The sequence below is a fragment of the Mytilus californianus genome, unplaced genomic scaffold (assembly GCF_021869535.1).
Source record: "Mytilus californianus isolate M0D057914Y unplaced genomic scaffold, xbMytCali1.0.p SCAF_5, whole genome shotgun sequence".
NCBI lineage: Eukaryota > Metazoa > Mollusca > Bivalvia > Mytilida > Mytilidae > Mytilus > Mytilus californianus.
The window spans coordinates 73,547,422-73,619,510 of NW_026262701.1; the positions used below are offsets into that span (position 1 = coordinate 73,547,422).

General features: G+C 32.9%; 1 protein-coding gene across 1 annotated transcript; it reads left to right on the forward strand.

Annotated features, from left to right (window-relative positions):
* Nucleotides 1-6,904: 6,904 nt before the first annotated feature.
* Nucleotides 6,905-57,443, forward strand: LOC127701432 (putative ankyrin repeat protein RF_0381). The gene is made up of 3 exons (XM_052205311.1): nucleotides 6,905-7,019; nucleotides 26,372-26,476; nucleotides 56,864-57,443. The coding sequence occupies exons 1-3, from the start codon at nucleotides 6,993-6,995 to the stop codon at nucleotides 56,999-57,001; spliced, it is 270 nt and encodes an 89-aa protein (XP_052061271.1). The 5' UTR covers nucleotides 6,905-6,992; the 3' UTR covers nucleotides 57,002-57,443.
* Nucleotides 57,444-72,089: the final 14,646 nt, after the last annotated feature.

A 72,089-nucleotide genomic window follows, 5' to 3' on the forward strand; every position in this document is an offset into this window, starting at 1 on the left:
TAAAGCATATTGTATTGTATTGTTTAAAATTTTTAAAGTTATAATTCCGTTAAATAAAACAAGTCCTTCAACGTAGAAATTCCAAAAATATGACTAAAGCAGATTTTGTGTATATAAAAAAAAGAAGATGTGGTACATGTGGTATGATTGCCAATGTGATAAAAATCCACCCGAGACTAAATGAACTTAGCATATATAGGTCAACGTGCGGCCTTCAACAATGAACAAAACGTATATCGCATAGCTAGCTCTAGAAGGACCGGACATGCCAAATAGTAACAAAATCAAATGACAAAACCTTTATGTATAATTTATATATAAAACAATTAACGAAAAACAAATACGATATACAACACCAATCGACAGCCACTGAATTACATGCTCCTGATATGGGACAGGCACATACATAATGTGGCGGGGTTAAACATGTTTGCCAACCTTACCCCTTACTTGGGGCAGTGGTGTAATCACACAACAAATGAACAAACTGTAAAATCAATCATTAAAAGGTGTGACAGTTTATTTTAATTTTTTTTGGGGGGGGGGGGGGGGGGGGGGGGGGAGGGGTGGTATATGTTTGCTTAGTAACGGTGCTTAAATAATAGTTTTATTTTAAATAATGCAGTTGCTTATGTCTTTGGATATTTTTTTATTTTTTGTCATATCGTGACGCTTGCAATACAGTTTTGGGTTTTGCTCATTGGTGTGGGCCGTATGGTGACCCAAAACTGTTTTCATCCACTTCCTTTGGTCTTTGGTGGATAGTGTCTAATTGGCAAAAAAACACATCTCCTAATTTTTATATTGTCTCTTTAGCTCACTTGGCCTAAGCACCCATATGATATATTTCTACCAGCCGGTGTTTGTCGTCTCTGTCTGTCCGTCATCAAAAACTTTTAAAAAATCTTCTCTGAAACTACACGGCCAAATTTTACTAAATTTAACATGACTGTTCCTTAAGGAATTTAGCTCAAATTTTTTATCCGGGTATTTGATCCATCAACAAACAAGATGCTAAAAATAGAACATAGGGGTACAATCCCGTTCTTTTTATCTTATATGTCCGAAACTGAAGCAGTTAGAGCAAAACTGAGTAGGATACAATTAAACCTAGATGTTAGTAGGTCAAGTTCTATGTCAGATGGAATATTCAGAATAAGTATATAATTGCCCCTGACATGTCCATATATAAAAAAAAAATGCAATTGTTGGTTATTAACTTGTAAAATGTTACATTGTATAGACAGAAAGAAACATTAAGTTTTAGTAAAGGTTAAAATGACCAGATCAATTAGATTTGCAAATAATTGAAAATGGCAGAAATTGTCAATTGACCCCTTATAGAATTTAAATGGGCTCTGCTGATTGTCTTGAAAAAACTACAGTAGACAGTAAGAAACTCTGAAAAGCAAAAATGACGGAAATCATTGGATTACACCTAATAGATCTAGAGGTTATTGACCAAATTAAACATGAAGATATCTTACTATTGTTTGATAGATAGGTAGACATTATAAATAGCAAAATTGAAGGCGAATCAAGCCCCTAGGAATATTTTCTAATATTTCAGTGGCTTGTTATATTGACATTTATAGAAAAAAATCCTTTTCTGAAGGCTGCTATGTTTACTAGAATCAATTTTTTTTTTCGCTCAAATTTTGGAAAACAGTCATTAAATAGATCTTATACATTTAAAGTTAAATGCGTTGTAATGGTATCCCAATTAAATCCTATACTGTTTAAACAATTAATATAATATTCTGTTCACCATGTCAAAGTTGATACCGAGAATGTCAGTTTACATACATGACCATGCATGTACGTGTAATGCGTTTTGTGGTTGAACGTCAAATGTCACATATTATACTAATAGCATGGACCTAAGCATGTTCAGTCATAGAATAATCACGACATCACACTTTTTATGTGAGAGAAAAAAACAGAACGGAGATTGGCAATGATACGAAGACAGTAAACATTCATTTAACACAGCAGACAAAACTAGATATCATTGAGATGGGAGCCATCTCTGTGGGCCTCGCTGTGAATAATGTGTGGTAAAAAAATTGTATCTTTATCATTGGACATGGGGTTGTCAACTGAAACCAAAGTTTTTGACCTTGACCTTTGACCTAAGAAGTTGTACATAAATTATGACACACCCTCTGGTGTTGGTTTATATACATACAAAGTATAAACTTTGAAATCATAACGGTTCTCAAGATATAGAGCGGACACGATCTTTACAATAGGACATGGGGTTGTCAACTAAAACTAAAGTTTTTGACCTTGACCTTTGACCTACGAAGTTGAACATACATGTGTATGTGTGTGTGTGTGTGTGTGTATGTATGTATGTATGTATGTATGTATGTATGTATGTATGTATGTATGTATGTATGTATGTATGTATGTATGTATGTATGTATGTATGTATGTATGTATGTATGTATGTATGTATGTATGTATGTATGTATGAGGTAGGTAGGTAGGTAGGTAGGTAGGTAGGTAGGTAGGTAGGTAGGTAGGTAGGTAGGTAGGTAGGTAGGTAGGTAGGTAGGTAGGTAGGTGGGTAGGTAGGTAGGTAGGTAGGTGGGTAAGTAGGTATGTAGGTCCGTATACACTCGCTATCGGAATTGACAGAAATGTGTCACTAACATATTTACAACAGTATTATTCACAAGGACAATCCCATCCAACACAAAAGGAGTGCTTGGACACCGGGAAGTCTGTTATTATAGAAATTAAGTTTTAAAAGATTACCACATTCGGGCACTATTCTGGCAAAGTGTAAAATTTACGCTTCTGTGAGGGATTGCTGTTTTTTTTCATGGTATCACAATTTCCTCCACCAATAAAACTAGACTCCGATATTACTTAAATATTGTTGAAAGTGGCGTTAAGTTTCATAAGTAGAAGTTTATTTTGTTATCTTTGGGTCAGGAGGATATTTTGAAAACGGCATATTTATTTGCACCTTTTGCAAGGTCTGCTTAGTAATTTGCCATAAAATTATACTATGCTACGCCTTGATACCTTTAAATGCAACTGAATTCTGACAAAAAAATCCACACTTAAATCTTGTATCGATATTGTTATTTAACATCAGCGTAGTATTTAAACACGTCTAATACAAACGAAAATTCGGGAATGATAAATTTTCATTCGACTTTCGTTGATGGTAGCATATCTATGAAAACTAATAGTATTACATATTTAACCTCTCATTAATATCAATCAATTAGTCAATCTGTATATCAATCAATTAGTCAATCTGTAAATCAATCAATTAATCAATCAGTAAATCAATCAATTAGTCAATCTGTAAATCAATCAATTAATCAATCTGTAAATCAATCAATTAGTCAATCTGTAAATCAATCAATTAGTCAATCTGTAAATCAATCAATTAATCAATCTGTAAATCAATCAATTAGTCAATCTGTAAATCAATCAATGACAGTTCCATTAGGATTCTATTATTTCGAGGTTGTATTTTTGCATGACTTTTGTCTGAATTTTCATATTTGTTTGGAGTGTGACCTTCTCTTTAGTCCTTTTTTTATACCATTTACACAGAAGAAAGAAATATCATTCTTACAAACCTTTTATATGATTACATGAGGAAAAACAACTTTGTTCTTTTGAAAAAGAAGAGAGAAATTCAAACTCATAAGTCGAAAACAAACTGACAATATCATGGCAAAATAAAACGAAAAACAGACAAACAATAGTTTACATAACACAACATGGAAAACTAAAGATTGTTGAGCAACACGAACCAGGGCTGTTATACAGCTACGTTTTTTCGAGGCATTGAGGGTGGAAGAGCGCTACAGTGCCAGAGGATTTTTCAAGTCAGGAGCTTGTAATTCGTTATTTGCTGTCTGCCACATATTCATGTTTTCGTTTATGGTGTAGCATAAATCCGTCTCTTGGTTTTCTCGTTGACATTTTGTAATGTCGGGGCCTTTTAAAGCTTATAGGGTGGTATGGCGTTTGCTCATTGTTTAAGATCATACGGTGCATTTGAGTTGCTTTAATTCATTTACAAGAAGTAAATGAACACGGTTATGCATTCTTGTAAATGGATTAAAGCAACTCATCTGTGACTTAAAAAAAATAGAAAAAAAGTGCAACGTTGAGTTTACAAAAAAGAAATCTTCCTGTGAGTTATTGAAAAAGGGGACTTTGGATTACAGTAAACAAAATTACAGTACTATATATCATTATCTATTCTCTATTGCAGTTTAAGAACAATTCTACCCAAGCCGGCATATTGAGTCTTTAATCCATTTTAAAGCTTGTTTTTAAAGATGTCAAATGTTTCACTTCATGTATAATCAAAACGTGAAAAGCAGTATTTTTTATACCATCGTTAAATATTCTTACTAGAAAAAGTTGGAGGACAATTTAAATTCTTGAAGAAGGTATTATTTCTAATTCATTTGTTCGTACTTGTGTTTTTTTATAATCTGCTATTTTGTTATTTCACTTTTTTTCCAATGGCAGTCCAAATTTACCAGACCTTCATCCAGGATGGTCTATAGTTGTAAACTTTAATGTCATTTGGTCTCTGGAGGAGAGTTGTCTCATTGGCAATTATACCACATCATGTTATTTTATATCTTATTACAGAACCTATCTATTGTATGTATTGTTAATTTGTTCTCGTCCAGAACATGCATGAAATGTTTGCCACTGGACGTTAAGCAACCAACAATCAATCATTCTCTTAATCAATCTACTGATTAGATATAAAAAGGGGTGTGCTATATAAAAAGATATGTTCATTTGCTTGTCCCAATTCTGGAACTTTGTCATTGAATTTGATGTGCTTGCCATAAGTGACATGTGTTGACGGTGGCAGATCTTTGATAATACATTATAAATATATTCACAAGTTGTATAGTCTCGGATAGAGTTAGACTTTGACATGTTGTAAAGGCCTCTGTCTATTGTTGCCCTCTAGATTTGTTTTTTGTTTTAATATTTGTTTGTTGCTAAACTGACCCATACCCTTAACATGCTTAACCTTATCTTTTACATGAAACGGCTATCATTTTATAAAAAGCCTATTCTAAAATGGATATTTTTTAATTTCTGTATTATTTGGAATGTACTGTCAATCCCGTGAGTAAGTAGACAATGATGTATTGCAGTTCAATATAAATCCTTGAGTTAAAGAATTGTTGAAAAAGCATCATTTGCCGAAACCTGAAAAGAATAGTGAAAAAAACCCAAATTACTCATGATAGAAAAGTTGATATTACAAATTCCCTTTAGAATCATAATTTCATATAATTGTACGTGTACATAAAGCAACAAGGAAAAAGGTAAAGTGGAAACAAATAGGTCAAGTTTTAAAAGGATTACGATTCGTGTCCGGCGAGGGGGGGGGTTGTTGTTGTGTGGGGAGTTCCTTACTCGGATTTGTGAATTAAACCATGTTTGCCTCTTTTATGTGTTGTTTATTCTTTATCGTGTAATAGCGTGCTCGCGTCGAGTATGGGATGGAGGTCTTGGTTTCTATCCATGGCCATTCGAACCAAAGATTTGAAAATTTGTGTTTGCTGCTTCTCCGCCAATCACGTGACACTTATGAGTAAAAGCAAAGACTGGTTAAATCCAAATAAGAATAATGTGTGTCCAAATAGGATGAAATCGTAAAACTGCACGTTAATAATCTGGTCGAGACTGTCGGTCTAATATGAAGCAGGGCTTGTATTCATATCATATTAACATTTTCTCGTTATGATGATTTATCAAATCTGCTAATGGACGTTAAACCTCAATCCATCAATCAATACATCTATTTTGTTTAGTATACAAGTTTCCAAATTATGTCTATGTGATCACGGATATTTATGTTGGAATTGTGAACTTACAAAAATGCCAATTTAACATTACTATATTTTTCTAATTTTTTTTTTTTCAAACTATTTTTCAAAAGTTTTTGCTACTTCAATAATGTTATATTGACCTAAATCAATGATAATGATGATGTTTACAATCCAACTCCTGATTTATTCTAGCCTGCTTAGATTGTGAATATATAAAAATGTAATGCTGTTTCCCCTATCTATAATGATAATGCAAGTAATAGTAATCAGCCAGGTTTACCGTCTGTACATATATATTTATTGACATTCTCAGTAATGTAACGCTAACAACCTCATATTGACATCCTCAGTGATGTAACGCTAACCACCTCATATTGACATCCTCAGTAATGTAACGTTAACCACCTCATATTGAGCAATAATCAGCCATATGCAGTCATTTGTTTTATACCAACTTCTTTAAAGATTGATACATTGGTTATGACATTTTCATGAGGATTAGTTGCGATTACATTTATAGTCAGAAAATAATAATTAGACAGATCTAACCTGAAATATCTTTTCAAAATAGCAAATGCATTGTACTTGTCAGAATTATATAAATTTGGTCTCATTTTTTGTAAACATTGATCAACATACATAATCAGCAACATATGTTCTTAAAAGATAGGCAAAATGGACAAGAAATATTTGTAACTGTTATATGACGAATGGTTTCGTTTGTTATCAGACACATCTAACTGACAACTAAATGAATGATTTTTAGAACTATATAGAATGAGTTATCATGTTAGTTCTCGTATGACACTGAATCATTTGATATACACGTGATGAATATATATTATGTTTCATTCAAACATTTAGGATGTTAAAGAATGTTGTTTATATGTTGTTTATGTAGAATATATATATATACAATCGTCTATACATGGTTTTATTAAAACTTGTTAGATGTTTTGCAGAAGTTATGAATACTACGAAAAGGACAGACACTTACCATACACTGCACACAAACACTGATTCATTAATCTACCATCAAACACTAACATAATATTATAATCATCATTATAGAAAGGAGAAACATCATTACATGTAGCAGCTTACTGGGGACGGTTAAATGTAACCAAATGGTTGATAGAAGAAAAAGGAATGGATCCCATGGATAAGACATCTGAGGTAACATTTGTCATTTTGTACTTTGTGCTATAAATAGAAAAAAAACTTAAATAGTCTTTTACATTACATTGATCTCATGGATTTATTAGAATGTTTTTTACATGTTGTGCAGATTTCTAGACTACTCAATTGTCTATTAAAATAAAAAGCGATAGCACGTTTTTGCACGACTTCATGCTAAAGAAGAAATTTTGTTCCCATCAAAAAGGGAGGTCAAACTAGAATGACGGAGTTTCTGTGAACAGTAAAACCTTGTCCAATCCACCAAATAATAACTTTAACAAAACAATACTTTATTATAGGTTAATAACACAGTTATTAAACATTGTAAAACAACCAATGTTCCCTCAGGCTGCATTATGAAAAAGCATAAACATTGTTGAAAAACAAAAAATTGCAAACATCTTAATGTCATACATAAATACTGTGTATACAATTCATAAGACTTAGATGAATGTTCAATAACATAGCAGAAAATAAATGAAAAAATAGGAAATTTATATTAAACATCATGATCAACTGATTGATATGTTATTTCTACCATGTGGGAAACAAGGAAATACCATCTGTCCGTGCGTCTGTCCGGTCTTGTAAACGCCCACAACATACAACGCTAGCCATATTTGTATGACATTTATATCAAAGATTTATATCAAAAATATATTGGACGAGTTTTAAATCAATGTCGATCAATTATATCAAAAAGGTTCATATAAAAACAGGAAGATGTAGTATGACATGTATGACTATCATTGAGACAACTCGCCATCAGATACCAAATAAATTGGAAGTACGTATAGCCTTCCAAAATGAGAGTAACTAATTCTGCAGAGCAAGCGTTCAAAAACTATGACATGATACATTTAAAAAAACATTAAAAAGAAAAAAATCACGGCCTAATGTCTGTACAAAACAATATGATAGATGATTGTTGGTTGCTTAACGTCCAGTGTTAATATTTTATGCTTGTTCAGGACGATAACAAATTACCAACAAATACAATAGGTGGGTCATGTAATGGGGGCCGTTCGGGATGTAGGTCGGCTAAATTTGTACTGCCATTGGAAAAGAATAGGAACAGAACTTTTGCCTTACAACAGGCCACCTAAAAGAGTTGTTGCAGAGGTTCTTACACGAGGCATCAGATTTAACGTCCCCATTCTGACCAGACGCGGCTGCGTTTTTGTACATCCGGCACAGCCAAACGGACGCCATACTATGACAAGGGCTTTACTGACCGTAGGAAGAAGACCAAAATCTAGAGTGACTATATTTCCATTCCCCAGTCACTCTAGCTATAGGGTGTTACAAAACAATAAACGAAAATTGAACATGATATACAGCAAGAAACGACAACCACTAAATTAGCGGCTTCAGACTTGGGACACGTGCATACATGATGTGTTGCGGTTAAACATGCAAGCGGGCTCCCAACCCCCCCCCCCCCCCCCCCTAACATGGGACAGTGGTGCAAAATCACGAGAACTGTACAAAACAATACACGAAAAAACAAATGTGATAAACAGTATCAAACACTCAATAGCAGGCTCCTGGCAGGCTTGGAATGGTTATATATAGAATGCAGCGGGGTTAAACATGTTTGTGTGCACCATACCCTCTCCCTATCCTTGAGCAGTTGTGTAAGAGCTTAATATATATGTAAACATAAGCGATACACCGCCCATAAAAGGTTAAATTTACAATAGGGAACGCAAAACCGTCCTTTTTTGTCGTTACCTTTTTGTAGAGTTTCCCGTGTGAAACTGAAATATCTAAATTGAGGAAAGAACAGCTATAATTGCTTTTTGCATTTGATATAGTAAGTTCCATTTAGCAGTATATTCAGAAAATTTCTTAATAAATTAACAAAAAATATCAATATAAATAAATGGTAAGCGTAGTTTAATTATCAAATCACTGGAATTTAGACGAGTCTTAACTGAGTTTGGCCATCAAAAGTGATTCATAAGGAAACCGTCTGCTATTAAAGGACCGAAATTGGTGCACATAGGAAAACATATAACAGCTCGATAAGCTGTATTGCCGAAATGTACATCGACGTTGTCAAGGAGAAAAGGAGTAATACTATGCTCATGAAAAGCTGTAATTGGCATTTCTAGTTATAAAATACGAAGTCGTGACCCTACATTGTGCAGGGGCGGATCCAGGAGAGGCGTGGCGGGCGTGCGCCTCCCTAAAATTTGCAAAGCATGGGTTGACCTCAGCTTAATAAAGAATATTTCGATAATTTTACCGAAAAAACCTCATATAACTACTATTCATGCTTACTTCAACTGCTTATGAATTCGTCGAATGCCATGATAGACTGATTCGTGCCATAAATGTTTCCCATATACTGAAATGCCAAAATAATCGACTGCAGAAAAACATGTATAGCCCGAATAAAGTTTAAACCCCATAATTGCCAAAACACACTGTAATGAGTGGGAAAGAGCCCAAATCAGAAGATACAAATCAGAACTCTAAACATGCCCAACATAATAAGTTGACCTTTCTGTCAATCGTTTAGGCGTTGGTTACATACCGTCATTGTTTTCGATGGCGAAACATCAATAGATAAGGGAAAACTCAGGATTTCAGTCTTACCACATGATTTAAACATTAAACATGACGTAACCAATTCAACATTCGAACTGCAATTTTTTGTAGACAATAAAATAATGTATGAAATTTGTGTTTATACATTTATTTTACAAAAATTGCATATTTGAAAAAGATAACTAAACAGAGTAATCTAGTGTTGCGTTTTTAAAGTCCGTCAGTGTATTCAATATGTAAAACTTCAAGAAGAGTGATTATAAAATATTTGCCAAAAAATTATCTAAATCAGAAGTGAGTAAACATGGTAAATGATTGGTATTGCTATAAATTTTCACTTCTTCGTACTATGAACATCAAAATTATTTATTTTGTAAAAATATTTCCTTTCTCTATTTGAACTGTACACGTATACCTAACAACAAAAATTATTTTTATTTACCTGTGTTTAAAGTAATTGCAAATGGCTGATATTTTTGTTCAAGTATATTGTTTTTCTTAAATTGTTTAACATTTCACAGCGGTATAACATGTGACTTTAATTATTCTTCCCTTAGTTTATTTATTTTGTATTTGCATTGTATCATAGATCAAATTTATTTGTTCAGTGTATGTTCACTGGTGTTAATATGTCTTTTGATTGAGTTAAGCCATTTCAATTGATATTTTATAGTGTGTTTTTCTATGTTGTGATGTTACACTATTGTTTCAGATAAGGGTGAAGGTTTGGTACCATTAAAACGTTTAAACCAGCTGCAATTGTTTGCACTTGTCCTAAGTCAGGAATCTGATGTTCAGTAGTTGTCGTTTGTTGATGTGGTTCATAAGTGTTTCTCGTTTCTCGTTTTTTATATAAATTAGACCGTTGATTTTCCCGTTTGAATGGTTTTACACTGGTTGTTTTTTGGGCCATTTATAGCTTGCTGTTTGGTGTGAGCCAAGGCTCCGTGTTGAAGACCGTACTTTGACCTATAATTGTTTACTTTTATAAATTTTGACTTGGATGGACAGTTGTCTCATTAGCACTCATACCACATCTTCTTATATCTAAATTCTCAATAATTAAAAGTTATTGTTGAATTATTTTTTACCTTGTATTTGTATTTAATTTTATTTTAAGATTTTCTTTCAAAAATCGTTAAAATAAAAAAAAAAAACGATTAATTATATTTTAATTAATTGTTTTCTTATATGGAACTTTTTGGAAAACAGATCAAACAAATGCTGAAAAAACTACCTTTTCCGATGCGTAAAAATACATAAAATTTTTATTTTTTATACAAAAGACCCATTAAACAAAAAACCTAGAACATGCAGAAATAATATATACACGTTTAACCTGTATGCACGTGCGTAAAAACTGGTCCTGCTTGAATAAACACGAATTTCAATCGATTACTCACAGGTGACAATCAATTGAGTGTGTCATAGTAAGCTATAAAAGGCGTCAAAATGACAATGTACTCGCAGTTAATGAAAGCTTATTCAAAGCCAATAACTAATAAAAAATCATGTGTCTAAGATTAAAATATCAATCAAAATTGAGAATGGAAATGGGGAATGTGTCAAAGAGACAACAACCCGACCAAACAGCAGAAAACAGCCGACGGTACACATCTAACATCCAATGGATTTAGCGTAAAGACGTCATTAACATTCAGAGAAAAACATTAACTTGTGCAATGCCAAAATAGTAAATTGAAGCCATATAATTAGTTTCTGTTGTATTGTTGAAAAACTTGACATCGACATGGATAAGTGATGTTTTCTGCGACTTCTGAACTACATATACATGTACCAAATGTGCTTGTCTGCTCTATGGTCGGGTTGTTGTCTCTTTGACACATTCCCCATTTCCATTCTCAAATATAGTTTGTTACTTTTTTCATGTGACTTATTTTTGTTTTGGAGTTATCATGTGTTATAGCAATACCGTATGATGGTTTTAACTTATTTTAGACTGAATTATGTAATAATATATAACTTTCTAAACCTTCACTTCCGGTACACTCATACTAATTAGCTATGAATTGGGAGTTTACGGAACAATTTCAATTTGTCAAATAAAAGCAAGTCACATTTACGGTCACTTTTCAATAAAAAAAGAATGAACCAGCGAATTTTAACTTGGAAAAATCTTAATTGCATCACTATTTCACCGCCGCCTGGCGCATGGACCTTGCTGTTCTTTTCTCATTTTTATGTGTAAAATTAAAAAAAAAACTTTAATATTTCGATGTTTTCCCTTACATCTTACAATTACCGTAGTTGTATACGTGCTTCGACCAAACAGATCTATAACTACCCTCTATATATTTTTGTTTTTATTTTTGTGGTAGGGTTGCTATGTCATTGGCCTTTTTGAACCTCAACTCCTTTTATTCATATCGGAGCCATATAATACCATTATATGTCAATGTTTATATATATAGTGTGACTTCTGTAGAAGTACAGACGTTCTCATGTAGAAAAGATGAAAATCCATGTTTAAGAAATAAGCATCAAAGAGCCACAATAAAAGAAAAACAAAATTGTTACAGTTACAGTCATATAATTCCTCAAGATTGTAAACATCCATGGCTTTTGATATCATTAATTTAAGCGTTCCCGATAAAGGAAAATACCAAAAAACGCTTCGAATGCACCAAGTTTATAGTGTTATTTTTTTCATTTTACAGAAAGTGGAATGAATAAATTATCTGTTCCGGTAGATGGATAATGTTTAAGTAGTACATTGCAAGCACTATGCTATATTCGAAATGCTAACACACGCAAAATTAAGTTACAATTAATTCAGTAGAACAATAATGTTGTTGCACTAATCAACTGATAAGCATTTGTTGTTCTATCAACGAACATGACACTGGAATACATCAGTTCATGTGACAGCAATGCTGTCTGCGTTTCAAACTACTACCGTCTATTTTTCGTCTTTCAAAATGTTTGAACAGTTTTAAATTTGCAGACTCTCAATAAATCTGATCAAAACACCGATTCAAAACGAAGCGTGGACACACTGTCTGTATTTCAATCATTTTAACTTTAAACTAAGTGTAGCAAAGAATGTTCTAATAGAACCACTTGTAACGATAAAACTGTTTCTATATTTGGTCTGTCATGTCGGAAATTACTGAATGACTTTCAAAGTCAGATCACGGTGCAAGCAATTTTATCACGACATGTCACCAATCGTAAAATATGTAAAGTAAAATAATTACTGACTAACAACATAGACTTTTGTTGTATGCTTATACAAACCGAAACCACTACTACATGAGGTGGTTGAATAGCCTGGCATCCTGACCCAATCTTATACTTCGTCGTTCTGTCAACCTTAGCAATCAGTGAACCAGGACCGCCAGTCTAGGTATGTGGGATATAGGTGGTAAAAAAAGGGGGGGGGGTGTGTGATAAAGGGCGTAAAAAGAGTAGGGATGTGGGATATAGGGAGTGAAAAATGTGGGGAAAAGTAGTGAAGAAAAGTGGGTAGTGGGGAAAAATGACCTAAACCAGGATTTGGGAAATGAGTACCCCCGTCTCACTCCCTCTAACATTACAATTGATATATGCTGACTTGATTCCATGCCAAGGCTTCTGGTCTAGATCATAAGGATGGTGACTACAAGGAATTTACTATCCAGGCCTTTGTTATTAATACTTATAATGTAATACACACAGCGTGGTTTTTACGTTATTGGAGACACATGTTTACTAAGAGGAAGCGGTAAAATATTTACATTCTAGCCCAAAATAGTACATACTATTATATAAAAAAGTAATGAAAAACACTTAATTATGAATGTATTGCACAAAAGCTGTTCACAGATTTAACAGCAAGATACCCTGATAATGTAGATATCTTTAAGAACAGGACTTTATATATATAAGTACAATGTTTCTTAAATCCTGTTAGTATAATACAATACAATACTTTTACTACCATATATAGTTTACTGATAATTTCTATCAAATATCTGTGTATTCTATTTTCTATAATGTTAACGTTCATGTCATTAAAGAAAATTGACAAGTTAGTTAAACAAATATTTTCACATTCAACCCGTTTAAGAACAAAACGAGTGTATTTTAGGTCTGTATAATGCTCAAATGTGCAAAACCGTGTTTCAAGAACCAATGCAACAAATTAATGTTGATATTTAAACCTGTTCAAGGAAATGTTAATACTACACAAGAACAAGTAAAATGTAGAACAAAATCTCACAGCACGAAATGTGTTCAAAGGATAGTACTAAACATGTGACAAAATGACGGGTATGAAACAGATCATTACGCAATTGCAGATTAATTGGTGAATATTTGTTTGCTTAGCGTTCAGTGGCAAGTATTTCATGCATATTCAGAACGAAACTAAGTTGGACAGAAGACAAAACGAAATTGTGACAAATTAATTTTTCAAAATTTATTTCCAAGCATAATTAATGTTTAAATTGAACTCGTTTCAGGAATTCATATATTTATTACTAAACCAGATCATTATGGAAATAAACCTAACTCTTACTTACTAAACCTAAAAAACGAAACAAAATGAACCCGGCGTAATCAACTTTGATAGAAAACAGGAAATGGACGAAATTAAAAAAACAAATCCTGGCCAAGTTTGAGTATATCAAAACTTCCAAAAGTTTCTTGAAATATTTTTTTTCTTTTAACGAAGAACAATTTATATTAATATTTTTGATTCATCAAGTTAAATACCTTTTGCGATCTCTGGACACACTCCTAATTGTTGAATTGGGGTTTGGCTGACACCAAATGACGTCACGTTTTATAACAATAATCTAGATGATCTATTTAAATTCAATTTGTTAACCTTCTTTTTTGGGGGAAAAGGGGGGGGGGGGCTCCTCCCGCCCCTTAAATGTTTTTTTTTTAACAAAAATAGGTCTTAAGGTCTGGGCTGATACTATTTTGGAGCATGTAAATGAATAGAGACGTAAGATGAATAACTAAATTTTATGTTATTACAGTGTCGCACATTGATTGACATAATAAAATACACAATATATATCACCAGTTAAAACATTCAATCAATACCTAGACGTAAATTGACTTTAGAGACACTTTTAAAAATATGTATTTACAATAATCATGTTATTTGAAGCGTATCAATATTTACATAGATGTGTCATGATTTATCAGCAAAAAGTTCAGATTTTGGCAATAAAACCAGAAAAAGACAAGATAGAACAGACATTCATATTGCCATACAAAAGCAGTGATAAGGTATCAATTTGATGACAGAAAAAGAGACGCAAATAAGATTTCAATCCAAATCCATATCTGCAAAACATCTTCAGAAAGTGTGACTGCATCTGCAAAATTTGAGATAGTGACACTGTTCCTGTTTAATGAAAAATAATTGCTCTTTTTAGAACAAAAGACAAATATTTATTTATTACTTCTATGTAAATCAGACTTTATCATCACATATCAGATATGAGAGGCGTACATCTATTACATAATTATAAAAAGAGAATTAAAATTAAAAATTTAAGTTTAATATAATTATCACAGTTATCAATAAAATCCACTTACAATTAAAACACTCGCATTACTCACGCGTCAAATGTGAAAAGTTTTCGACGTGCAAAGAATTTATTTAACGTCTTAAAAAACATTTCTTGGTTTCTTCATTGGTCATGATTTCAACAAATTGTTCACCTAAGTTCATACAATTTGGCACACTCAAGACTTATACATGTCTGAAATCTGTGTATTATGGACACACCATTAGAAAATGTTTCTCTGTTTCAATTTCACCAAGTTAGCAGTATCGGTATAGTCTCTGTTCAAAAGGAATAGGCGGCCTGGAGTATATACGTTACGCCCGCTCTCAAGGGCAAGAGGCAGCGAGCCGGAGTGAAACATTGTCATACATCGTCTCTAGTATTTGGGAATGTTTCATCACATACATGGTTACATGTGGACATTGTCTTTAAAAAAGTCGATATGTTTGTAGTTTGTTTCCATTTACTCAGTTGCTATTGTAGTCAAGCAGCTAAGTCCAATTTTTCATCAGAATTCTGCAAAATGTGGTAAAAGCATCAAACTTGGTATATAAGCTCCTAGCACCATTCTAGGCAAAAGAAGATATGGAGCCAACCTGAAAAAAATATACTTCCGGTTTTTTTCCAAGATGGCGGACAAAATTGCAAAAATTCTCAACTAAATATCAAAGAAACCGTACACAAGGTGGTAAAACAATGAAACTTTATATATTATCTCTTTAGACCCTTCTTAACAAATAAAGATATGAAACCAATATAAAAAACTATCAACTTCCGTTTTTTCCAAGATGGTGGCCGAAATAACAAAAATGTTAAAACAAGTCAAAAGGAAGTTGCAAATAAAGGCAACAGTAGTATACCGCTGTTCGAAACTCTTAAATCGATAGAGATAAAAACAAATCCGGGTTACAGACTAAAACTGAGGGAAACGCATCAAATATAAGAGGAGAACAACGACACAACAAAAACACAACATTAAAATGTAACACACACAGAAACGAACTATGATGTAACAATGGCCATTTTCCTGACTTGGTACAGGACATTTTAAGAAAAATGGTGGGTTGAACCTGGTTTTGTGGCATGCCAAACCTCCCGCTTTTATGGCAATGTTAAATATAACATTAAAATGACAACATTACATGACATGACTACAATACATATAAATGGGAGAACATATAGGACAAAGAAACACATGAATAATAGCTAACAAAAGTTACTAGGTTTAAAATTTAATACGCCAGACGTGCGTCTCGTCCACACAAGACTAACTAGTGACGCTCAGATGAAAAAAGTTTGAAAGCCAAAACAAGTACAAAGCTGAAGAGCACCGAGGACCAAAAATTCCAAAAAGTTGCGCCTAACACGGCTAGAGTTTTCTGCCTGGGACAAGAACATCTTTATAATTTAGAATAATTTATACTTTTGCAAACAGTAAATTTTATAAAATGACTATATAATAGATATACATGATAAAACCGAAGTGGGGACTAACTACAGAATAAAAACGGATACATTACATAAAACAACTTAATCCAACACATAAAAATACACAGCCGAGTTAGCCAAAGCCTCAACGCACAAAGTGACGTCACATTTGAAATTCTAAAAAAAAACACATAAAGTGACGTCACATTTGAATTTGTAAAAATATTTCCCAAAAATAAGATAGAATTAGGATTGATTCAAGATTAGATTTGTAATACTGACATTACATTCATTAATAACAATGAAAATTACAATACTATTAATATCAAATTGTGGTAGTAATTAGATAATTAATTATATATATATACCAAAAAATTATATCAGATGAGTACAATTGAAAGTAATATATATACAGTAGCTGTTATATGCAATAATACGTTCATTCATCTTGTTTGTGTCGGTAAACCCTATACTCGCTGCAGTCCATCAGGCACAATCTCCACCACACTTGCCTAAAACTGTATTCGGAAGGGCGGATTTGAAACCCTTGCATTGTCCTCGACAACCTTTCTTGCATCAACAGTGAACATGCTCCTGTAGTGAAGAGGTTGCCTCTGCCAATATTGTCCAGAACGGGTTCTTACATGCCGTTGTCTTGTTTTTTCCAACCATACAAGTCTGGGGATGGAAGAACAGGCTGTAAAAGATAACACTGTATCCAAATCAATCCAGCTTGGTACACAGAACGTTTGGCATGTTGGAAAAGTGCCCCTTTTTTGGTGGTACAGACTCGATTGATCTACCTTTATGTACAAAGAGCACTTTTCTAGCTTCATTTACACTGTTATATTCACTTATCCGATGGTACAAAAGAACAACATATCGCTCCAGCAATGGTAGAATTGAATCACGGCATATTGTCCTTGGTTGGTCTGTCATCTGTCTAAAAGCAGCTGATATCTCGAGGAAAGTATTCCATGTATCCCATGCTGTTTCTTTCTTCGTCCTGCAAATGAAGATACAATGTCGCAACCTGTAAAGGCATGGAATATTGGTAAAAGCCTATATTTAAGAGAACCCAAAGATTGTGCAATATCATGAATAGGAATGTAACGGAAATGTTTCCCGATTGCAAATGTTATCCATATCTCATCAGCTTCTATGTCCTTAAATACAGATATAGCGATCACAATTACGTCTGTATCCACAGTTTTAATGCTGATCTTTTTAAAACCTTCCCTAAATGCATCTGCAACGTGAAGCATAACTCTCGTAACAGTTTCTTCGTGTTTGCACGGTTTTAGTTTTGACATATCTATGTGTGCCTGGTTTGAAATCATATTCTCTCTTACTGTACAGATAACATTCTTTTCAGTATTTGCTGCTTCTGACAACCTTTTTTGATAGAAACTGAAACAACTCCCTTTTATTCTCATCAACCCGTAGAAAGCCATGCCAGTTCTTAGGGATATTTGTTTGAGCTTAAACTCGCCTTCGAATTCCCTTCCCTCTTTTTTCTCTGATTGCACTTTTGAGGCTGTTTTCTACATATGTGTCCCATACTACATCAACGCGTCCAACATCGCTATTTCGGTTTACTAAGTAGTGAAGAACATTTTTACCGCATAATCATGAAATGATATGCTGCACCAGACTTGAGCATATTGACTACTGCTGCACATTCAATTATTGTTGCATTCACTTGAGGGTTAACTATTGTTTTAGATATTAACGGCTCAAGACATTTTCTTGATAGATCTGACTTATCACACTGACGTATGGTCCCATTTTGACTCATGATGGCGGATTCTTCTGGTTACGGCGAAGATAAACTATTCATTTTGTTTGGAGGTCCCCATATCGCGATGGCCATTTAAAAAAAACTATTGGCGATAGGCTGGAAGCGTCAGGTTGGACCAATGCTATTTCTTTTATGCGGTAAAAGTGTTTGTTCCCTACATAGTAAACCGAAATAGCGATGTTGGTCGCGTTGATGTAGTATGGGACACATATGTAGAAAACAGCCTCAAAAGTGCAACCAGACAAAATAAAGGGAAGGGAATTCGAAGGCGAGTTCAAGCTCAAACAAATATCCCTTAGAATTGGCATGACTTTCTACGGGTTGATGAGAATAAAATGGAGCTGTTTCAGTTTCTATCGGAAAAGTTGGTAGAAGTAGCAAATAGTGAAAAGAATGTTATCTGTACAGTTGGAGAGAATAGGATTTCAAACCAGGCACACATAGACATATCAAAACTGCAACCGTACAAACACGAAGAAGCAGATACGATAGTCATGATTCACGTTGCAGATGCAGTCAGGGATGGTTTTTAAAAAGATCAGCATTAAAACTGTGGATACAGACGTAATTGTGATCGCTATATCTGTATTTAAGGACACAGAAGCTGATGAGATATGGATAGCATTTGCAACTGGGAAACATTTCCGTTACATTCCTATTCATGATATTGCACAATCTTTGGGTCCTCTTGAATCCATGCTTTTACCAATATTCCACGCCTTTACAGGTTGTGACACTGTATCTTCATTTGCAGGACGAGGAAAGAAAACAGCATGGGATACATGGAATACTTTCCCCGAGGTATCAGCTGCTTTTAGACAGATGACAGACCAACCAAGTTCAATATACCGTGATTTAATTCTACCATTGCTGGAGCGATATGTTGTTTTTTTGTACCATCGGACAAGTGAATCCAACCGTGTAAATGAAGCTAGAAAAGTACTCTTTGCACATAAAGGTAGATCAATCGAGTCTGTACCACCAACAAGAGAGGCGCTTTACCAACATGCCAAACGTTCTGGATTGATATGGATACAGTGTTTGCTTTTACAGCCTGTTCTTCCATCCCCAGACTTGTATGGTTGGAAGAAGCAAAACAACGGCATGTAAGAACCCGTTCTGGACAATATTGACAGAGGCAACCTCTTCACTACAGGTACATGTTCACTGTGGATGCAAGAAAGGTTGTCGAGGACAATGCAAGGGTTTCAAATCCGCCCTTCCGAATACAGCTTTAGGCAAGTGTGGTGGGGATTGTGCCTGATGGACTGCAGAGTATAGGGTTTACCGACACAAACAAGATGAATGAACGTGTTATTGCATATAACAGCTACTGTATATATATTACTTTCAATTGTACTCATCTGATATATTTTTATTGTAAATATTGCAACGTCATATTGACCTGTTTTATTTTTTTTGTTATTTCAGCCGCCATCTTGGAAAAAACCGGAAGTTGATAGTTTTTCATATTGGTTTCATAATTTTATGTGTTAAGAAGGGTCTAAAGAGATAATATATAAAGTTTATTTGTTTTACCACCTTGTGTATGATTTCTTTGATATTTAGCTTAGAATTTTTGCAATTTTGTCCGCCATCAAGGAAAAAACCGGAAGTTGATTTTTTCAGGTTGGCTCCATATCTTATTTTGCTTAGAATGGTATTAGGAGCTTATATACCAAGTTTCATGCTTTTACCATATTGTGCAGGGTTTTTCTGATATTTCCTGGACTATTGTGATTATTAAGCTCGCTATGTCATTCAATATTTGTTAGCTTATTCTTGACTAAATTCATCGTAGTTTTCGTTGAAACGCTAGCCTCCTGTACCAGTAACTTACACACCACTCTGTCCACAACGTATTGACCTCGAATGTCCAGTCTTTCCAAAGTTATTCATTTATGTATATATTAATGCTTTACTGTTTTATTAAAGGTGATCAAGATGCGTTAATTGCGTAATTCTTCAAATTTCATAACACTTGAATTTTTCAAAACACGTAATAGATATGCATCCTTTTATTACATTTTTGTTTTTCTTCAACATTTTAAGGCTGTTTCTCACTGCTGAAAATAATTTTAAAAGAAAAGCACATTTAAATTTCCATCAAATTTATTGTTAATATTTCATCTTCAAAACTTGTTCATTAGAAAAATTTGACCAACTTGACCGGAGAAACTAGTAAGAATAAATATTGATCATACATGACCTATGAATTCCTAATTATGACACGTGTCGATAAAAAAGAGTATAACGTTATGAATATTACTTTGATAATCTTAACACACACATTTCAATTTAAAAATAATATTTTTTGTAATGATATACTTTAATTTGATGTTGAATTCAATTATATGTCCTGAAATCAGTTTTTTTTAGCGGTAATTAGATGTTTCTTTAATTTATTATTGTTTTATTAAAAGCAGTGACATATAATACTATAAGTCTCTGTAAAAAGTGATCAAAACTCTATAATGAAGGGCTGGGTTGGCATTCCTTCTTTTCCGTATTTCCGCTGTCACATATTCTTTATTTCTTTATGTTATTTTTCTCTATTCTTTATTTGTTTGACCATTATTCTCAATTTTACATATTTTAGCACCCTATTATTCTCTATTCCTAATTTTTTTTTTTTTTTTTTTCTCTATTCTGTATTTGTTTGGACCATTTTAGATAGTATTGGCCCATTTTTCTGTAGTAATTGCCCATTTTTCTGTAGTATTGGCCCATTTTTCTGTAGTATTGGCCCATTTTTCTGTAGTATTGGCCAATTTTCTGTAGTATTTGCCCATTTTTTTGTAGTATTGGCCCATTTTCTGTAGTATTGACCCATTATTCTATATTCTTTAAACCCCATCCAGCCCCTTCCCTAACGGCGTGAAACTTCGTAATTTCATTACACTTTCGATTTGCAAAACATATTTTTCATAGTTATGAATCCTTTCTATAAAAGGTTATTTTTCTTTAACGTTTCAAGCCACTGTATATATACCACAGATTGCGAGTAAGTCATAAATTCCTTCAAATGTATAGTAATATGTTATATATGTAGCACGCCTTTTACGAATTACCGTATTTGATTCACGAAAAGCGTAGCTTTGAGTGGATTAAATGTGTTTATGAGTTAGGCGTGGCTATATATGATTTGTAACATTACTGTGCGATGACACATGCCAAAGTGTTACATTACTGTGCGGTGACACATGTCAACGGTGAAACTTAACTGCACTTTTCGTGAATCAAATAGTGGAGCTTTCTAAGATAAAACGTCCCTTAATTTTAGAAAATGAACTCATCGATTAGATTTTTTAAGTAGGATTTGATTTTATGTTTCATTACTTGTAAATGAATTGTTGTCGTGATACTTTCACCAAGGTTTATTGATTAGAGAGCGATGTAAGTGTTATTGATTAGAGAGCGATGTAAGTGTTATTGATTAGAGAGCGATGTAAGTGTAATTGATTAGAGAGCGATGTAAGTGTTATTGATTAGAGAGCGATGTAAGTGTTATTGAAGGGTCCCCCTTTCAAACCAATATGACGTGTAGTTTTAGAACAGCTTAGTTGTGATAAGAAGGAAACATTTTCTAAACTTCTTGATAAGGTTTCTCCCTTTCCCAACACCATGAAAATATCGATTAATAAATGGCTGTTGAGTGCGTAAGGTCCTGAGATAAATAATTGAAACATGTTCAATTCACAGAGATATACATTTGAAAAGTAGAGGAAATGAAACGGCTGAAAATCAAGTGACAAGTTTTTGAAATATTCGATTTGACACGATAAAAACAAGTTTCCACGAATTTATCAATATGGCCTCTTCGTTCATAGACCACATTATTCCTTTTTGTAGCTCTCCTCGAGCGTGTATTTGCTTCAAGTTTATGGAATTATTTTTGATTTAGTGTTAGGTTTACAAGTTGGCTAGTCTTAAAACAAATATTTATAGATAGCATATAAGATTTTCTTTGAAATAGTGAACATTTATTTTGAAGTTGAATTGAATTATACAGTGTACTATATCCTTAGTGCATTTTTTTTATGTTCGAAGTTCCCCTTTTGATGACAAGCCCACAGTAACAACAACATAATTTTTCTATACATTGTCAAAAAAACTACAACAATGTCATTGCCAGTTTTCAAGCATCATCGCACACAGGTTTGTCCAATAGGACAGCTGATGGAAGAAAAGTGACAGGTAGCCACGCCTACATTAAACTGATGTCCACCAACTGCCGTCAGAAACATAAATTGTATAAATCAAACATGGATAAATTTACAGAGATTTGGTTGCGCATTCAATATTTGAAAAAAAGTTTATATACATGTAGTTATTATTGTGTAATAAGACGTCCAAAGTTAAATTGTGGGAAATTGTTGTGCACATCCCCCTTTTTAGACTCTCTATCTAAACTTAGAAATACAAAATATGACCATACCGTTATTTTTCGCAATTTTACAAGAAATTGTATACATTGTGGTGAAAAACATGCATATCGAGGTACGTAGATGAACAAAATAATTATACCAATAATAAAAATTATAATGTCAATTTCATAAATTCAAGGGTTATAGCTAGAAAACGACCGAATTCACGATTCATAAATTCCCATGTACATAAATTCATACAGATTTTATTAATGTTTATCTTAAAATTAAATTCCGATCGTTGGCTGTTCATCGAACAATATTACAGGAAATGCAGGGTAATAGCAATAGAAAGCAAAAGAGAAAGATTCAATTTGTAAAATCAGAGCATTCCTTAAATTCAACATTCAAAATATGTTTTGGGAAAACAGCAGCATACAAGTTTTGATTTCTGAATACGACTGATGTTCATAATATCCTTAACAATTAGCAATGGTTGTCCCGGCAGCTTGCTCTCCCCGAGTTCGAAGGTTTTGTATTCAACAACCCAACACTTTTCAAGTGTCAAAACTTCAAATTTAAGTTAAATTTCAAGATTTGAATTCTCAAAATTTCAACAACTTCAAGTCGAAATTTTAATATTTCAATTTTCAAAATTTTGCCTTGAAAAAAGTTCAATTATATATGTTTTTTTTTTACTTTGTCCCTAATATGCTTCCGTGCAAATCCCAATCAACCAACTAAAGAAAAAAAAACATATTTAATAAATTATAAAATTAATTTGGATAGTAAAGGTCTCTTTTGGCAAGTTGGGCTCTTATGAGTTTTGTTGTTTCATTGCCTATTATCTTGATAACTTATTTATAGAGAAACCTTTCCTTCCTAATGGTATAGACAAGAACAGATTTACAAAATAATTAAACATGACTAAAATTATAAATCAACTACTGTAGGGTCAATTTCATTCATTGGGAGTTGGGAAGTGGGAGGAAACAATAGACATAGATTACGTTATTGCTAGTTTGATTAATTTAAAAAAAGCATGGCATTGAAGTTTCGAATGTATCATCATATAATTGAATGTCGATGTAGCATACTAATATTTTATCGGTTCAAGGACTCCAAATTTGCATTTAATTTCGTTTTATCATTTGATCCGTTCCTGCTGCACACGATGTTTTAGAGTAAGCGCAAGAGTTGATACACTCGGACTCAGAATAATGTTTCTCCGTGAGTGGATCGATATTTTTTTATGTCCTTGAGAGTAATCTATCAAGATATATAATGTCTGCAAACTGTATATAGCAGAAACAAAAATTAAATTCAAATAAAATTGAGAATGGAAATGGAGAGAGACAACAACCAGACCAAAGAGCATAAAACAGCACAAGGCCACCGGTGGGTCTTCAACACAGCGAGAAAATTCCGCACCCTGAGGCGGGCTTCAGCTGGCCCCTAAACAAAAATGTGTACTAGTTCAATAAAAATGGACGTCACACTTAGCTCCGAAACATATAAATGAACTAAAATAAAAAAAAAAAAAACAACATACAAGACTAACAAAGGCCAGAGGCTCCTGACTTGGGACAGACGCAAAAAATGCGGCGGGGTTAAACATGTTTTGTGAGATCTCAACCCTCCCCTATACCTCTAGCCAATATAGAATAAACAAACACACAGCAATACGCACAGTTCGGTTTAAAAGAAGTCCGAGTCCGATATCAGAATAGGTAACAGAAGAAACTAAGCAAAATGACAATGATACATAGATTAACAAAGGACTACTAGCAGTTACTGATATGCCAGCTCCAGACCTCAATTAAACTGATTCAAAGATTATGTCTTTATCATATGAAAATCAATCGATCACATTTTCTCCCGTTAGGGGTTTAGTATAAATACATGTTTACCTGAGAGTTGCCAATTCGATACGTTTGAATTTGGTTCGACACATCACAGGACTTCCAGCTCTTGTGTATATCCTTCCCTAATGATCGTTTTGGCTTCATTGCTTAAAAAAAGTATTAATGTTATACTTGAGCCGTCGAAATTTGTATCTGCTCGATCTTCAAAATGAACTTAAATCAAGAAATGTAAACTGAATTAAGAACGTTTTACATTGATTCAACAGCGTAGTTCGTCTTTCAGCAATTTACATAATTTCACATTCAATGACAATGTCCTTTGGAAGTAAAAACGGTAAATCGGTACCCCCGGGTTTATATGTAATGCAAAACTTCGCTTATCAACCATGATGAATATGGGACACAGAAAAAGGAACACGTTAACGCAGGTTAAATACATAAATCGATATTCCGATTCGCACTTTGTTCGTAGCGATCGTTTCTTAAGAAACCGATGTACTCTCTTGAAATTAAATAAACGTAGGTGCTAGATTTAATCATATGTTTGTTAAATAAGTTTTAGACAGTTTGTAGTTATGTTTTATTAAGAACATAAAACCCTTTCCTGCATTGAATTCATTGAAAAAGGAAAGGGTGGGGTATTAATAAAAGTATTGTACTTTATATAACATCAAAATACGATTTACATTTGTTTCTTTCCAATGTATTTAAACAGTTTCAAATACTCCACTATTGTTTAGATCTCAAAGGTAAAATTGATTGAATGTAATAATACATTAAGCAAAGAAACACAGATACGTACACTGACTATGCTTTGTTTTGAAAGAAAAAAGAAAGCGTTATTTGCAAAGGGAAATCGAGGGACAAAATTATATTTCGGTAACATGAAAAAAAAAAAACATCAAAGAACAGCAATACGCAAGTAAACTTAAAAGAAAAAAGAGCGACACGAACCTTGCAGAAAAAAAAAAAACAGAAAAGGGAAGGGTATGCAGGTGGTACGGTTTGGGTAAACGATAACCGTCTCTTGCAAAACAACCGCCGAGTTAAGGTCAATTTTGGAGAACGAGGAAGGAAAGAGGGGGCCTGCGTCACACGGGAAAATTGTGAATATTTGTGTATAGTAGGTGAATAGGTCTGATCGATTTCTTGATCTCCAGACATTTCATGGTGATGAATTTAGATATTATAACTATATTAATTCATTTTCACAAATAAAATATATAATATTTGGGATTATAATTAATTCTTTTAAAATTCATTGAAATAATATAAGATAATGAAATACAGATGAACAACAATAGAATTTGAATTGATTGCACGCTTGTGATCTCTTCATTTGTGCTCATTCGTCATATTTTATAGTGTGCTGGTATTTGAAATAAAATCGACTGCGGTGCACTCGATATGGTTGAACCTTTTTCTGCAACGTGAACCTGTCTTCAAGCTTCATGTGTTTTTTTCTTTCTTTTTTTTCTCATTCACCTAATAAGAAATAAAACCCCAGAAGGAATTAGTGAAGACCTGTACATGTATTGTAGTATGTGTGTCATTGGGTTGCTGTATACACGCGGTTAGAATGTTTGTATATGTTTTTTTTACAGAAGTAATGAATACTATGGAAAGGACATCAAGTAATCATATAACACTGACGCAAACACTGAATTATCTAACTACTATCAAACACTACAACATAATAATTAATTATCATTATATGACAGTGTTAATCATACACTGTAACTAAACACTGATTTATTTAACTAGCATCAAACACCAAGACATAATACTTTAATCATCATTACAGGACGGGAAAACAGCATTACATTTGGCCGTTTGGAGTGGAAACATTGAGTTAACAAAATGGCTGATAGAACAAAAAGGAATGGATCCCATGGATAAATCATCTAAGGTAACATTTTTCATCAATGTATATAAAAGGACTAAAACTGATATGCACTAAACAAAATCACTTCAGTATAAACTATCAATCAATAAACTATTCTCTCCCAAAATTAAAGGAAACGCAACAACAAACTGTTATTTCTTTTCTTTTCAAATTATGAATTTTCTTAAAACATTTGCTTGATAGAGAAATCGAAACATTATCATGTCAAAATTTAAATGTCCGATAATTTAATTAAAACTCCTTATTTCTGGTCGAGAAGTGTAGCCGTTTAATTGAATCAGCCGATAAATTGTTTCTCAAACTTGATATTCCTTGATATTCTAAGGTCAAAAACAGTAAATCGGAACGTCGTCATTTGTCGTTACCAAGCCAGTGAACTACAGAATGTTGCGCTATATTTAATTATTTTCACCATGGTTCGATTTGTAGACTAGAGCCCCGGTACCAACAATAAGGATCAGCAGCTATCTGTCAACGTTTGACCGACCTAGAATCAAACCAGAAGCTACAGATTTAAAAAAAATAATACTTGTTTGAATTATCTAAAGTGGGTTTACTTATTTTTGATAAATGGCTTCTTACATTGACATGCAATTTTCATGAGGGCAAATCCGGGTCAATATATTATTTTTTAAGGTTTGTCAACCAAATTCTGCAAACATTTCTGTCATGGTACAGGTAATACATGGCCAGAATAATTTGTTCATGCTTCACCTGATTTCAGCGCTAGAGGTAAAAAGTACCAAAAGATCATATAGGATCTTAAATTCTAAGGATTGTTTTCATATCCTGTAGGGTATTAACTTTATCCTTAAGAATTAAAAATCCTAAGGGATTATTTCCAAAATATTTTTTCCTATACATTGCTACATGTATATGGTTATATTTATTCAAAAGGATTATCAACAATGTCGTATTGTTTGTCCCTTAGGATGTGTTATGCTGTATAGGAAATTTTCTGTTCTATACGGTATTTTTTGTTTCATAAAAGAAATGTTTGTCCAATAAGAGTATTTTCTTCCCTTTGCAGATTTTTATATCCCCTACGAGTTAGTTTACCTTCCGTTATTGTTAGTTTGATTAATTTAAAAAAGCATGGCATTTAAGGTTTCGAATGTATCATCGTGTAATTGAATGTCGATGTAGCATACTAATCGGTTATCGGTTCAAGGACTCCAAATTTGCATCTAATTTCTAATTATCATTTGATCCGTTCCTGCTGCACACGATATTTACGAGTAAGCGCAGGAGTTGATACAATCGGACTCAGAATAATGTTTCTCCGTGAGTGGATCGATATTTTCACGTCTTTGAGAGTAATCTATCAAGATATATAATGTCTGGAAATACGCAAACTGTATATAGCAGAAACAAAAATTAAATATTGCCGGCATGCTGCACAGTGCTAAATGTTATTTGCCAATTTAGAACGATAACGGTTAAACAATATTCTGGAACATAACTACCAATGGAGAAAACTTTATTTATAACTGATATATTCAAATAAAATTGAGAATGGAAATGGGGAATGTGTCAAAGAGATAACAACCCGACCAAAGAGCAGAAAACAGCCCAATGCCACCAAGGGTCTTCAACACACCTAAGGCGGGCTTCAGCTGGCCCCTAAACAAAAATGTGTACTAGTTCAATGAAAATGGACGTACGTCACACTAAACTCCGAAACATATAAATGAACTAAAATTTAAAAAAAACATACAAGACTAACACAGGCCAGAGGCTCCTGACTTGGAACAGGCGCAAACATGCGAAGGGATTAAACATGTTTTGTGTGACCTCAACCCTCCCCTATACCTCTAGCCAATATAGAATAATCAAACACACACAATACGCACAGTAAAACTCGGTTTAAAAGAAGTCCGAGTCCGATGTCAGAATAGGTAACAGAAGAAACTAAGCAAAATGACAATGATACATAAATTAACAAAGGACTACTAGCAGTTACTGATATGCCAGCTCCAGACCTCAATTAAACTGATTGAAAGATTATGTCTGTATCATATGAAAATCAAGCACAATCTCTCCCGTTAGGGGTTTTATAAATACATGTTTACCTGAGAGTTGCCAATTCGATACGTTTGAATTTGGTTCGACACATCACAGATGGACATCCAGCTCTTGTGTATATCCTTCCCTATTGATCGTTTTGGCTTCATTGCTTAAAAAAGTATTAATGTTATACTTGAGCCGCCGAAATTTGTATCTGCTTGATCTTCATATCGAAGTTAAATCAAGAAATGTAAACTGAATTAAGAACGTTTTACATTGATTCAACAGCGTAATTCGTCTTTCAGCAATTTACATAATTTCACATTCGTTCTTACAGACAATGTCCTTTAGAAGTAATGAACTGTTATCACAGAGATATGTCTCGCCTTTTTGTAATTTTGATAATGCAAATGTTAAAATTAAAATAGAAATAATTTAACACATTAGTTATTCAAATATTCAAAGTCGATGAACCATGACTGAAGGTACATGGCTAAACAATCAATGAACCATGACTGAAGGTACATGGCAAAACAATCTCCATGGAAATGAGATGTGCCAATGCTAATACAACTGCATACCAGATACCATAGACTTATCATAAGTCGTTCCCTTTCAACAAACCTAAACACAAACATTGACTTGTAAACTATGTAAAAGTTTCAAAGTCAATGAACCATGATGAGCGGCTGGGGCTATATAATCTCCATGGAAACGAGACTTGCAAATGCCAATAAATTTGCATACCAAAAATCATTGACTTAACATTAGCGGTTCATCTTAAACTGATCTAATCACAAACTAATACATGTTAACTAATCAAAGGTTTTTAAGTCAATAGACCATGACTGAGGGGGCGGAGCCAAATAATTTCCATGGAAATGAGATATGCCAATGCTTATACAACTGCATGCCAAATATCATTGACTTACCACTAGTGGTTCCCCATAAACTGACCTAAGCAAAAACTGATACATGTAAACTAAGCAAAAGTTTCAAAGTGAATAGACCATAACTGAGGGGGCAGGTTCAAATAATTTCCATGGAAATGAGATGTGCCAGTGCTAATACAACTGCATACCAAATATCATTGACCAACCACTAGTGGTTCACCTTAAACTAGACCTTATCACAAACTAATACATTGTTGACGACGCCGCCGCCGCCGCCGCCGCCGACAGCATACCTATGTCTCGCTTTTTGACTCCGTCAATGCGAGACAAAAACGGTAAATCGGTACTTCTGAATTATAAATCACATTCACATGTTCTCGTCATAGATAAATAGATCTCTAATGGTTGCCAAAGGACGTTAAAAATCAACTGTTAATTCATCTATCATGAACTAAGATTTGTTATAATGTGAAAATCGTGTAACCACTTTATGAAAGATTTTGCATAGTAGTAAGGAGGTCTAATAAATGTCAAAAATAAAACATCCGATCACATTCCTACGTCACGATCACCTAGTTTTTAAGAGGCTTTTTTCGTAAATCATTTTTTCTTCAGTAAAAAGGGGCAACAATTTTAGTTAAAGCGGTCACTTATTTGATGAAATGCGAAAATAAAAGGAGCGACACGACTTAATATATATATTTATATATATATTTGTTTTTTAATAAATCAAATATTAGTCTTAAAGCATGTTTCGTACAATTTTGCTGGTCGGTAAAAAAATCAAGCGCTTGTCATAATCAATGATTTTTAATTAGATAACGGTAAAGTGGTCGTGCTTACGTCATTTAACGATGGACGGTATTGACAGCAGTTTTTCCGATTACTGGCAAACAAAAGACACTTAACCTCATCAATTTGAGCCAGTGAGTGTGGAAAATAACCAAGAAAAATACATTACATGTAATTCTTCATGCGAAGAGTCCAACATCGACGATTTTTCAGTCAATACCGATCGGTTTGTAACACATACAAAAGGGTTTCATCTGATGAATAAGTTAAATAAAACACTTTCTATGTTTTTTTTTTGGGGTTTTTTTTTTAGATAAAACTACTTTTTGTCATGATCGAAAGTATACAGTTCTAATTATTCATTATCAAATAGTCCTTTTTCTCTGTTACAGTAACGTTATATTCTAGTGCCCGATTCATATGTAATCTGACTAGCCACGTTATTACTGGTGATTTAAACATTGTAAATAACATTTCTCTACGAAATGTGTTATCCAAAGGCCCGAAATATCGGGAGCCTAAATCCATCAATTAGAAACACAACTTCAAAATACTGATGGATTCAGTCGAGGATTATGCCAGACAATGGGTTAAACGCGAGAATGAAGACTTAGATTCTCTTTCCGAATGGATAAGGCTGTGAGGCCGTTGATACAAATCAGAATAAAAAAAACTGAATGGGTCTATGAATACCCATCCTTCATCAATCTTCAAAGACCCAAATGTTGCAAAACACTTGTCCTACCTCCATGACAAATATGTTGTTGTCCCTGCAGATAAAGCTACAAACAACATCGTTTGTGTGTGTAAATCATATTACATAAACTGCTTGATTAGTGAATTTGGTATTGACAATTCACATGGAAACTCAACATATACCCCACGACACTTACCAAAGAGGAAATCCTGGATAATCAAAGGTCTGTTCTATGTTTCTTTGGAATTTCAACCAAAGATGATGAACTGGATCATCCATTACTGTATTGGATACCTAAACTACATAAGTGTCCTTACAAACAACGTTATATTGCTGGGTCTTTCAAGTGCTCCAAGAAACCTCTTTCTCGATTATTAACATCAAATTTTTCAGCAATCATAGCCGGACTGCGAATTTATTGTGAAACATCAGATGTGGATACTAACAAATTCCAAAGATCTTTTAGAGTACATACAATCTCAAACTCTTTGATCTTGCAATAGTATAAAAACATTTGACTTTTCTACACTTCACACAAGTATTCCCCATTCCAAACTAAAAGACAATTGAAAGAGTTGGTCCTGCTTTGTTTCATGTAAAAGAATGGCCAATGTAGATACAAGTATCTTGTCTTAGGGAGGGATATATTCTACTTTGTAAAACATAACTCTGATTTAAACAAAACATTCTCTGAAACTGAAATTATCAAGATACTTGATTTCTTGATTGACAACATATTTCTTATGTTTGGAGGACGTGTTTTTCAACAAACAATCCGCATTCCCATGGACACCAACTGTCCTCCTCTTTATGCCAACTTGTTCCTTTATATGAGGCTGACTTCATACAGAAACTTCTTAGGATGAAAGAAAAGAAGTTAACAGTACCTTTAACTTAACTTTCCGTTATATAGGTGATGTTATCTCACTAAATAATTCAAAATTAGGTGACTATGTTGAACGCATCTATCCAAACGAAATTAAGATAAAGGATTCAACAAATACAGTTAAGTCTGCGTCATATCTTGACTTACACCTAGAAATTGACAATGATCGTCGGTTGAAAACAAACTTTACGACAAAAGAGATGATTTCAGCTTCCCAATTGTTAAATTTCCATTTCTATGTAGCAACATCCCAGCAGCGGCTGTATACGAAGTATATATCTCCCAGTTGATACGAAATTCGGTGTGATGTAAGTGTACTAAACACTAAAACTAAACTATATTACATTCCCATTGATAAAAGTCAATGTTTAAATGTAGTTTTAAACATTGTTGTGACGTCATTCTATTATTTTACCCGTTCTTTTTTTCAGTGATTGGACTATCATTTACCTGTGAGAAACCATTATGTTACCTTTAACTGTCAAATATTTTTATGAATAATCCTCCTCTTTCTTAAAAATATTAGAAGGTAGAAAATATTGGAAGGTAGCATAATTGATTCTTACAGGAAAATGATCGTTCAAGGACTGAAAAAAAAATCAATTAATTTACACAATCTGCTTCTTCATATGAAAAAAATTTACAACGAATGAACAAATGACAATTACACAAAAACATTTTATTTAGGTCACCTTCCAATACAATAATTTAGTCACTCATAAAGACGGTTTCTTGAAAAAAAAAACCGTTCAAATTGATTTTAACACTGCCATCATCAATACTTATTTCATAGCCATTTTTCTCATGTCTTGGATTTTCTCCTTTAGCACCAATTTGGTTGACAATGCTCGTTGTAAGTTTTGCTTTTATTGCATTTAGGTTACTCTTTTTACAAAAGATTTATCCTCGTCCGTCTTTGGATATAAAAATCGTCCTCTGGTGTTGCTATCATTCTTCCTTACATCATTTTCAGCTACAATTAAAATGAAGAAAAAATTAAAATAATGCTTCCTACACTTGATAAATGATGCCGTAATAAAAGGACCACAAGTAAAATAATTTTATTATCATGATTAGGAGAAAATCGTTCATCTGAAGTAGATGTTTTACCAAGTGTTGATGTGCAAACCACTGACACATTGTTTCTTGGACAAAATAGCTAATCAATAATTTGATTAACAACCTTAACTAACCTCACTCTGTGTACAAAGTGCAAATCGATAACTTGCTTCATGAACTAGGGGCTACAACAGTTTTTATAATTTTCAGGTGTCGGCGTTGATTTGCAAGTATTTTTTTTTTTATCAAAATCTGATATTATTGCCTGTATAGGAATATAATGCAAAACTTCGCTTATCAACCATGATGAATATGGGACACAGAAAAAGGAACACGTTACCGCAGGTTAAAAACATCAATCGATTTTCCGATTCGCACTTCGTTCGTAGTGATCGTTTTTTTAGAAACCGATGTACTCTCTTGAAATCAAATAGACATTGGTGCTAGATTTAATCATATGTTTGTTAAATAAGTTTTAGACAGTTTGTAATTGTGTTTTATTAAGAACATAAAACCCATTTCTGCATTGAATTCATTGAAAAAGGAAAGGGGGGGGGGGTGTAATAATAAAAGTATTGTACTATATACAACAGCAAAATACGAATTACGTTTGTTTCTTTCCAATGTATTTAAACAGTTTCAAATACTCCACTATAGATTAGATCTCAAAGGTAAAATTGATTGAATGTAATAATACATTAAGCAAAGAAACACAGATACGTACACTGACTATACTTTGTTTTGAAAGAAAAAAGAAAGAAAGCGTTATTTGCAAAGGGTTTTTGAGGGACAAAATTATATTTCGGTTACATGAAAAAAAAACAAAAAAAAAAAAACATCAAAGAACAGCAATACGCAAGTAAACTTAAAAAAAAAGAGCGACACGAACCTTGCAGAAAAAAAAACAGAAAAGGGAAGGGTATTCAGGTGGTACGGTTTGGGTAAACGATAACCGTCTCTTGCAAAACAACCGCCGATTTAATGTCATTTTGGGAGAACGATGAAGGAAAGAGGGGGCCTGCGTCAAACGGGAAAATTGTGAATATTTTTTTTTCATGTTTAGTAGGTGAATAGGTTTGTTCGATTTCTTGATCTCCAAACATTTCATGGCGATGAATTTAGATATTATACTAAGTAACTATATATAATATTAATTCATTTTCACAAATAAAAGATATACTATTTGGATCATAATTAGTTCTTTTAAAATTCTTTGAAATAATATAAGATAATGAAACACAGATGAACAACAATAGAATTTGAATTGATTGCACGCTTGTGATTTCTTCATTTGTGCTCATTCATTATATATTATAGTGCTGGTATTCGAAATACAATCGACTGCGGTGCACTCGATATGGTTGAAACTTTTTCTGCAACGTGAACCTGTCTTCAAGCTTCGTGTGTTTTTTGTTTCTTTTTTTTTCTCATTGACCTAATAACAAATAAAACCCCAGAAGGAATAAGGAAGTAATAGGAGCGGACTACATTTCAAAATATATATATATAACATGTATAACTTACCAACCATTATTAGCTGCTATAACTGTATCCTCATAGTTGTCCACACTGAAATCGGACATATCTGAATACACATTTTATTTTAATTCAAAGTTTGAAACAACACAATCACTAATTACGACATCACTTTCTTCTTTTTTTTTTTTTGCATTAAAAATATACTTTCATCGTCTTTATTCATTTTGAGACAACAAACGCATGTGAAGTTATTCACTGAAAATATATAATGTGTTCCTCGCGCACGCATAAATCATGATCTTCATACACTGTGTCTCCATGTACATGTAGCTATTCGTGTTGTTTACCTTCAACTGTACTTTATTGTTGTCTATTGTTTTAGTTCAGCTACAGTTTAAAGGGGGCCAACATGCAGCATGATATTAATAAAGTTTATCCACAAAACAATTTATATACTTATGAAAATAAATCTTAACAAAACTTTGTATTTGTTTGCTTTTTCCACAATTTTTGACATGTTAAACAATGTTTTAAGTAAGATATAAGCCTCCAACAGTTCATTCTGTAACATATTGAACAGGTCCAGTATTTTACAGAATGGACTGTTATCGTCTTATATCATTTACATAAATCAGGTTTTGACTACATGCAGCCGATACTCAATGTAAGACTTGTGGATTAAGTGTACATAAAACTAGATATTAAGAAGGATTTTAATATGCATATTAATGGATGTTACATATATTGAATTAAAAAAATGATTAATATTATATTATGAATTAAGATATTTACCTATGTATATGTCAAAAACTAAAATATTGCTCAATTAAAAACATGATTAAATCTAAATAACCTTAGTTGACTATTTGATTTTCAAGGATGTGGGATTTTTTTGCTGATGGAATTTCATTTTACACCTGTTGATCATAGTACGGTTTATTAATTTAGTGCGAAAATTGTTTTCAATTTTTGTACACAACTATTTTTTGCAAAGGGCTACATTTTGTAGGACAAATTATTCTTTTTCGTCGAGTCTTGGACAAGGTTTTTTTTCCAGTTAGTTGTTGTAAGGGTTCTCAACGTGCAGAGAGCGTGACACCCTCTCTACACGAGGCATCGGACCTAACATCCCCATTCTGACCGTATGTGGCTGCGTACTTGTACAACCCGCACAGCCTAACGGAGTCCCTACTTTGGCAATGGTTTTACTGCCGATAGAAAGAAGACCTTAGTGTACGCGACGTTTGATGTTAACACGGCCTAAGACTTGCAATTACATTAATAACAGTTTTAGCAGCACGTGGTTATTTTGTTCTCTCTACAGTATGTAATCAATCAATCAATCAACACAACCAACCAACCAAGCCAATCATCGATTAATGCATGTAAAATTCGTCAAACTGGACTATGCAGAATTTTAAACAAATCAAATCAATTAAGGATGTTCGCTACTCTTGTTTTTGACTTTTTTTGTCAGATATTCGGAATCCTCTAGGTTTATCCATGTAGTGCCAATAAAAAAATTTCTCGCTAACCCCTACTTTTCTGTTCATAATTTTAACACATATAGTTTGACAAGCCATTTATGAATATCTTATAAAATCCTTGTTATTTTTTCATAGTTTTTGAAAGAAAAAAGGTGCCAATGTTAAATATATGAAAAATCTAGAGAGAATCATTTCCCGCCAAATTTTCAATTGATTATATCTCGAAAACAAGGTCACGGACCTATTATTTTTTTTCTGCTTTTTAATTTTTGTTTATTTATATACTTTCAATTTATAACAGTCATTTAAAAAGCTTGTTATTTTTAAATAGAGGAGCGAACATCCTTAAGCAATCAACTAATCAACCAACCAAATCAATTGTTAAATGTCACTTGGTTGATTGGTCCAACAAACAAAACTAGCAAACCAAAAACTTAATGTATGAAAAGGGGAAAAGTTTTCCGCCTAACAATTGTTTGTGCAAACAATTGATCAATAATTATTTAGTTTCTTGCCATATTTTGTGATAACTTAGTTAAATTAAACAAAATAGCCAGAATTAAACTGTGGATTTTTTTTAAAGAGTGGGAATTGCAATCTAAATTTTCTAATTTGATAACTCTAGATATTTTTGAATAGCAAGATGTATGTACATACACACTGTATAAAAATGTATTATATTAAACCGCTATACTGCAAATACATTGCCCGTTCGTCCGTCTGTTTGTCCAACAAATATTTTCGTCACACTTTTCTCAGAACTGGTAAACAGATTTGAATTGTTGTTTCCGACCGGCTTTTCGGAATTTACCTTCAATTTAAAAAAAAAAATGACTTACAATGTGTCAAGCTCTAAATTGCTTGCGTCTAGAACAGTTGTGAATTATACATTAAACAATGACTTTAAAAGATCGGGCAACACTACCCTATATCCATAAATAGCACACGAGTTTCCCAATTTGGGACAGAGAAGTAGACATGGTGTAACTTTTTTTCACAACTTTCTTTTAATTCTGATCACTGGAAAAATGAAAGGTGCATCACAGAATGATAAATAGTCGTATTGTATTATTACGGATGCCTTTTAGGGCCATGCTAATATACTTTTTCAAGTTTGATATAAAAAATTAATAATTTGATATAACAGATTATCAATTTGATATAACAGATGATCAATTTGATATAACAAAATATAAATTTGATATTATTTTGATTTAACAAATCATTTCTATGCATGTATTCGGGTTTTTCCCCTTCTCTATTTGACATAAAGGATATATAAGTGAAATGCTAAAACTGTTAAGAGATAGAGACCTAATTTATTTTGGCGTTGCTCATGGTCCGCAATCCTCAACCTATAAATACACAGTTATTAAGCAGCTCAGATTATACATGTGTGATCTGTTCAACAGAAATTAAAAACTCCAGACGTATATATCCGAGCATCAAGTGACGACATAATCGTTCTAGATGTCGCTTGTCGGTCTTTACTTTGAATAAAATGTTTCCAAATCAAAAATAGATATTGCAACAAATTTATAAAGAAAAAAAATGCAAAGATGAATTTTAATAAGGATGTTTGATTAAATCTTGCACGTTCCTATTGAATCGATAAAGGAACATGCCAGGCTATTTTAAGAAAGGGAAGCATTTTTTGTATCCCCGTTTGTTCCTATGTTCCTAGAAACACCAACATCTCAATAGAACTATTCATTTTGTTCTGACTTGAAAATGTGTGTTATAAATTGATCAAAGATGCCCCTTTTTTCGCTCTTGTATTCGTTCGTTCTAAGACACCAGGTTCCATGGACTAAATAGAGAAACTAGTCCCCAAATAAAGGATAAAAGGAGGGTGTTGCTGAAACATTAAACCTGTTAACAGAATTTTGAATATGCGTTAGATATTTGTCACTGGACGTCAGATAAACAATCAATCAATACAAAAAATGCTCTAGTTTGGGTTACGCATCTTTCAATCAATCACTATTATGATTAAAAAATCATACGATTGGTAGAGAAATTTAAAATTTGTTATATCAAATTTATAATTTTGTATATCAAATCTATAATTTGTTATATCAAATCTATAATTTGTTATATCAAATTTATAGATTTGTTATATCAAATTGATAATCTGTTAAATCAAATTAATTATTTGTTATATCAAATTGATAATCTGTTAAATCAAATTAATTATTTGTTATATCAAATTGATAATCTGTTATATCAAATTGATATTTTGTTATATCAAATTGATAATCTGTCATATCAAATTATTAATTTGTTATTTCAAAATATTAATTTGTTTTATCAAATTAATAATTTGTTATATCAAATTGGAAAAGTAAGTTAGCATGGCCCTAAAAGGCTTCCGTAAAATAACAATAATTGTAAAAGTAAGGAGATGTGGTTTGATTGCCAATGAGACAAATATCAAACAGAGTTCAAATTACGAATATATGTACATTTGACTATTGGTATTTATAGTATTGATTCATTTTAAGAATATGACATATAAAACGTCGGGAGGAAAAAGTTTCCTGTACGCCTAAACATCGCGTAGGACTTAATCACACGCTCCATTCACTTTATGGCCATAGTGTATTCACACCGGACAAATTTATCAAATCACTAGATGCGGTTTGCGTCAACTAATTATAAACTATGGTAGAGTGTGAAACATTTGTTTTTGAGATGTTTATCCTCTTAACACGTGTTTCCCAATTAAGAACAGAGACGTAGACATGATTATACTGTTCTTTTTTTTAAATAATTTTGACACCCTCTTTAAATAAAATTAATGAAATAATTTCAAAAAAAAAATGAGCAATAACAATAGGTTAACTTAACTGTTGATACTCATAGTTTTGATTAATTTTAAGAATGTAACATACAAAAGAGTTCCGAGGAGAATATGTTCGGTACGCCTCTAGATTTAAACGAGGACGACGGTCACTTTATAACCTTGATGTATTAACAACGGACATGCAAATATATTAAAATATTGGACGATACATTTTATAAGAGTGCGAAATTAAAAAAAAAGATAATTGTCCTTTTTCTTTACTGGAACTAAAACATGAATTTATGAGCATATTACGCTAATCATATTTTAAAACTTACACTTTCACTTTTCCCAAAACTGTTTATAACGTATTAGCCAAAACGTTCTATATTCTTCCAATTTACCTGGCCAGTTACCTATCATTTAAGATACGCATTACTTTGCATTCTATAAATGTATGTATTTGTTAATCTGATCCCTTGCACAATTCAGACAATATGAAAATAAGAAGATGTCGTACGATTTCCAATGAGATAGATATCCACCAACGACCAAAGGTCACGAATTTGAATAAACTACTACATGTCCATATGACATTAACAGTGTTTCTAAAGCAGTATGCATGCAACCATTTTGTTATCTTTTTTACGCCTTTTATAAAACCGTTTGTCTGTTAATAATCGAGGTGCTAATATTTATTAAAGGGTCGCCCCGCTGTTCAGCGTAGCTGTAATCCAACACCTCAAAATTCCGACCGTCCAAAGTCCAATGTTCCGATAGTCGTTAGTCCGCCAGTCCAACAGTCCGAAGATCCGATAGTCCGACAGTGTGCTAATCCGACAGTTCAATAGTCCGACAGGAGTCACTATTTACGTAGCTGTGTTGCAGCTGATGATGGATCTTGTCTTCAAATAATGTTACTAGTATACTGTCAAAACGCGGGTAGTCTTTAAAATTTCAAGAGTTAAGAAATCCTATACAGTTTGAACAATTAATATAATACTCTGTTCACCATGTCAAAGTTGATACCGATATTTTCAGTTTAAATACATGCACGTACATGTAATGCGTTTTGTGGTTGAATGTGAAATGTCACATATTATAATATGGACATTAGCATTTTAAGTCATTGAATCACCACGACATCACACTATTTATGTGAAGAAAAAAAAAAACAACAGAACGGAGATAGGCAATGACACGAAGACAGAAACATTGAAACAGCAGACAGAAAAGATACCATAAAGATCACTGAATGATCCACAATGCGAAGTGCACCCTTCTTTCCCCACAAGCAGTAATCTAAAAATTGTGCCGTCAACATATAAAGAGTGCACTTATATAAAACGAGTGATTGATTGGTATTTAACGCCACTTTCAGCACAATTGCTCTATTGCGGCGCGGTCTGTTTTTATTGGTGGAGAAAGCCGGAGTGCCCGGAGATATCCACCGACCTTCGGTAGGAAAACTGAAAATAAAAGTCAATTAAGATTGGTTTCGAACGCACCTGCCACGTGCCGGATTCGAACTCACAACCTCAGTGTTGACAGGCTATCAGGCTTGGGGTAATTGTAAATGTAATCATTAATCAGCTGTAATCGATTACAATTTTTCAAATAATCATTTTAATCATTAATCAGCCAAAATTTGAATTACATGTAATCTAGTTTAATCAATTGCTTTTCAAAATACTTTGTAATCCTGATTAGTTTTTGATTACATTCTGATTACAATGAAAACAATTCTCAAATTGTGTTGATGGTCAATATATATCATGTCTTAAATGAACATCTTTATTATTCATATTTGATTAATATTTAACTTGTTAAAATAGTTTTTTTTTTATCTTAAGCATGTTACGATATTATGAAATATGGATATACATGTAATTTGATACCAACAAAATGTTATTTTAATAATATTTTTTAAATCTTATTTTGTGAGGACTTCATTACATGCTGAAAGGTAAAAATGACTTGTGTAGTAAGTAAAACTGACTGGTAAAGAAATTTAGTTTCTCTTATTCCAAAAACCTTTGGCAAAAACATGCTCAAGACTGGCCATATCCATAGTGAGTAAATACCAGCATTTTTAGCTAAATATGTGTACAGTGAATTACTAGATGATTTTCATTGTGAAAAGGAGTTCAGATATGTAAAGTTTGAAGTTATTATTTAATAACATATTAAATAAAATTCTTTCTCAAAAAGTGTTACAGTTATAACCTTTATTCATTAACATCATTCAAAAAGATTATTTTGAAATTCATTGTAATCAGATGTAATCATGATTACTTGCCAATGTAATCATTAATTTAATTAGTTACTTTTAGAAATGGTGTAATCGTTAATTTAATTTAATCGTACTATTGATAGAGTAATTGTAATTTAATCAATTACATTGAAAGTAATCGGACCCATCTCTGCAGGCTAGTGATACAGTAGTTCGACTACTTAGACCACTCGGCCATCGAGGCCCCCAAATCAAATGGTTTAACTTTAAATGGACAAGCGAATATAACATGCGATGAGTTAAATTATTTATCTATTATTCAAATCAGCCTCCTACTAGTGGTAAGAGGTTAAATTAAACATACAAACATTTTCAAGTGCATAGTAAAAGTCAGTACGGATTGTTTCCAATGAACCAAGGAAACACCTCAACACAAATAACATGAGGACACAAAAAAGATAAATTTAAAAAAATATGAAAACCCGCAGTTACTGAAAGCAAGCTCTTGATACCAAAAGAAAAAAAAAGTGATAAGGTTTACCAATATTTCATGTCTTCTTGGTTTTGTCAGAGGCGGATCCAGAATTTTTCAAATATAGTAATTCCTGTAATAAAAAGCGACGAGCGGTACGCAAAAATATTTTTGTACATAGATTTTATGCTTGAAAATAATATAGTTTCCAATGAAAATGCCACCTCCCTCCTGAATCCGCCTCTGGTTGTGCAGTGCCAAAATAGAAATAACAACTTAGTTTCTTCAAATGGAATGATTCCACCCGACAGGAGCCTGTAATTCAGTGGTTTACGTTTGTTGTTCATGTTTCTGTATATCATATTTGTTTTTCGTTCATTATTTTGTACATAAATCAGTTCTCGTTTGAATTGTTAATTATTTTTCATTTCGAGGCTTTTAAAGCTGACAATGTGGTAGGGGTTTTGCTTATTGTTGATGGCCGTACGGTGACCCGTAATTGTTAGCTTCTATGTCATTTGGTCTCTTGTGGAGAGTTGTCTCATTGGCAATCATACCACATCTTTTTTTTTTATAACAGGGAATAAGATCTTGTCTCTGTGAACAAATATTACTATAAACAAACATTACACGTCTATAGGTATATCTTTTTAGAGAGAAGAGACCACAAGTAGGACTTTCGGGCTGTCGGATTAGAGAACTGTCGGACAAACGGGATGTCGAAGTATAGGACTGTCGGACTATAGGATTGTCGGATTATTTGATTGTCGGCTTAAATGATTGTCGGATTTTAGGTCTGACCCCTATTCCGCCCCCATTGGTCCGACACCTCATTAATCCGACAACGCAGTTGTCCTAGACTCCATTAGTCCGAAAAAGGTTGTAATTGTAAATCAAATTCATAGAATCAGCAGACGAGGTATTTAAACTAGTGACTACTCTGTTTTTAAAGTATAAAGACACGGAAAGACAGAACTGTCCATCCGGTATGTAAGAATTACTATGATTCTATAAATATAAGGCAATCTACAACCTTGTATTATTTGGATTTACTAATAGAAAGTGTGACCTATCTATTTCATAGAAAACAATACGCTAAAAGGGAATTTGAAGATAAGTCTTTCATCGTAGAGGAAAATGTTCAGACCACAGTATATTCTCAGAAACGGTCAAAACTACACAGATTTCATTTAGAATAAAAAGAAACTTATCCAAGTATGTTGGTCTCCATCATCTACTCTGAACTTGAATTTAAAGATTAAAAACATGAAAGTAAAAATATCCAAAGTTAAGTTGTACAATCGATAATATTCGGTCCTTTAATAAATAATTTATTAAGTTGGGAAATCAGTTACAAACGACAACATCTGCCGTCAGAATGGACTTTAGGTGAATATTCATTAAACAGTTGCGACTTGACGTTAAGCAAAGAAAAATATATCAATCATGCAAGAATTAATGGCAAGGAGTTAACAGCAGTAAATCAGATATTGTATTGCATATTCATTGAAAATTAAAATAACACTTCATCAGTGTTCTCTTCTTCCCGCTTAACAATTAATTGATTATCGGTTAAAATTTTAATCAGTTGAACAGCATAAACAAACACACTGTGTAAACACAATTCTGTAACGACCCACTAAGATAATGGCACATGATTACAATAAACGTGTGTACGCGTAAGCATGAATGTAACACACACACACACGCAGGTTTATGCAATATAACGTGCTGGTAATAACGGTCTAATTATTGCAACTCTGTGTCTTTGCTCTTGCTTACAAATGTCGTTTTCTGAATTAACTCAGAAGTAACCAATCTGATTAGCATTCAAATCCTGTGACCGAGCTCCGCTTACAAGGATCTGACAACACTCCGTTATAATTTCTTTTCTGGCAATTACGCACCAGCCAATGAAATGACGTGCAAGATTACCACAAAACAGGAGGATCACGAAAGGTGTTAAAACAGAACCTAGAACAGAGTATTGTCAGATCCTTGTAAGCTAAGTGTGGACACATGATCTGTATTTCAATCAGATGGAGAAGTAGTAAATACCAACGTCGTTTGTTTGAACTGACCTGGGATCGACCTCACGTCCTTCTGTAATACGCGAGACGAGCACGAGAAAACGACACCACCAATGCGGTTGTATATTAAAATAAAAGGCAACGATATTGTTTTACACAACATTCTTGTTATGTTTATGCAAGAAAGCCTGTCAGTGCCTCCTTAATATTATTTGATAGTCTTATTAGTTCTTTCTTTAACTTCTCTGCTCAAGCTTCATACATATGAGCAGTATTGACATGTTCATGTGACATATACAGCTATTAGCAAAGTAAACAGTGGTTGGTCCGTCAGGACCTGATGTTTTTTCCGTAGCAAAAAAACCTACGGATTTTATACATTACTCCTATAACCTTATGCTCACATTGTTTGTCAATTCAAGGAAGAGTATGATATTATTTTGATAACCCTATTGTTTAATTATTTTTCCCCTATCAATATTTACCAGAACTATTTTTTGTAAAGTCGTATAGTCAATAGATTCCTCGTGGTGAACGGGCTAACCACAAAAGAGTATTTAAAGGAGATATTCATTGAACAAGTTTACCCACTGTTTGAATGAGAGCAAAATTAGGACAGAACACTTGAAGACAAGTCTTCTACTCTAATGTAACTCTTTTTTTTAATAATTGGTAAGCATATAGATAAACTAAACTGGTGTTCTTCAAATAATATCATTACTATTATATTGTAACTCCCTTTTCAAAAAGTGAATCTAAACAGAAGAGGATAGCTACATGTGTTCTAGTTAATCATTTATACTTTTTATTGTAATACCAGAAAAACTGGCCCTGTTTGGGCACTGAAATCATATTCATACATATATTCGTGTAGGCAGCAATGCATCATGAGGGCTCCTTTTTTTTCTTACTGCGCTGCTATGGGGATACAGACAAAGCGGATTCAAATTGGAGTGTACCCGACGTGCTCCTAAAATCGAAAAAATAAAACCGAAAATAAAATTGTTTGGCATGAAAGTTGTCAAAAGTATTTTCTACGGTGGCATCCTCTTTGACCTGTATACAAGAGGTAATGTATCTACGAGATTCGTTGAAAGTTAACACCGTGTGTTGTGCTTTCAGTTATACGCTGGTGATGGAATTCTGCTGCTTTAGCGCTAATACACCAACCTACCATTACAGACACTATCACGTGTTCCCACAAAAGACAGAGTCCATCTTTTGAGGAGTACATTGTTTGTTTATTCAAAGAGGAAGATATCTTTGTCACGATTAGGTCCAGTCAGTTAATATAGAATATAAAGAATAAAGTAGCTTACTACGCGGTATTTGCTATTTTTTAAAGTCCTTACGGTGACCTATAATTGTTGACTTCTTCGTCATTTAGTATTTGGTGGAGAATTGTCTCATTGGCAATCATACCACATCTTCTTTTTTTATATAGAAACCCGTGAATATCTGTGATGTTTGTTAGAGGTCAAAATCCTTAAATCTTCATATACAAGTAAAAAAAGATCAGACACAATATTAAACAGTTATCATGGATGTCCATAAAAGTCGTAAGATATGTTTGCACGTAGATTTGAAATGCAAGTTCTTCATAAGTTAAAGCCTGGTAAAAAAAAATAATATGAAAATTGAAAGTAAATCAAAACCTTCATACATTTAAAACTATTTTCGGATAGTTCATCAATTATTTCTAGTTTTATTTTAAGGACAAATGACATCAGATTCTCTACAAGACCTTGTTTGCTCGTGTAAGGGGGGAAGCATGTACAGGCAGCATGCTTAAACAAGGAGCAGCGACTCATTTCTAAAACAATAGTACGAGAAAAAATACTCGTAAGTCATAAATATTTCAGTATAACTTACGATCAGTTTTAGTCGTAAGATTTCTTGGTAAAAGAGTCGCAGGTGGCCTGTTGCAAGGCAAAATGTCTGTCCCTATCCAGTATACCCTCATATTACTGTCGCAGTGAAAAATTCCCCGACTTTCATCCCAGAAGTTCTTTGTTACAGGACTTACCTATTGTATTTATTGACAATGTTTTCTCGTCCTGAACATGCACGAAATGTTTGCCACTGGACGTTGAGCAATAACAATCAATCAATCAATCTTTCTTGCACGAATTTGTGTTTTGTCAAAATGTAGGTAATTGTAACAATGTCCAGGCCTTATCAACCGACATAGCTGTTGACACAGATGACATATCATGAACATTATTTATTTGAAATATTTCCTACCTGAATTGAGGTGTTCCTCGTTCATGTCGTACGTGAATTTTGACTTTCTATAATTTTCGACGTTTCATTTCGTATATGAAAACGGTCGTGTCTTAGATTTTGAATTTGTCATAAGACCCGCTTGCATTCTTTACAATGAGAGTTAATCGTAGTTGTCACTTTAATAAATCATGCTTCATCTGCAAAACTATCGTGTATTGAAACTAAGAATGGGAATTGTTTAAAAATAAACTCATTGACATATCAAGTCTTGGAAAACTGAGACGAAATCTAACCTGCAAATGTTGTTGGATTTTATCGACATCACAATGTATTTTGGATACTCTATTAATACATATTATTCTCAAATGTATGTATATTTTGCCCAGAAATGCTATGTATCGAGGTCGAAGATCAAGGTCATTCTGTCGCATTTATTTATTAGGCTTTGAAATTTCCATCAAACTTGTTACCTTCGAAAAAGTGAAATTATACGTTATTCTGACGTCATGTGCAAATGTGAAACACATCTAAGTCGGATCTTTTATTTAAAATAGATATAAGAAGATGTGGTATGAGTGCCAATGAGACAACTCTCCATCCAAGTCACAATTTGTAAAAGTAAACCATTATAGGTCAAAGTACGGCCTTCAACACGGAGCATTGGCTCACAGCGAACAACAAGATATAAAGGGCCCCAAAAAATGACTAGTGTAAAACCATTCAAACAGGAAAACCAACGGTCTAATCTATATAAAAAACGAGAAACATTTATGAACCACATCAACAAACGACAACCACTAAACATCAGGTTCCTGACTTAGGACAGGTGCACACAGATGCAGCGGGTTTAAACGTTTTAATCAGCACCAACCTTCACCCTACCTGAAACAATAGTGTAACATCAAAACATAGAAAGACACTCTATAAAATATCAATTGAAATGGCTTAACTCAATCAAAAGACATATTAACAAAAACAAGTGAACATACACTGAACGAATAAATTTGATCTATGACACAATGTAAATACAAAATTAATAAAACAAGGGGGTTAGATGTAAAACAATATCAGAAAGACAACCATAACCTTGGACAAAATGCCGCCAAATAAAATAACGTACACAGTTAAATAAAAAAAAAATATTTGTAAGGTATACACGGAGTACGGAAATAATTTTTTCAAAAGCATTGATAAATAATACTACTTGTATAATTTATTGAATGGATTATTGATTTTGAAAAAAATCTGCAGTTTGTTTCTTTAGATTAAAATAGGATTTTTTTTTTAGTGATGACCTTTGATCTTGATTTAAGGCATGGTGGCACCAGCTTTCATATTTACGACACATCTTTTCAAAATGTACACGATTTAAGCTTTCCAATGAGCTATTATAATGCCATGAGGTCCGTAGATAATTTAAATTTCTAAAATTGTCCTTACCGCCACTCCACTAATATGTATATAGTAACTTTATATTAGATATTTTCAAGTAATAAACAATTTCTTATCACCCGGGAAATTGATTGTTATCTTATAGGATACATTGTTTCCGTTGAACTATTTGTAGTCCTATAGGACATAAGTTATTTTTTCCCTTTGGAATGTTTTCTAGAAAAAAAATCCGATAGGAATAATTTTAATCCTACACGATACCATCTAATCCCGAATGATCTATTTTCTCTATAGGAATGTTAAAAAAAAAAAAAAAAAAAAGCGTAGGAAGAATTTTTATTTCTCTTACAGGAAAAATTTTAATCCTATGCGATTAATTTAACAATGGTATCATGCTGGAGAAGAAAAAAAATCCTATAGCACTTTAATAATTTTTGTCCTTAAATAGAGCAGTATTAATAATTTATATAGCAATAGACCACTTAGGGAATATTATAATAATCCACTGAACTATTTTTTTTGATTTTTTTTTTTGGTGTATTTCAATTTTTACTTTGTAAATATTCCTTAATATTTTACTTATATTCACTTATTTAATGTGTTCTTGCTCTTATCCACAATTAAAAAAAGATTCAGAAAAAGGGGATTAATTAATTCCCCAAGCGCCTGTGATCCGTAATGAAATCCTTTATGTACTAGGTATTTATGTAAAAGATGCACGAGATTAACCTATTATCTTTATTAATTTTTACTTTTTACAAATATTCTTTTCAGTTATTATATAAAAGGTTTTTACATTTTTTGTGTTTTTGTTTTTGTTTCATAAAGTTTGAATGTACAATTATTAGATAGATATTATTTATTATCTTTATTGATATTGATAATGTTTCTAATTTTTAATCATATAATTATTTACTACCGGTGAAATTCGATGCATTCTTGAACATTTAAAAATTTTAAAATCCTATTTTTCTTTACGTTAACACTTATGACAGCGATTAGGACATCATAGCTAAGACAGTCCTGAGATAGCTTCGATGTACATGCTGAGACATGTCGTAAATATAAAAAAGAAGATGTGGTATGATTGCCAATGAGACAACTCTCCACAAGAGACCAAATGACACAGAAATTAACAACTATAGGTCACCGTATGGCCTCCAACAATGAGCAAAGCCCATACCGCACAGTCAGCTATAAAAGCCCCCGAAATGACAATGTAAAACAATTCAAACGAGAAAACTAACGGCCTAATTTATGTACAACAAATGAACGAAAAACAAATATGTAACACATAAACAAACGACAACCACTGAATTACAGGCTCCTGACTTGGGACAGGCACAAACATACAGAATGTGGCGGGGTTAAACATGTTAGCGGGATCCCAACCCTCCCCCAAACCTGGGACAGTGGTGTAACAGTACAACATAAGAACAAACTATAAAAATCAGTTGAAAGAGGCTTAACTCATCAGATGGATAAAAATACAAATACTACAATTAAAAGTGGACGTGACCGGGTACTTGCACATCCAAACAACAAAAAGACACTAAGTACAGATCTAAGAGTACTCGCAGTTACTGACAGCTAGTTCAAAGCCACTTACAACTTATAAAAAAAATCATGCATCTAAGACTAAATTATCAATCCGTACACATCCAACATCCAATGGATTCAGTGTAAAGACGTCATAAACAGTCAGAGAAAAACTTGTGCAATGCCAAGATACAGGTATCGACAGATTGTAGATCCATGAATGTGTATATGTATATAACAATAATATTTAGTTTGCTTTTAATTTACTGATAACAAAATTAATATCAGTACCAATAAAAACAATATTTAATGATCTAATTACAGTGTTGAATTGGTAACCTTTGAGAATAAGTTTATTTAAAGGATTGATAAGTTTACCAGGATCGTTTCTAAATTCCTGGGCACGGTAAACAATATTGCCGTACAAATGAGGATGACTTGTGCAATCCCGTTTGAAGTAAGTCGGTCCTAACATTATCCTATTTTTTTATTCCTAAGACAGGTCTTAGGACAGATCCTTGGACAGCTTCGATAAACAGGCCCCTGGTGCAGTACAAGTGGTACCGTTTACTACTATTTAACAAGATAAAAGTTGGTAAATGCTCATTTTCCGCGGTGAACGCACTTATAATACGTCATTTTATTTGGAAGTATCATTACAAGTTGATTATTGGTCCATCTTATTTCAAAGTAACTTGTTTATTTCTGTCTTGTTAATTTCTATCTTTCTTCTATCTTGTTCCTCCACTTTGCAGAATTTAAATATGGCTTTAATATTTCTCGTACTGACTATGCCTGCAATCATTACTTAAAGGTAACTGATTTATAAGTTTAAATTAATAATAAAACGTCGAATGTGCAGACAACTTCGACGAGCAGTCAAACTGTTTAATTTTTTTATATATTTAAAGTTATACAACCGTTAAATAAAAACAAGTCCTTCAACGTAGAAATTAAAAAAAAAATGATTAAAGCAGGTTTGGGTTATATATAAATAAGAAGATGTGGTACATGTGGTATGATAACCAATGAGATAACAATCCATCAGAGACAAAATGAAGTACATTTGTAGATGTTAGCATATATAGGTCAGCGTGCGTCCTTCAACAATGAACACAGCTCTTACCGCATAGCTAGCTCTAGAAGGACCGGACATGCCTAATAGTAACAAAATCAAATGACAAACCATTATGTACAATTTATATATAAAACAATTAACGAAAAACAAAAACGATATACAACACCAATCGACAGCCACTGAATTACATGCTCCTGACATGGGACAGGTGCTTTAATTATAGTTTTATTTTAAATAAAGCCGTTGGTTATGTCTTTGCATTTTTTTTATTTTTTATCGTATCATGACGCTTACAATACAGTTTGGGCTTTGCTCATTGGTGTGGGCCATATGGTGACTCAAAATTGTTTACATCCACCACCTTTGGTCTTTGGTGGAGTCTAATTGGCGCAAAAAAAAAAAAAAAAAAAAAAACAACACATCTCCTAATTTTGTCTCTTTAGCTTACTTGACCTAAGCACCCATATGAAATATTTCTATCAGCCGGTGTGTGTCGTCTCTGTCCGTCCGTCATCAAAAACTTTTCAAAAATCTTCTCTGAAACTACATTTGTACATGGTCAAACTTTACTAAATTTAACATGACTGATCCTTAAAGAATTTAGCTAAAAAATTTTATCCGGGTATTTGATTCATCAAAAAACAAGATGCTAAAAATAGAACATAGGGGTAAAATCCAGTTTTCATCTTATATGTCCAAAACTGAAGCAGTAAGAGCAAAAGTGAGTAGCATACAATTAAATCTAGATATTAGCAGATCAAGTTCTATATCAGATGGAATATTCAGAATAAGCAGATAATTGCCCCTGGCATGTCCATAAATACAATCATTACAATTGTTGGTTATTATCTTGTAAAATGTTGTATTGTATAGACAGAAAGACACTTTAAGTTTTAGTAATAGTTAAAATGACCAGATCATTTAGATCTGCAAATAATTGAAAATGGCAGAAATTGTCAATTGACCCCTTATAGAATTTAAATGCGCTCTGCCGATTTTCTTGAAAACTAAAGTAGACTGTAAGAAACTCTGAAAAGCAAAAATGACGGAAATCATTGGATGACACCTAATAGATCGAGAGGTTGTTGACCAAATTAAACATGAAGATATCTTACTATTGTTTGATTATTATCTCGAAAGCTATGATAGATAGATAGAAATTATAAATAGCAAAATGAAGGCGAATCAAGCCCCTAGGAATATTTTCTAATATTTCAGTGGCTTGTTATATTGACATTTATAGAAAAAAGAATCCCATTTCTGAAGGCTGCTATGTTTACTAGAATCTATTTTATTTTTCGCTCAAATTTTGGAAAACAGTTGTAATGGTATCCCAATTAAATCCTATACTGTTTAAACAATTAATATAATATTATGTTCACCATGTCAAAGTTGATACCGAGAATGTCAGTTTACATACATGACCATGCATGTACGTGTAATGCGTTTTGTGGTTGAACGTCAAATGTCACATATTATACTAATAGCATGGACCTAAGCATGTTCAGTCATAGAATAATCACGACATCACACTTTTTATGCGAGAGAGAGAAAAAAACAGAACGGAGATGGGCAATGATACGAAGACAGTAAACATTCATTTAACACAGCAGACAAAACTAGATATCATTGAGATGGGAGCCATCTCTGTGGGCCTCGCTGTGAATAATGTGTGGTAAAAAAATTGTATCTTTATCATTGGACATGGGGTTGTCAACTGAAACCAAAGTTTTTGACCTTGACCTTTGACCTAAGAAGTTGTACATAAATTATGACACACCCTCTGGTGTTGGTTTATATACATATCAAGTATAAACTTTGAAATCATAACGGTTCTCAAGATATAGAGCGGACACGATCTTTACCATAGGACATGGGGTTGTCAACTAAAACTAACGTTTTTGACCTTGACCTTTGACCTACGAAGTTGAACATACATTATGACACACCCTCTGGTGTTGGTTGATATACATGTCAAGTATAAACTTTGAAATCATAACGGTTCTCTAGATATAGAGCGGACACAATTTGTTAAGGACGGACGGACGGACAGACTGATCACTATAGGGCGTCCGCCATTCGGCGGGGCCCTAATAAAGCTCACTGTATGATCCCCAATGCAAAGTGAACCTTCCGTCCCCAACAAACAGTAAGCTCTGGATTGTACCGACAACACATAAAGACCGCAATCAAATCAAATAATATGTATGTATGTATGTATGTATGTATGTATGTATGTATGTATGTATGTATGTATGTATGTATGTATGTATGTATGTATGTATGTATGTATGTATGTATGTATGTATGTATGTATGTATGTATGTATGTATGTATGTATGTATGTATGTATGTATGTATGTATGTATGTATGTATGTATGTATGTATGTATGTATGTATGTATGTATGTATGTATGTATGTATGTATGTATGTATGTATGTATGTATGTATGTATGTATGTATGTATGTATGTATGTATGTATGTATGTATGTATGTATGTATGTATGTATGTATGTATGTATGTATGTATGTATGTATGTATGTATGTATGTATGTATGTATGTATGTATGTATGTATGTATGTATGTATGTATGTATGTATGTATGTATGTATGTATGTATGTATGTATGTATGTATGTATGTATGTATGTATGTATGTATGTATGTATGTATGAGGTAGGTAGGTAGGTACATTGTAGGTAGGTGGGTAGGTAGGTATGTAGGTAGGTAGGTGGGTAAGTAGGTAGGTAGGTCCGTATACACTCGCTATCGGAATTGACAGAAATGTGTCACTAACATATTTACAACAGTATTATTCACAAGGACAATCCCATCCAACACAAAAGGAGTGCTTGGACACCTGGAAGTCTGTTATTATCGAAATTAAGTTTTAAAAGATTACCACATTCGGGCACTATTCTGGCAAAGTGTAAAATTTACGCTTCTGTGAGGGATTGCTGGTTTTTTTCATGGTATCACAGTTTCCTCCACCAATAAAACTAGACTCCGATATTACTTAAATATTGTTGAAAGTGGCGTTAAGTTTCATAAGTAGAAGTTTATTTTGTTATCTTTGGGTCAGGAGGATATTTTGAAAACGGCATATTTATTTGCACCTTTTGCAAGGCCTGCTTAGTAATTTGCCATAAAATTATACTATGCTACGCCTTGATACCTTTCAATGCAACTGAATTCTGACAAAGAAATCCACACTTAAATCTTGTATCGATATTGTTATTTAACATCAGCGTAGTGTTTAAACACGTCTAATACAAACGAAAATTAGAGAATGATAAATTTTCATTCGACTTTTGTTGATGGTAGCATATATATGAAAACTAATAGTATTATATATTTAACCTCTCATTAGAATCAATCAATTAGTCAATCTGTAAATCAATCAATTAGTCAATCTGTAAATCAATCAATTAATCAATCTGTAAATCAATCAATTAGTCAACCCGTAAATCAATCAATTAGTCAACCTGTAAATCAATCAATTAGTCAATCTGTAAATCAATCAATTAGTCAATCTGTAAATCAATCAATTAATCAATCTGTAAATCAATCAATTAGTCAACCGATAAATCAATCAATTAGTCAATCTGTAAATCAATTAATTAGTCAATCTGTAAATCAATCAATTAGTCAATGTGTAAATCAATCAATTAATCAATCTGTAAATCAATCAATTAGTCAATCTGTAAATCAATCAATTAGTCAATCTGTAAATATGTAAATCAATCAATTAGTCAATCTGTAAATCAATCAATTAATCAATCTGTAAATCAATCAATTAGTCAACCTGTAAATCAATCAATTAGTCAATCTGTAAATCAATCAATTAGTCAATCTGTAAATCAATCAATTAGTCAATCTGTAAATCAATCAATTAATCAATCTGTAAATCAATCAATTAATCAATCTGTAAATCAATCAATTAGTCAACCGATAAATCAATCAATTAGTCAATCTGTAAATCAATCAATTAGTCAATCTGTAAATCAATCAATGACAGCTCCATTAGGATTCTATTATTTTGAACTGCGTTTTTTCGAGGCATTGAGGGTGGAAGAGCGCTACAGTGCCGTAGGATTTTTCAAGTCAGGAGCTTGTAATTCGTTATTTGCTGTCTGCCACATATTCATGTTTTCGTTTATGGTGTAGCATAAATCCGTCTCTTGGTTTTTTCGTTGACATTTTGTAATGTCGGGGCCTTTTAAAGCTTACAGGATGGTATGGTGTTTGATCATTGTTTAAGATCATACGTTGCATTTGAGTTGCTTTAATCCATTTACAAGAAGTAAATGAACACGGTTATGCATTCTTGTAAATGGATTAAAGCAACTCATCTGTAACTTTAAAAAATAGAAAAAATAGTGCAACGTTGAGTTTAAAAAAAAGAAATCTTCCTGTGTGTTATTGAAAAAGGGGATTTTGGATTACAGTAAAAAAAAATACAGTACAATATATCATTATCCATTCTCTATTGCAGTTTAAGAAAAATTCTACCCATCCCGGCATATTGAGTCTTTAATCCATCTTAAAGCTTGTTTTTAAAGGTGTCAAATGTTTCACTTCATGTATAATCAAAACGTGAAAAGCAGTATTTTTTTTATACCATCGTTAAATATTCTTACTAGAAAAAGTTGGAGGAGAATTTAAATTCTTGAATAAGGTATTATTTATAATTCATTTGTTTGTACTTGTGTGTTTTTTTTGTAATCTGCTATTTTGTTATTTCACTTTTTTCCAATGGCAGTCCAAATTTCCCCGACCTTCACCCAGGACGGTCTATAGTTGTAAACTTTTATCTGGAGGAGAGTTGTCTCATTGGCAATTATACCACATCATGTTATTTTTATCTTATTACAGGACCTATCTATTGTATGTATTGTTAATTTGTTCTCGTCCTAAACATGCATGAAATGTTTGCTACTGGACGTTAAGCAAACAACAATCAATCATTCTCTTAATCAATCTACTGATTAGATATAAAAAGGGGTGTGCTATATAAAAAGATATGTTCATGTGCTTGTCCCAATTCTGGAACTTTGTCATTGAATTTGCTGTGCTTGCCATAAGTGACACGTGTTGACGGTGGCAGATCTTTGATAATACATTATAAATATATTCACAAGTTGTATAGTCTCGGATAGAGTTAGACTTTGACATGTTGTAAAGGCCTCCGTCTATTGTTGCCCTCTAGATTTGTTTTTTGTTTTAATATTTGTTTGTTGCTAAACTGACCCATACCCTTACATAAACAGCTATCATTTTATAAAAAGCTTATTCTAAAATGGATATTTTTTAATTTCCGTATTATTAGGAATGTACTGTCAATCCCGTGAGTAAGTAGACAATGATGTATTGCAGTTCAATATAAATCCTTGAGTTATAGAATTGTTGAAAAAGCATCATTTGCCGAAACCTGAAAACTAGGATAGTGAAAAAAAACCCAAATTACTCATGATAGAAAAGTTGATATTACGAATTCCCTTTAGAATCATAATTTCATATAATTGTACGTGTACATAAAGCAACAAGGAAATAGGTAAAGTGGAAACGAATAGGTCAAGTTTTAAAAGTATTAAGATTCGTGTCTGGCAAGGGGGAGGGAATGGGTTGTTGTGTGAAGAGTTCCTTAATCGGATTTGTGAATTAAACCATGTTTGCCTCTGTTTTGTGTTGTTTATTCTTTATCGTGTATTAGCGTGCTCGCCTCGAGTAAGGGATGGAGGTCTTGGTTTCAATCCCTGGCCATTCGAACCAAAGATTTGAAAATTTATATTTGCTGCTTCTCCACCAATCACGTGACACTTATGAGTAAGAGCAAAGACTGGTTAACTCCAAATTAGAATAATGTGTGTCCAAATAGGATGACATCGTAAAACTGCACGTTAATATAAAGCAGGGCTTGTATTCATATCATATAAACATTTTCTCGTCCTGAACATACAAATATATAGGTTCCCGAATTATGACGATGTGATCACGGATATTTATGTTGGAATTGTGCACTTACAAAAGTGCCAATTTAACATTACTATATTTTTCTTTTTTTTTTCAAACTATTTTTCAAATGTTTTTGCTACTTCAATAATGTTATATTGACCTAAATCAATGATAATGATGATTGTTTACAATCCAACTCCTGATTTATTCTAGCGTGCTTAGATTGTGAATATATAAAAATGTAATGCTGTTTCTCCTATCTATAATGATAATGCAAGTAATAGTAATCAGCCAGGTTTACCGTCTGTATATATATATTTATTGACATCCTCAGTAATGTAACGCTAACAACCTCATATTGACATCCTCAGTGATGTAACGCTAACCACCTCATATTGACATCCTCAGTAATGTAACGTTAACCACCTCATATTGACATCTTCAGTGATGTAACGTTAACCACCTCATATTGACATCCTCAGTGGTGTAACGCTAATCACCTCATATTGACATCCTCAGTGATGTAAAGTTAACCACATCATATTGACATCCTCAGTGATGTAACGTTAACGACCTCATATTGAGCAATAATCAGCCATATGCAGTCATTTGTTTTATACCAACTTCTTTAAAGATTGATACATTGGTTATGACATTTTCATGAGGATTAGTTGCGATTACATTTATAGTCAGAAAATAATAATTAGACAGATCTAACCTGAAATATCTTTTCAAAATAGCAAATGCATTGTACTTGTCAGAATTATATAAATTTGGTCTCATTTTTTGTAAACATTGATCAACATACATAATCAGCAACATATGTTCTTAAAAGATAGGCAAAATGGACAAGAAATATTTGTAAGTATTATATGACGAATGGTTTCGTTTGTTATCAGACACATCTAACTGACAACTAAATGAATGATTTTTAGAACTATATAGAATGAGTTATCATGTTAGTTCTCGTATGACACTGAATCAATTGATATACACATGATGAATATATATTATATTTCATTCAAACATTTAGGATGTTATAGAATATTGTTTCTATGTTGTTTATGTAGAATATATATATACAATCGTCTATACATGTTTTTATTAAAATTTGTTATTGACATCCTCAGTAATGTAACGCTAACAACCTCATATTGACATCCTCAGTGATGTAACGCTAACCACCTCAAATGCATTTGCTATTTTGAAAAGATATTTCAGGTTAGATCTGTCTAATTATTATTTTCTGACTATAGATGTTTTGCAGAAGTTATGATTACTACGAAAAGGACAGACACTTATCATACACTGCACACAAACACTGATTCATTAATCTACAATCAAACACTAACATAATATTTTAAATATCATTATAGAAAGGAGAAACAGCATTACATGTAGCAGCTTACTGGGGACAGTTAAATGTAACAAAATGGTTGATAGAAGAAAAAGGAATGGATCCCATGGATAAGACATCTGAGGTAACATTTGTCATTATGTACTTTGTGCTATAAATAGAAAAAAACTTAAATAGTCTTTTACATTACATTGATCTCATGGATTTATTAGAATGTTTTTTACATGTTGTGCAGATTTCACGACTACTCAATTGTCTATTAAAATAAAAAGCGATAGCACGTTTTTGCACGACTTCATGCTAAAGAAGAAATTTTGTTCCCATCAAAAAGGGAGGTCAAACTAGAATGACGGAGGTTCTGTGAACAGTAAAACCTTGTCCAATCCACCAAATAATAACTTTAACAAAACAATACTTTATTATAGGTTAATAACACAGTTATTAAACATTGTAAAACAACCAATGTTCCCTCAGGCTGCATTATAAAAAAGCATAAACATTGTTGAAAAACAAAAAATTGCAAACATCTTAATGTCATACATAAATACTGTGTATACAATTCATAAGACTTAGATGAATGTTCAATAACATAGCAGACAATAAATGAAAAAATAGGAAATTTATATTAAACACCATGATTAACTGATTGATATGTTATTTCTACCATGTGGGAAACAAGGAAATACCATCTGTCCGTGCGTCTGTCCGGTCTTGTAAACGCCCCATACATACAACGCTAGCCATATTTGTATGACATTTATATCAAAGATTTATATCAAAAATATATTGGACGAGTTTTAAATCAATGTCGATCAATTATATCAAAAAGGTTCATATAAAAATAGGAAGATGTAGTATGACATGTATGACTATCATTCAGACAACTCGCCATCAGATACCAAATAAATTGGAAGTACGTTTAGCCTTCCAAAATGAGAGTAACTAATTCTGCATAGCAAGCGTTCAAAAACCATGACATGATACATTTAAAAAAACATTAAAAAGAAAAAATCACGGCCTAATGTCTGTACAAAACAATATGATAGATGATTGTTGGTTGCTTAACATCCAGTGGTAATAATTTATGCTTGTTCAGGACGATAACAAATTACCAACAAATACAATAGGTGGGTCATGTAATGGGGGCCGTTCGGGATGTAGGTCGGCTAAATTTGTACTGCCACTGGAAAAGAATAGGAACAGAACTTTTGCCTTACAACAGGCCACCTAAAAGATTTGTTGCAGAGGTTCTTACACGAGGCATCAGATTTAACGTCCCCATTCTGACCAGACGCGGCTTGGTTTTTGTACATCCGGCACAGCCAAACGGACGCCATACTATGACAAGGGCTTTACTGACCGTAGGAAGAAGACCAAAATCTAGAGTGACTATATTTCCATTCCCCAGTCACTCTAGCTATAGGGTGTTACAAAACAATAAACGAAAATCGAACATGATATACAGCAAGAAACGACAACCACTAAATTAGCGGCTTCAGACTTGGGACACGTGCATACATGATGTGTTGCGGTTAAACATGCAAGCGGGCTCCCAACCCTCCCCTAACATGGGACAGTGGCGCAAAATCACGAGAACTGTACAAAACAATACACGAAAAAACAAATGTGATAAACAGTATCAAACACTCAATAGCAGGCTCCTGGCAGGCTTGGAATGGTTACATATAGAATGCAGCGGGGTTAAACATGTTTGTGTGCACCATACCCTCTCCCTATCCTTGAGCAGTTGTGTAAGAGCTTAATATATATGTAAACATAAGCGACACACCGCCCATAAAAGGTTAAATTTACAATAGGGAACGCAAAACCGTCCTTTGTTGTCGTTACCTTTTTGTAGAGTTTCCCGTGTGAAACTGAAATATCTAAATTGAGGAAAGAACAGCTATAATTGCTCTTTGCATTTGATATAGTAAGTTCCATTTAGCAGTATATTCAGAAAATGTCTTAATAATTTAACGAAAAATATCAATATAAATAAATGGTAAGCGTAGTTTAATTATCAAATCACTGGAATTTAGACGAGTCTTAACTGAGTTTGGCCATCAAAAGTGATTCATAAGGAAACCGTCTGCTATTAAAGGACCGAAATTGGTGCACATAGGAAAACATATAACAGCTCGATAAGCTGTATTGCCGAAATGAACATCGACGTTGTCAAGGAGAAAAGGAGTAATACTATGCTCATGAAAAGCTATAATTGGCATTTCAAGTTATCAAATACGAAGTCGTGACCCTACATTGTGCAGGGGCGGATCCAGGAGGGGCGTGGCGGGCGTGCGCCTCACTAAAATTTGCAAAGCATGGGTTGACCTCAGCTTAATACAAAATATTTCGATAATTTTACCGAAAAAAAACTCATATAACTACTATTCATGCTTACTTCAACTGCTTATGAATTCGTCGAATGCCATGATAGACTGATTCGTGCCATAAATGTTTCCCATATACTGAAATGCCAAAATAATCGACTGCAGAAAAACATGTATAGCCCGAATAAGGTTTAAACCCCATAATTGCCAAAACACACTGTAATGAGTGGGAAAGAGCCCAAATCAGAAGACACAAATCAGAACTCTAAACATGCCCAACAGAATAAGTTGACCTTTCTGTCAATCGTTTAGGCGTTGGTTACATACCGTCATTGTTTTCGATGGCGAAACATCCATAGATAAGGGAAAACTCAGGGTTTCAGTCTTACCACATGATTTAAACATTAAACATGACGTAACAAATTCAACATTCGAACTGCAAACTTTTTGTAGACAATAAAATAATGTATGAAATTTGTGTTTATACATTTATTTTACAAAAATTGCATATTTGAAAAAGATAACTAAACAGCGTAATCTAGTGTTGCGTTTTTAAAGTCCGTCAGTGTATTCAATATGTAAAACTTCAAGAAGATTGATTATAAAATATTTGCCAAAAAATGATCTAAATCAGAAGGGAGTAAATGATTGGTATTGCTATAAATTTTCACTTCTTCGTACTATGAACATCAAAATTATTTATTTTGTAAAACTATTTCCTTTCTCTATTTGAACTGTACACGTATACCTAACAACAAAATTATATTTATTTAACTGTGTTTAAAGTAATTGCAAATGGCTGATATTTTTGTTCAAGTATATTGTTTTTCTTAAATTGTTTAACATTTCACAGCGGTATAACATGTGACTTTAATTATTCTTCCCTTAGTTTATTTATTTTGTATTTGCATTGTATCATAGATCAAATTTATTTGTTCAGTGTATGTTCACTTGTGTTAATATGTCTTTTGATTGAGTTAAGCCATTTCAATTGATATTTTATAGTGTGTTTTTCTATGTTGTGATGTTACACTAATGTTTCAGATAAGGGTGAAGGTTTGGTACCATTAAAACGTTTAAACCAGCTGCAATTGTTTGCACTTGTCCTAAGTCAGGAATCTGATGTTCAGTAGTTGTCGTTTGTTGATGTGGTTCATAAGTGTTTCTCGTTTCTCGTTTTTTTATATAAATTAGACCGTTGGTTTTCCCGTTTGAATGGTTTTACACTGGTAGTTTTTGGGGCCCTTTATAGCTTGCTGTTCGGTGTGAGCCAAGGCTCCGTGTTGAAGACCGTACTTTGACCTATAATGGTTTACTTTTATAAATTTTGACTTAGATGGACAGTTGCCTCATTGGCACTCATACCACATCTTTTTATATCTAAATTCTCAATAATTCAAAGTTATTGTTAAATTATTTTTTACGTTGTATTTGTATGTAATTTTATTTTAAGATTTTCTTTAAAAATCGTTAAAATTAAAAAAAAAAAAAAACTATTGATATATTTTAATTAATTGTTTTCTTATATGGAACTTTTTGGAAAACAGATCAAACAAATGCTGAAAAACTACCTTTTCCGATGCGTAAAAAATACATCAAATTTTTATTTTTTATACAAAAGACCCATTAAACAAAAAACCTAGAACATGCAGAAATAATATATACACGTTTAACCTGTATGCACGTGCGTAAAAACTGGTCCTGCTTGAATGAACACGAATGTCAATCGATTACTCACAGGTGACAATCAATTGAGTGTGGCACGTGTCGACAACCATTAAATGACTTCGTAATAATATTACTAAAGATATGATTATATTTGGAACTATATATTTATCTAGACATGGTCTACTTTTATTGTCCACGTCCTTTGTGCCTACTATATCATGCCATCAGGTCTTTAGTGCGTATCCTAATCTTATTGCACTAAGGAGATCCTGTGTGGTATTTCTACGGACCCAGGGTCAACGTTATCCTTCAACATTTAGCAAAGCCCATACAGCATAGTAAGCTATAAAAGGCGTCAAAATGACAATGTACTCGCAGTTAATGAAAGCTTATTCAAAGCCAATAACTAATAAAAAATCATGTGTCTAAGATTAAAATATCAATCAAAATTGAGAATGGAAATGGGGAATGTGTCAAAGAGACAACAACCCGACCAAACAGCAGAAAACAGCCGACGGTACACATCTAACATCCAATGGATTTAGCGTAAAGACGTCATTAACATTCAGAGAAAAACATTAACTGGTGCAATGCCAAATTAGTAAACTGAAGCCATATAATTAGTTTCTGTTGTATTGTTGTAAAAACTTGACATCGACATGGATAAGTGATGTTTTCTGCGACTTCTGAACTACATATACATGTACCAAATGTGCTTGTCTGCTCTCTGGTCGGGTTGTTGTCTCTTTGACTCATTCCCCATTTCCATTCTCAATTTTAGTTTGTTACTTTTTTCATGTGACTTATTTCCGTTTTGGAGTTATCATGTGTTATAGCAATACCGTATGATGGTTTTAACTTATTTTAGACTGAATTATGTAATAATATATAACTTTCTAAACCTTCACTTCCGGTACACTCATACTAATTAGCTATGAATTGGGAGTTTACGGAACAATTTCAATTTGTCAAATAAAAGCAAGTCACATTTACAGTCACTTTTCAATAAAAAAAGAATGAACCAGCGAATTTTAACTTGGAAAAATCTTAATTGCATCACTATTTCACCGCCGCCTGGCGCATGGACCTTGCTGTTCTTTTCTCATTTTTATGTGTAAAATTTAAAAAAAAAACTTTAATATTTCGATGTTTTCCCTTACATCTTACAATTACCGTAGTTGTATACGTGCTTCGACCAAACAGATCTATAACTACCCTCTATATATTTTTGTTTTTATTTTTGTGGTAGGGTTGCTATGTCATTGGCCTTTTTGAACCTCAACTCCTTTTATTCATATCGGAGCCATATAATACAATTATATGTCAATGTTTATATATATAGTGTGACTTCTGTAGAAGTCCAGACGTTCTCATGTAGAAAAGATGAAAATCCATGTTTAAGAAATGAGCATCAAAGAGCCACAATAAAAGAAAAACAAAATTGTTACAGTTACAGTCATATAATTCCTCAAGATTTTAAACATCCATGGCTTTTGGTATCATTAATTTAAGCGTTCCCGATAAAGGAAAATACCAAAAAGCGCTTCGAATGCACCAAGTGTATAGTGTTATTTTTTTTCATTTTACAGAAAGTGGAATGAATAAATTATCTGTTCCGGTAGATGGATAATGTTTAAGTAGTACATTTCAAGCACTATGCTATATTCGAAATGCTAACACACGCAAACTTAAGTTACAATTAATTCAGTAGAACAATAATGTTGTTGCACTAATCAACTGATAAGCATTTGTTGTTCTATCAACGAACATGACACTGGAATACATCAGTTCATGTGACAGCAATGCTGTCTGCGTTTCAAACTACTACCGTCTATTTTTCGTCTTTCAAAATGTTTGAACAGTTTGAAATTTGCAGACTCTCAATAAATCTGATCAAAACACCGATACAAAGCGAAGCGTGGACACACTGTCTGTATTTCAATCATTTTAACTTTAAACTTAGTGTAGCAAAGAATGTTCTAATAGAACCACTTGTAACGATAAAACTGTTTCTATATTTGGTCTGTCATGTCGGAAATTACTGAATGACTTTCAAAGTCAGATCACGGTGCAAGCAATTTTATCACGACATGTCACCAATCGTAAAATATGTAAAGTAAAATAATTACTGACTACCAACATAGACTTTTGTTGTATGCTTATACAAACCGAAACCACTACTACATGAGGTTGTTGACTAGTCTGGCATCCTGACCCAATCTTATACTTCGTCGTTCTGTCAACCTTAGCAATCAGTGAACCAGGACCCCCAGTTTAGGTATGTGGGATATAGGTGGTAAAATAAAGTGGGGATTTGTGATAAAGAGCGTAAAAAGAGTAGGGATGTGGGATATAGGGAGTGAAAAATGTGGGGAAAAGTAGTGAAGAAAAGTGGGTAGTGGGGAAAAATGACCTAAACCAGGATTTGGGAAATGAGTACCCCCGTCTCACTCCCTCTAACATTACAATTGATATATGCTGACTTGATTCCATGCCAAGGCTTCTGGTCTAGATCATAAGGATGGTGACTAAAAGGAATTTACTATCCAGGCCTTTGTTATTATTACTTATAATGTAATACACACAGCGTGGTTTTTACGTTATTGGAGACACATGTTTACTAAGAGGAAGCGGTAAAATATTTACATTCTAGCCCAAAATAGTACATACTATTATATAAAAAAGTAATGAAAAACACTTAATTATGAATGTATTGCACAAAAGCTGTTCACAGATTTAACAGCAAGATACCCTGATAATGTAAATATCTTTAAGAACAGGACTTTATATATAAAAGTACAATGTTTCTTAAATCCTGTTAGTATAATACAATACAATACTTTTACTACCATATACAGTTTACTGATAATTTCTATCAAATATCTGTGTATTCTATTTTCTATAATGTTAACGTTCATGTCATTAAAGAAAATTGACAAGTTAGTTAAACAAATATTTTCACATTCAACCCGTTTAAGAACAAAACGAGTGTATTTTAGGTCTGTATAATGCTCAAATGTGCAAAACCGTGTTTCAAGAACCAATGCAACAAATTAATGTTGATATTTAAACTTGTTCAAGGAATGTTAATACTACACAAGAACAAGTAAAATGTAGAACAAAATCTCACAGCACGAAATGTGTTCAAAGGATAGTACTAAACATGTGACAAAATGACGGGTATGAAACAGATCATTACGCAATTGCAGATTAATTGGTGAATATTTGTTTGCTTAGCGTTCAGTGGCAAGTATTTCATGCATATTCAGAACGAAACTAAGTTGGACAGAAGACAAAACGAAATTGTGACAAATTAATTTTTCAAAATTTATTTCCAAGCATAATTAATGTTTAAATTGAACTCGTTTCAGGAATTCATATATTTATTACTAAACCAGATCATTATGGAAATAAACCTAACTCTTACTTACTAAACCTAAAAAACGAAAGAAAATGAACCCGGCGTAATCAACTTTGATAGAAAACAGGAAATGGACGAAATTAAAAAAACAAATCCTGGCCAAGTTTGAGTATATCAAAACTTCCAAAAGTTTCTTGAAATATTTTTTTTCTTTTAACGAAGAACAATTTATATTAATATTTTTGATTCATCAAGTTAAATACCTTTTGCGATCTCTGGACACACTCCTAATTGTTGAATTGGGGTTTGGCTGACACCAAATGACGTCACGTTTTATAACAATAATCTAGATGATCTATTTAAATTCAATTTGTTAACCTTCTTTTTTGGGGGAAAAGGGGGGGGGGGGCTGGCTCCTCCCGCCCCTTAAATGTTTTTTTTTTTAACAAAAATAGGTCTTAAGGTCTGGGCTGATACTATTTTGGAGCATGTAAATGAATAGAGACGTAAGATGAATAACTAAATTTTATGTTATCACAGTGTCGCACATTGATTGACATAATAAAATACACAATATATATCACCAGTTAAAACATTCAATCAATACCTAGACGTAAATTGACTTTAGAGACACTTTTAAAAATATGTATTTACAATAATCATGTTATTTGAAGCGTATCAATATTTACATAGATGTGTCATGATTTATCAGCAAAAAGTTCAGATTTTGGCAATAAAACCAGAAAAAGACAAGATAGAACAGACATTCATATTGCCATACAAAAGCAGTGATAAGGTATCAATTTGATGACAGAAAAAGAGACGCAAATAAGATTTCAATCCAAATCCATATCTGCAAAACATCTTCAGAAAGTGTGACTGCATCTGCAAAATTTGAGATAGTGACACTGTTCCTGTTTAATGAAAAATAATTGCTCTTTTTAGAACAAAAGACAAATATTTATTTATTACTTCTATGTAAATCAGACTTTATCATCACATATCAGATATGAGAGGCGTACATCTATTACATAATTATAAAAAGAGAATTAAAATTAAAAATTTAAGTTTAATATAATTATCACAGTTATCAATAAAATCCACTTACAATTAAAACACTCGCATTACTCACGCGTCAAATGTGAAAAGTTTTCGACGTGCAAAGAATTTATTTAACGTCTTAAAAACATTTCTTGGTTTCTTCCCTTGTCATGATTTCAACAAATTGTTCACCTAAGTTCATACAATTTGGCACACTCAAGACTTATACATGTCTGAAATCTGAGTATTATGGACACACCATTAGAAAATGTTTCTCTGTTTCAATTTCACCAAGTTAGCAGTATCGGTATAGTCTCTGTTCAAAGGGAATAGGCGGCCTGGAGTATATACGTTACGCCCGGTCTCAAGGGCAAGAGGCAGCGAGCCGGAGTGAAACATTGTCATACATCGTCTCTAGTATTTGGGAATGTTTCATCACATACATGGTTACATGTGGACATTGTCTTTAAAAAAGTCGATATGTTTGTAGTTTGTTTCCATTTACTCGGTTGCTATTGTGATTATTAAGCTCGCTACGTCATTCAATATTTGTTAGCTTATCCTTGACTAAGTTCATCGTAGTTTTCGTTGAAACGCTAGCCTCCTGTACCAGTAACTTACACACCACTCTGTCCACAACGTATTGACCTCGAATGTCCAGTCTTTCCAAAGTTATTCATTTATGTATATATTAATGCTTTACTGTTTTATTAAAAGGGATCAAGATGCGTTAATTGCGTAATTCTTCAAATTTCATAACACTTGAATTTTTCAAAACACGTAATAGATATGCATCCTTTTATTATATTTTTTTTTTTTTTCAACATTTTAAGGCTGTTTCTCACTGCTGAAAATAATTTTAAAAGAAAAGCACATCTAAATTTCCATCAAATTTATTGCTAATATTTCATCTTCAAAACTTGTTCATTAGAAAAATTAGAATAAACATTGATCACACATGACCTATGAATCCCTAATTATGACACGTGCCGATAAAAACCAGTATTACGTTATGAATATTGCTTTGATGATCTTAACACACACATTTCAATTTAAAAATAATATTTTTTGTAATGATATACTTTAATTTGATGTTGATTTCAATTATATGTCCTGAATTCACTTTTTTTTGAGCGGTAATTAGATGTTTCTTTCATTTATTATTGTTTTATTAAAAGCAGTGACATATAATACTATAAATCTCTGTAAAAAGTGATCAAAACTCTATAATGAAGGGCTGGGTTGGCGTTCCTTCTTTTCCGTACTCTTTATCTGTTTATGTCATTTTTCTCTATTCTTTATTTGTTCGGCCATTATTCTCTATTCTGCATATTTTAGCACCCTATTATTCTATATTCCTTATTTTTTTTATCTATTTTTCTCTATTCTATATTTGTTTGGACCATTTTTGATAGTATTGGCCCATTTTTCTATATTATACGCCCATTTTTCTGTAGTATTGACCCATTTTTCTGTAGTATTGACCCATTTTTCTGTAGTATTGGCCCATTTTTCTGTAGTATTGGCCAATTTTCTGTAGTATTGGCCCATTTTTTGTAGTATTGGCCCATTTTCTGTAGTATTGACCCAATATTCTATATTCTTTAAACCCCATCCAGCACCTTCCCTAACGGCGTGAAACTTTGTAATTTCATTACACTTTCGATTTGCAAAACATATTTTTCATAGTTATGAATCCTTTCTATAAAAGGTTATTTTTCGTTAACGTTTCAAGCCTCTGTATATATACCACAGATTGCGAGTAAGTCATAAATTCCATCAAATGTATAGAAATATGTTATATATGTAGCACGCCTTTTACGAATTACCGTATTTGATTCACGAAAAGCGTAGCTTTGAGTGGATTAAATGTGTTGATGAGTTAGGCGTGGCTATGTATGATTTATAACATTACTGTGCGATGACACATGCCAAAGTGTTACATTACTGTGCGGTGACACATGTCAACGGTTAAACTTTACTGTACTTTTCATGAATCAAATAGTGGAGCTTTCTAAGATAAAACGCCCTTATTTTCAGAAAATGAACTCATCGATTAGATTTTTTTAGTAGGATTTGATGTTATGTTTCATTACGTGTAAATGAATTGTTGTCGTGATACGTTCACCAAGGTTTATTGATTAGAGAACGATGTAAGTGTTATTGATTAGAGAGCGATGTAAGTGTTATTGATTAGAGAGCGATGTAAGTGTTATTGATTAGAGAGCGATGTAAGTGTTATTGATTAGAGAGCGATGTAAGTGTTATTGAAGTGTCCCCCTTTCAAACCAATATGACGTGTAGTTTTAGAACAGCTTAGTTGTGATAAGAAGGAAATATTTTCTAAACTTCTTGATAAGGTTCCTCACTTTCCCAACCCCATGAAAATATCGATTAATATATTGACTGTTGGGTGCGTAAGGTCCTGAGATAAATTATGGAAACATGTTCAATTCACAGAGATATACATTTGAAAAGTAGAGGAAATGAAACGGCTGAAAATCAAGTGACAAGTTTTTGGAATATTCGATTTGACACGATAAAAACAAGTTTCCACGAATTTATCAATATGGCCTCTTCGTTCATAGACCACATTATTCCTTTTTGTAGCTCTCCTCGAGCGTGTATTTGCTTCAAATTTATGGAATTATTTTTGATTTAGTGTTAGGTTTACAAGTTGGCTAGTCTTAAAACAAATATTTATAGATAGCATATCAGATTTTCTTTGAAATAGTGAACATTCATTTTGAAGTTGAATTGAATTATACAGTGTACTATGTCCTTAGTGCATTTGTTTTTATGTTCGAAGTTCCCCTTTTGATGACAAGCCCACAGTAACAACAGCATAATTTTTCTATACATTGTCAAAAAAACTATAACATTACATAACTACTACATTAAACCGATGTCCACCAACTGCCTTCAGAAACATAAATTGTATAAATTGACTTTAATTTTCTGAAGAATCAGTTGGATATCTAAGTGGTCTTCAAAGTATAACACCTGCCGCTGCACGTTAAATTGTAACCAATTAATTGACAATGCTTTAATTCCCCATGAGAACTGTACTTTTGATCAACAATAGTGACAACAGTGACATCTTGGGACATATGGGAATATTCATTTTTTTAATTATCTACTCCTTGGCAAAAAAATATTTTTGTTGTCTTGTAAAACAACAAAGTCAGGTTTGAAATTTCTGCAATGGCCAATTTGTCCTGCACAGGTATAAAGTGTCATGCTTCCTTGCTTGTTAATGTACTATTTTCATACCTCTTTTAAAGATAAAAATAAGGAAATGTGGTATGATTGCCAATGAGACAACTATCCACCAATTTTCAAATGAAGTGGATGTGAGCAATTATAGGCAACCGTACGGCCTTTAACAATGAGAAAAACCCATACCGTTTAGTCGGCTAAAAAAGGCCCAAAAATGAAAAATATGAAATAATTCGATGGAGAAAACTAATGGCCTATTTATAACTAAGCAATTTGCGAAAAACAAATATACCTTTTTTTTATAGATAAAAATAAGGAAATGTGGTATGATTGCCAATGAGACAACTATCCACCAATGTTCAAATGTACTGGATGTAAGCATGCAATTATAGGCAACCGTACGGCCTTCAACAATGAGAAAAACCCATACAGTATAGTCGGCTATAAAAGGCCCCGAAATGAAAAATATGAAATAATTCGATGGAGAAAACTAATGGCCTATCTATAACTAAGCAATTTGCGAAAAACAAATATACCTTTTTTTATAGATAAAAATAAGAAAATTTGGTATGATTGCCAATGAGACAACTATCCACCAATGTTCAAATGTACTGGGTGTAAGCATGCAATTATAGGCAACCGTACGGCCTTCAACAATGAGAAAAACCCATACAGTATAGTCGGCTATAAAAGGCCCCGAAATGAAAAATATGAAATAATTCGATAGAGAAAACTAATGGCCTATTTATAACTAAGCAATTTGCGAAAAACAAATATACCTCTTTTATAGATAAAAATAAGGAAATGTGGTATAATTGCCAATCAGACAACTATCCACCAATGTTGAAATGAACTGGATGTAAGCAATTATAGGCAACCGTACGGCCTTCAACAATGAGAGAACCCCCTACCGTATAGTCGGCTATAAAAGGCCCCGAAATGAAAAATATGAAATAATGCGATAGAGAAAACTAATGACCTAATTTATAACTAAGCAATTTGCGAAAAACAAATATACCCCTTTTATAGATAAAAATAAGGAAATGTGGTATGATTGCCAATGAGACAACTATCCACCAATGTTCAAATGAAGTTGATGTAAACAATTATAGGCAACCGTACGGCCTTCAGCAATGACAAAACCCTTACCGTATAGTCGGCTATAAAAGGCCCCGAAATGAAAAATATGAAATAATTCGATAGAGAAAACTAATGACCTAATTTATAACAAAACAATTTGCGAAAAACAAATATGACGGACATGAACCAACGACATAAACTGAACTACAGGCTCCTGACTTGGGAGAGGCATATACATATTGTAGCGGGGTTAAACTAGTTTGCTTGAACCGTCTCCTAACCTGGAACAGTGGTGTAGCAGTACAACATAAGAACAAACTATAAAAATCAGTTATGTCTGCTGTAGACAAATTGCGAGGCGAACGATTGTTTCTATCCTTTGTCTATTGGTTTTCGAGTATCAGTCCAAAATCTCGGTCCATCATATATGTCGCTCGACATTGCATATACTATCTATTAGCTTTATTCTAATTTGTAAACTGAGTATTAGGGAAATATTTACCACTAGATGTTAAGCAAATCTACGGAAGCGTACTAGGGACATGACTAAAATTTATTTGTTTAAAAGTTTAATTTTCTGCCATATTCCAAAAAATGAATACCATTTCGTCTCGATCGGTTAAAACACGTCGGGCCATCAAAACTCTTTAAAGGAAAACCCTTAACTTTATTTATTTTAAACCTTAATGTCACTCTATCTAAATGATGAAAGAAAATAGATCATCTTTGACATAAGGTTAACATTTAGTAATAAAGATGAGCACTAATCACACTCTTGATTTTTTTCTTGGGAAGGGGCTAAGATTTTCGAGCTCCTCCGGTTTTATCCATTAATATGGGGTGAAATAAATGCACTATGATCCAACTTTGTTTTACTAAATTTGTTCTAAAAGGAAGAGATGAGGTCAGATCAGGTCCCCGGAGAAAATATTTGAATCCCTTTAATGTTCTCCTATTTTGGTAGCAAACTGATGCCGTTTTGTTAAATTTAGAAAATTTGTGAAGACCAGAAGCTACATATATGAATAAGAAATTTACCTGAATTATGTCCATAAAGCATAAAGCATAATTTAATTAATTTTTTATCGAGGAAATTGTATTTGTCGAAATTTTGAGTTCTTAAAATGTCGAAATTTTGAGTTCAGAAAATGTCGAAATTTTTAGTTCTTAAAATGTAGAAATTTTGAGTTCCTAAAATGTCGAAATTTTAAGATTTTTAAAACTCGAAATTACGTATTGAAGTTGTATTTTTGAGTTTGAAAAAGAAGACATTTTGAATTTTGAAAAGTCGGAATTTCGAGTGCCAAATAGGTCGAAATTTTGAAAACGTCAAAGTTTTAAGATTTTAAAAGCTCGAAATTTCTAATTGCAGTCGAAATTTTGAGTTTAAAATAAGTGGAAATTTTTAGTAACGAAAAAAAAAAAAAAAAAATTCGAGTTCCAAATAGGGCAAAATTTTAAGCTTTTCAAGCGTCAAAACTTCAAATTTAAGTTAAAATTTCAAGATTTGAATTCTCAAAATTTCAACAACTTCAAGTCGAAATTTTAACATTTCAATTTTCAAAATTTTGCCTTGAAAAAAGTTCAATTATAAATGTTTTTTTTACTTTGTCCCTAATACGATTCCGTGCAAATCCCAATCAACCAACTGAAGAAAAAAAACATATTTAATAAATTATAAAATTAATTTGGATAGTAAAGGTCTCATTTGGCAAGTTGGGCTCTTATGAGTTTTGTTGTTTTATTGCCTATTATCTTGATAACTTATTTATAGAGAAACCTTTCCTTCCTAATGGTATAGACAAGCACAGATTTACAAAATAATCAAACATGACTAAAATTATAAATCAACTACTGTAGGGTCATTTTCATTCATTGGGAGTTGGGGCGTGGGAGGAAACAAAAGACATAGATTACCCCCCCCCCCCCCTTCCCCCCCCCCCCCCCCACCACACACACACACAGGTCTTAACAATCGGGGCGAGCGGAGAAATACAAATACACGATTAGATTCGGCATATCAAAGAACCCATATAATTCATTTTTTTATGAAATCAAACAAAGATTAATATTTGACCCTTTGGGCCTCAATTTCTGACCAATTTAAAAACGGGGCTCAACTTCAAAAATCTAATAACACGGTTTAGATTCAGCATTTTAAAGAACCCCAAGAATTAAACCCCATTGAACTTGGTCAAGAAATAAGCAACTTATACAGTATTAGATAAGTATTGTTTGTGGTCCCTAATTCCTAAACGGTTAAGGTCATAACCCCAAAATTAATCCAAAACTTCCTTTTTTTTTGGTATGTAACCTTGTGGTACAATTTCATGGAGATCCATACACTCATACACAACTGATTGTCCTGAAACAAGAAACATGCTTGTTTTTTGCCCCTTGTTGGTCCCTAATTCCTAAACAGTTAAGCCAATAACATGAATAACCCCAAAAACCAATCCCAAACTTCCTTTTGTAGTATGGAACCTTGTGGTACAGTTTGATAGAGATCCATACACTTATACTTAAGTATTTCTGGAAACCAAATG

Bases quoted from the DNA above. Each gene is read 5' to 3' on its own strand.
- LOC127701432 (XM_052205311.1), top strand. From the start codon at position 6,993: ATGGATCCCATGGATAAGACATCTGAG. The intron at 7,020-26,371 runs GTAACATTTGTC...TCATCATTACAG, and splicing joins CCATGGATAAGACATCTGAG to GACGGGAAAACAGCATTACA. The intron at 26,477-56,863 runs GTAACATTTTTC...ATATCATTATAG, and splicing joins CCATGGATAAATCATCTAAG to AAAGGAGAAACAGCATTACA.